At 31.9% G+C, this 72,089-nt stretch overlaps 5 protein-coding genes across 7 annotated transcripts; 2 read left to right on the top strand and 3 right to left on the bottom strand.

The window, feature by feature from the left end:
* Window positions 1–2,243: 2,243 nt before the first annotated feature.
* On the top strand, window positions 2,244–4,686 carry LOC111880826 (protein SRG1). Its single transcript, XM_023877243.3, has 4 exons — window positions 2,244–2,556; window positions 2,648–2,895; window positions 3,264–3,588; window positions 4,106–4,686. Exons 1-4 carry the CDS (start codon window positions 2,308–2,310, stop codon window positions 4,367–4,369), a joined length of 1,086 nt encoding a protein of 361 aa, XP_023733011.1. The 5' UTR covers window positions 2,244–2,307; the 3' UTR covers window positions 4,370–4,686.
* A 27,234-nt stretch (window positions 4,687–31,920) lies between these two features.
* Window positions 31,921–33,482, bottom strand: LOC111880719 (eukaryotic translation initiation factor 4E-1-like). Its single transcript, XM_023877139.3, has 5 exons — window positions 33,129–33,482; window positions 32,595–32,760; window positions 32,396–32,521; window positions 32,214–32,279; window positions 31,921–32,132 (listed from the first exon to the last, which is right to left on the bottom strand). Exons 1-5 carry the CDS (start codon window positions 33,413–33,415, stop codon window positions 32,082–32,084), a joined length of 696 nt encoding a protein of 231 aa, XP_023732907.1. The 5' UTR covers window positions 33,416–33,482; the 3' UTR covers window positions 31,921–32,081.
* A 7,976-nt stretch (window positions 33,483–41,458) lies between these two features.
* LOC111880706 (transcription factor GTE9) lies at window positions 41,459–44,129 on the bottom strand. Of its 2 annotated transcripts, none has more exons than XM_023877126.2 (5): window positions 44,023–44,129; window positions 42,476–43,278; window positions 42,338–42,401; window positions 41,974–42,092; window positions 41,459–41,869 (listed from the first exon to the last, which is right to left on the bottom strand). In XM_023877126.2, exons 2-5 carry the CDS (start codon window positions 43,247–43,249, stop codon window positions 41,675–41,677), a joined length of 1,152 nt encoding a protein of 383 aa, XP_023732894.1. In that variant the 5' UTR covers window positions 43,250–43,278; window positions 44,023–44,129; the 3' UTR covers window positions 41,459–41,674. The 2 variants fall into 2 exon arrangements, with proteins under 2 accessions (XP_023732894.1, XP_023732895.1); XM_023877127.2 differs by having other exon boundaries at window positions 42,476–43,259.
* Window positions 44,130–46,034: 1,905 nt separating this feature from the next.
* Window positions 46,035–50,171, bottom strand: LOC111880635 (protein TORMOZ EMBRYO DEFECTIVE). Its single transcript, XM_023877057.3, has 14 exons — window positions 49,604–50,171; window positions 49,344–49,523; window positions 49,104–49,253; window positions 48,816–49,015; window positions 48,437–48,725; window positions 48,206–48,340; window positions 48,000–48,118; window positions 47,753–47,909; window positions 47,416–47,662; window positions 47,245–47,321; window positions 47,056–47,175; window positions 46,837–46,967; window positions 46,592–46,766; window positions 46,035–46,502 (listed from the first exon to the last, which is right to left on the bottom strand). The coding sequence occupies exons 1-14, from the start codon at window positions 49,898–49,900 to the stop codon at window positions 46,224–46,226; spliced, it is 2,556 nt and encodes an 851-aa protein (XP_023732825.1). The 5' UTR covers window positions 49,901–50,171; the 3' UTR covers window positions 46,035–46,223.
* Window positions 50,172–54,584: 4,413 nt separating this feature from the next.
* LOC111880618 (exonuclease 1) lies at window positions 54,585–58,763 on the top strand. 2 transcript variants are annotated; one of them, XM_052765501.1, is made up of 13 exons: window positions 54,585–54,853; window positions 55,479–55,598; window positions 55,672–55,795; window positions 55,911–56,048; window positions 56,185–56,394; window positions 56,511–56,688; window positions 56,808–56,878; window positions 56,983–57,112; window positions 57,228–57,325; window positions 57,417–57,471; window positions 57,569–57,991; window positions 58,167–58,218; window positions 58,319–58,373. In XM_052765501.1, the coding sequence occupies exons 1-12, from the start codon at window positions 54,693–54,695 to the stop codon at window positions 58,211–58,213; spliced, it is 1,755 nt and encodes a 584-aa protein (XP_052621461.1). In that variant the 5' UTR covers window positions 54,585–54,692; the 3' UTR covers window positions 58,214–58,218; window positions 58,319–58,373. The 2 variants fall into 2 exon arrangements, with proteins under 2 accessions (XP_052621461.1, XP_052621460.1); XM_052765500.1 differs by having other exon boundaries at window positions 54,587–54,853; window positions 57,569–57,987; window positions 58,319–58,763.
* Window positions 58,764–72,089: the final 13,326 nt, after the last annotated feature.

The following is a 72,089-nucleotide window of genomic DNA, read 5'->3' as shown; positions in this document are numbered from 1 at the left end:
GATAGTCATACGGATCTACTATACAGCTACAAACTATCATACCACTATCCTAACCAGGATAAATAATCTAGTGGGTCGGCATTGGTGCCTTCGACCCACGGGTAGAGTGAGGAAAACAATACACCTCACAGTCTGACGAATAGTTAAACAATACACTACTCTGAATACCGACTCTACAGATCATATATTAAACAGATATAGACCAAGGCTTAACTATAGCTCAAAATACCCAAAATTCCCCTTAAGTCAAACTTGGTCAACCCTACTCAAAGTCAAAGTCAAAGTCAAAGTCAACAGTCAACTTGGTCCACTCAGCTGAGTACGTGAGGGGTACTCAAGCTTTGACCGCAGTCGGGAGATTCACCACGTACGTATGGCGTACGTTGGGTTACACACGACGTACGCACAAACTTCCTTTTTCCTCAATAAGAGCTTAATGCATTAAGATCTCACGTCTAAATTTCAGATCCAATGCCAAAATACCACTAAGAGTCATAAAGTTTCCAACTTTATGACTTTGCATGCCCATTAAGTGCTTAATACTCAAAATCTCATCTTCTTAACACCTTAAGACCTTCTAGAGCATACATGGGGGAAAACTAAGCATCAAGACCACATTTTTATGACTCAACACCCCTCATTAGGTCTGAAAAGACGACTTATTCGACTAAGAGCATGTCATGCTCAAGAATCATCATAATTAGGACAAAAATGCCCTAAATGAAGAAATGGCTAGATCTACAAGATTAGATGATCATGTTATGAGCTTTTTACCTCCTGGAGTTTGCTAGCAAGGAGAAAATCTCATATCCAAGTTGCTTCCAAGCTCCAAGGTCTTCCCACCACCTTCTTCTTCAAGAATACCATAAAACACAAAGATAAGATCAAGATGCACTCTTCTCACTTAGGGTTAACTAGAGGGACGTTTTCTCAGATGGAGGTTGATGAGGGAATGAGAAATAAGGTGATAATAATGCTTATATATGGACCAAACCCTAAAAATTAGGGTTTGAGGATTCTTCATGTGCGCCATGCGTATGTGGTGTACACTTAGCGTACTAAGGTCCGCTATAGTACGCCCAACGTACTCGATCTTTGGTCAAAGTCACCAAAATGCCACTAAGGGTCAAATTTGCAAACAAAACTCATCCCAAAGGCTAAAATCATAAACCTTCATACTTAAGGGTTAATTTGAAAATACCTCATTGTCGGGATGTTACAGTTTGACATTTACCAGATAGATCTATTTATCTTTTTATATATTTAATTTTTCGTTGATTAGAATGGACAAATTGAATGTATTGAAAATGATGTTTGAATTGGATATTGTTAATTTTAGAAATTAATGATTAATCATGCTTTTGTTTTGATTTTTATATACCTTTTGTTTGTTCATGAAATGTTTGTGTGTACAAATTATTTATAGGCGTGTTTTCTTTATAGAAAAGTGTAATTATTATATTTGCTTTATACAATATATTTATTTAGAATGTTCTTAGGCAATAAGAAACCGTACTTTATAATGTTTTATAAGGAGTACGGTTACATTCAAAAAGCAGTATCCTATATGTTTTCTTAAAGAATATATCTACTTTAAAAAAAAAGCCCTAAAATCCGTATTTTATAATGATTATAGAGTATCAATTTTACAACAGTACCGTATTATCTAAAAACCATTTTTTATGATGATTGTAGAGTACGGTTTTGCAACCGTATTGTATTATCTACAAAACCGTACTGTATTATGTTTATATAGTACGGTTTTACAACAGTTTTGTATTACATGTTCGAATAGGAAACTACATTAATATAGTCGTGTTGTATTATATGTTCGAATAGAAAACTCCTCTTATAGAGTACGGCTGTAAGACCGTATTCTCTGTTTCATTTTAACAATATTTATGTTTTATTTTGTAGTAGTGCATTTTATCACCGTACGTGTAGATCACAATTTAATTATTATTGAAGTGACTGAACTATTATTTATTTCAATAGCTAATAACAATAACAAACCCATACCGGTTATTGCTTGAAATTATACTTTTACTATAAGGTATATTGCAGTTTTTAAAGGAACCAATAAAAATTTTCCAAGTTGAACACAACAGTGATTGTCTAATTATCTTTTGTAGATACTTGTCATTATCAATCATATTACAAAAATTATTAAAACCATATAAATCAAAACTTGTTTAGAGAGATTGTCTTATAATCCCCATATACAATTAATCCACTATCAAGCTGTGTCTGTCATATCCGACGTGAAATCCCACTTGCAACATAAACGAAAAGCGTCTAAACTCTGAAATGGCTTTCTCGCAACCATTACCAGGTAGCCATGAGAGTGTTCAAGAGCTTGCAAAAGAACTCACACTCATCATCCCTCACCAGTATGTACAGGAACATCTAGAACCCACCTTTATCCCTAACAACTGTTCTTCAACTTTCCCCTCTATACCAGTCATCGACATGAAAGATTTGATCAGGGTAGGATCCAATATGGATCTTAAACTAGAACATCTGCGCTCTGTATGCCACGAATGGGGCATCTTTCAGGTTAAGTATTGCTTAAGTTGTAGCTCAAATTAAACTTATGATGGCCTTCTATATATTATATGTGTGACTGGAAGTTTGAATTGATTTGTAGTTGGTGAATCATGGTGTTGACAAATCGTTGGTGGAAAAAATGAAAAACCAGTTGGTGGAATTTTTCAATACTCCAATGGAAGAGAAGCTGAGGTATAAGTTGAAGGGAGGTGAGTACGAAGGGTATGGCCAAACCATACTCCATGCTCAAGATCAGAAAATGGACTGGGCTGATCGCTTTTATATGATCACCAATCCTCTTCATAGGAGAAAATCCAACTTACTTCCGCAGTTCCCTCCATTACTAAGGTCTCTCTCTCTCTCTCTCTCTCTCTCTCTCTCTCTCTCACACACACACACACACACACATCATAGATCTTAATTAACTCGTACCTTAAATCGTGTATCCAAATATAATCCGTTATATATATTTAGCTGTATAACAAATATATGTGTCGGCTATGGCTATAGGCAAGAGTAAAACGTTTTTAATTAACCATCATACCTGATGACATGACAGTTGCATGGCCAAAAGTTATACTCATTTAACGCTGTTAACATTGTTTCATGGTAAAAACAAGTTTCTGTAAGCGTATTGATCACGAAAATATATGCTTTTACAATATCATGATGAAAATTTAAGACTTTTCAAGAACTTAATTTCTTTACATCAACAGAGATACACTTGAGGAATATATGCTACAACTTCAAAAACTTGGTATGACGTTGTTAAGTTTAATCGGGCAAGCTGTAGACATTGAAAAGGGAGAAATGTTAGAAGTTTTTGAAGATGGAATGCAATCAGTGAGGATGACTTACTATCCACCATGCCCACAACCAGATTTCGTTGTAGGTCTTACCCCTCACTCAGATGCTGCTGGAATTACGATTCTTCTTCAAGTAAACAACGTTGAAGGTTTGCAAGTTAAGAAAGATGGCTTATGGATCCCAGTCAATTTCCTTCCAGATGCTTTCGTTGTGAATGTCGGTGATATTCTTGAGGTTAGCCCTTCTTTAATTATATACACTGCAATCAGTTCATTTTTTCTTTAATTTTCCTTTTTTCATGTCGTTTTGCTTTCACGTTAAACCTAAAATGAAGTCGAGCGAATGATAAGTTAGAAAGAGAAATAAAGGTGTATTATTTTTTATGTCAATTTTGAAACGTGGGTATGTATGAAATTGAATTGACAATCACATTTGTTTAATCAGGAAACATCTTAAATGTCGTCAATTATTGGAGAATCTGTCTAGGGTATGATTGTCGTTTTGTGTTCATATAAAAAGAACTTTATCTATATGCTGATTAGATCATTAATTAACAACTTTTATGGTCTAATTGTCGTATTTGATCATACAAAACCTAAAAAAAAAAGTCTTAATCTTAGAAACATTTATTTTATATTATTGATACTTATATATGTTACAATATTGTATTCATTCGGAATATAGATGCGTTGAATGTCGATGTTTTCTGGTTTAAGAAAAGTAGTAAAGGCTTGATGGGAATAATATGCAGATATTGAGCAATGGTATATACAACAGTATTGAGCATAGGGCAGTTGTCAATGCCATAAAAGAGAGGATGTCTTTGGCCATGTTCTTTAATCCAAAGTTGGAAGCAGATGTTGGACCCTCGAAGAGCCTCATAAGAAACACAGGAAACCCACCCTTGTATAAAACACTCGTAATGGAACAGTATCTTAAAGACTTTTTCGCGCGTAAGCTCAATGGAAAGACTTTTCTCGAGAAGATGAAGATAAAAGTTGGAGATCGAACTTAAATGATCTCAAATCTTCGAATGATCATATATATAATTTGTTGGATACATAAGCTCAAATAGTTTGTAAAATATTAAAAATAATAGTTACAGAAGCCATGTTGTATGTCGTTGTATGTGGTTATATACATCTTGTGGACATGGTCACCAGTTCAGCGAACAACATGATCTTCAAGACACACTCGTCCCAAAATGGAAACATGATCTTCAAGGCCCAGCCAAATTAAGGTATAAGTATCACCACGATCTTGGAAAATTAGTTTTAACTAATTTCAAAAATGATAGTTTCTTTTTTTATTTTTGAACACGAGTTTCAAACTCTAAACATTAGTAAATTAAAATGGACAAATGGGTATATATTTGTGTTCTTCTACATCATACATTCATTCCTTCGTTTAAGAGATTTAAGATGAATGAGGACTTATATGCTAAAGTGAGGTGATCGTAAGAAGTTAACAAAATGTTTTAATGTGCTTTATTCATCCCACATGTGTGAGACAATGAAAAGAAAGTGGATCATAAATACAAAGGCTTATAAGTTCTGTAAGTCTTACGGCACAAATGCTCTCTCTTGCACGTGTAGATGGTAGGTGTCAATGCTAACCGAATTAGGTTAAGTTCAATCAACTTGTGTGTGAGTAACGTCTTATGTGTACGAATGCACCACCAGTTAACCAAAATTTTTACATAACCTTCAACCATAAAATTTTGGTTTTCACTACTTGAAAAACAATAACTTTCACCGCTACAAAAATGCTCATGTTCCTACCCAATTGTAACAATTGGTAAAATTAGGTCGGTGTTTAGTGTTTAGCAGTCAGATCACTATGAATCAATAAGTGTAAAATACCAAAATTATGTAATTTTATGTTTATAATATATATTGAACACGTTATAGTCAGAATTACCTTCAAAACGACTCAAACTACTCGACAAACCGACTATCGTTAAAGATCAAATCAAAAATCACAAAAATTAATTCTATTTGTGAAGTTAAAAATGAATATTTGCATGCAGTATGCTCAGGACCAATTTATGTCAAATTGAATTGATTATGCTCTTAGGACTTCGTGGATATAAAAACATCAGAAACGGAGATCGTATGCAGAAGTTACAACTGTTTTAAGAAACCAAATCAATAAAATATATATTGATTTTCTTAATAAACGAAAATCGAATTGATCCATTGAAGTATTTGCACACTTCATATGGGAATTCTGAGAACATTTTTGGACTCAGGAATAGGTCTAACATTTGATTTTATAATCACAATATTTTTAACCCATAGATTATTTAAAGTCGCAAAAACTGTCAAATCAGATTCAATTAATCGCGAAATTTTAAATGGATTTTCCCGAAGTTCTACATATCTGATTTTGGATTCGTCTGAAAATACTCATACCCGAGATTATCATCCGCCAACCTCGGAAAAATTATTAGATATCAGGAATCTGGCACACAGATCGAGGAAGCCATCTTGAGGCAAAATTAATTTCACAAGTATGACATCACGTGTCTTGTACCTCTATACGTGCATGCAAGACTCCAATACCAGCCATGAACAGTCCATACACTCAATTATGTGCACTTCCCAAGTGAATTTCTTTTCCCTCTCAATGAAACATTAGTACACTAGGATTATTGAGGGGCTTTGGCATTGCTTACTCTTCTAGCTAAAATAGTACATGCGTGATTAAAAAAGGGCATGACATTTCTCAATCACAGTACACTTACGGGAGAGCGTAAATGTCCAACCATGTGTGTTTATCATTCACAGATGAGCAGACTCAAAACTCAGTCAAACATTCTCCATGTTCTTTTTTTATGCTTCGTGATCTACCAAACAACACCCCACAAGATGTTATCTTTCTTTTTCTGTGAAATCTAATAGGCATCACCCTTTTTCTGTTGATCGAAGCAAGCCAAACATCGCCAGCTTCTCGATCCCTTTGCGTTTTGCTTCCGGACAGAATAACGGACAGCCAAGGGCCGACGGAGCAGCCCTCGCTACCACACAATGTCGGCGACAGCTTTGCTGCCACCCCTATTTTCTGCCTCTTTCGATCAGCCAAGCACCGGTGGTGCTCCTCCTTTTCACCAACTTCCCATCCACCCCGAACACCTCCTCCACCGTCGCAAGTCGTTGCTGCTATTGCCCCTTTATTTTCCTACTGTCGGCAACGAGAAAGAAACCCAAGAGGGCTCATAGGAGATAGGATGCTTCCCTTCTGCTCCCTCACCCTTGCATATCCCTTTCGAGGAAGAAGAAGTGATGGATTAGTAACTGCTTGAGCAGCCTTGCTGCTTCATTCATCTCCTTCCTCAAACCAATCAAGCACCGGTGGCATTTGTTTGTTTGTCTACAATCGATTTCGTGTTTCTTTTCTATGGATCTGCCAAGGAATCGAGACCCAAGCATATCAAGCACCGGTGGCATTTGTTTGTTTCTTATTATTTATTTCCACCACAATAATTTAAGTTTAAGTTTTGGATAAAATCCTTAAAAATCAGCTTATTGTGTTAGGAATAAGTTAAATAAGCTAATTTTAATAAACATTTTCCCTTTCTTTATTGTTTATTTCCACCACAAATAAACAAATAAGCTAATCTAATTTTAATAAACATTTTTCCTTTCTTTATTGTTTATTCCCACCACAAATAAACAAATAAGCTAATCTAAACACCTCCTAAATGTTGATCGAATCCATTTCCACCATTTTTCTTCCTGCCTTCGTTTGTTCCTTCTTTTCTCGATCCGATAAGGAAAGAGCCCCAAATTCTTTTTGTTTGAACCATTAAACATAACCAAACCTTTGTTTGTGTTAAATGACCAAAACAGTCCCTCAAATAATTTGGATTATTTAAAACAACCCCATTTGTTCAAGTATTTATAAATTAGGCCCCATTTTTTAAGGTTATAACCAAATCAACCCCCTATTATGTTAATAAGACCAAAATAGCCTCCATTTGTCTAGATTAATAAAAAAAAAATAGTCCCTTTTGGTTAATAAAATTACAAAAAAAAAAAAAATACCAGTGGTTAGTTTTAAACTCAAAATGTGTAAAGTTGTGGTTTATTACAACAAGCTTCACAAAAACAAACCAAATATGAAATCACGCAACGAGGATAAGTCTTTATGGCCCCATTTTAAGCTTTATTAATCTTTAGGGGGAGATGCATACACGTCTTGCATGTTATTATGAAACTTTATTATTATAATGTGCTAAATACTTGATATTACACTTATAACTTGTTATTACAAAATCTTTCATCGAGATTACAACGACGTACAAATTATTGATGGATTTTATATGTAACAAAAAAATTATTTTTGGCATAAAAATATAAACCCTAAGTTCACATGTATTTTAAAGGATCTATATTCTGACTATGATTTGCAAACAACTATTGAATATCAAGAACCCTAGGACTACAGAAAGTAAGCACCAGAAGTCACGAGCCTCTAATGGCTCACACCTAAACCCTAGCAAATTGGAGACTAAAGATAAGAGAGGAGGAGGAAGGGAGTTTTCGGAATTCTCTTAGGAATTATGATGGCCGAAAATATGAACCCTTCTAAGGTTTTATTTAGGTGACTAGAGGAGCTAGGATAAGGCAGGTTTCCTTTGATAACTTTTATCCCTTGTTTTGCTCCCTAAGGATTTCTATGCTTCCTTAATGCCCAAGGAAAACCCTAATAACCATCTAGAAACCGTTTACCTATATGGGAGATTCTAAAATCGGTCAATGTTCAACTTTTGAACATTGTCACCTTTAGTCCTTCCACTTTTAATTAATCCAATTAATTCTAATTATTTGTTAATTAAACAATATTATTTCTAATTAATATATCATTTTCATTATATAATAATAAATTATTTATTTTTGATTTCTAATTAATTTATTAATCATATAATAGATTAATAAATTAATCTCTCTCCCTCCAAAAAGCATTCCAGTCAATTGTTAGGTTTGAGGGCAACCTAAAATGACTTTGCTAATAATTCAAGATTATACTAATTTAGTTCTTGGTTTAGACACCTAATCCAACAATTATAAGTTGAGATGAATCATAAACTAATTACCACATCATTTTATGTACATTAAATGTGGTGAAATATATTTATATGAAATCATTAAACTTAAATATGGATATATGTTTCTTGGACATCATTCTTATGCTAAAGCCTATATGCTTGATATTTATGTTGCTCAAAAACTAAGTGTTAAGACTTCAAATACTCTCTAATATGATGGTTTACAAGAATCATGAACAATAAACCTAATTTGTTAAAGACTTTAATAAAGTAAGGTCAAAATGTAAATACACTAAAGTGGTGGACTAGTTTTTATATTAAATCAATATTTTATAAAAATAAAGTTTATAATAATTTTTGCAAACATCTTATAAAAATATGTTAGCTTCTATGAAAATTTTATAGTTTTTATATAAAATCTATACTATATATAAAAAGAAAGTTTACAAAAAAAATTGCAACATTTTATAAAAATATGTTAGTTTTTCTAAAAATATGATGATTATTATATAAAATTGATATTTTATACGAAAAGTAAGTTTACAAAAAAGTTTTGCAACATTTTATAAATATATGTTAGTTTAGGATGATTTTTATATAAAATTGATATTTTATATAAAAAGGAAATTATCAAAAAGTTTTGCAATATCTTAAAATAAGTTAGTTTTCTTTTTAATATATGTTAGTTTTTATATAATAAATTGATATTTTTCTATAAAAACAAAGTTGTAAAATATTCTAATGCTTTTGGTAATATATATATATATATATATATATATATATATATATATATATATATATATATATATATATATATATATATATATAGGGTGAGGTTCATTTGAGACCACTTATATTTTGTGAGACCGTGAAACGCATTTGTTTATTTTTTTTTTATTTTTTTTATTTTTTTTTATTTTTTTTAGTTAATTCATGTTCCGAAAATAATATTTAAAAAAAGAATTTTTTGATTTTTCCATTTATTTTGCATTTTAAAATTATTTTTAGAATATGTACAGTGTAATATTCTATTTAGAATATTTCACGTATTTTTCAAAAAAAATAGAATTTTTTTTTTTTTTTAATTTTTTTTTATTTTTTTTAGTTAATTCAAGTTTCGAAAATAATATTTAAAAAGAGAATTTTTAGATTTTTCCATTTATTTTGCATTTTAAAATTATTTTTTAGAATATGTCAGTGAAATATTCTATTTAGAATATTTCACGTATTTTTCAAAAAAAAAACGGATTTTTTTTTATTTTTTTTTATATTTTTTTAATATTTTTTTAGTTAATTCAAGTTCCGAAAATAACATTTAAAAAAAGAATTTTTGGATTTTTCCATTTATTTTGCATTTTAAAATTATTTTTAGATTTAGTCTCACAGTCTCACAAAATTAGAATGGTCTCAAATGAACCTGAACCTATATATATATATATATATATATATATATATATATATATATATATATATATATATATATATATATATATATATATATATATATATATATATATTTGTTAAACTATATATTTTTTACATATATAATAAACTAGGTGTGATACCCGTGTATTAAACGGGTTGATTTAAAAAAAGATTAAATATTAAATTAAAATGTAAATAGAAAATATTTTTTAATATATAACTTTTAAAATAAGAAAGGAAGAAACCTATTTATTGCAATTTAATATCATGTATATGATATTTAATACTTTACATATATAAGTATATGATTTTAATTTTAAAAATTCAAACAAATCAAAAATTGACAAGTGGATAATATTTATTTCAAAAATATCACAAAATGACAAGTATCAAAATTCATGAGAGATTGACATGTGTCAAAAAAAACCTTCATTTATTAAGAAGGAAGTGTAGTCACGAATTGAATATATATATATATATATATATATATATATATATATATATATATATATATATATATATATATATATATATATATATATATATATATATATATATATATATATATATATATATATATGTTAAAATATGTACCTTATACATATATAATAAAAGTGTAGTCACTAATAAAATAGGAAATTGAGTATTAGCATTTTTCAAAGTGTTATATATATATATATATATATATATATATATATATATATATATATATATATATATATATATATATATATATATACTTACAGGTCCGGTCCAGACTGTGGGCGATCCGGGCGATCACCCAGGCCCTACAACTCCAGGGACTCAAAATTTATGGCTATGTAGTTTATATATATATATATATATATATATATATATATATATATATATATATATATATATATATATATATATATATATATATATATATATATATTACCCAAATGATTTTTAGAACGTAAATTTGGTTAAAACTCATATTAGCTTAAAATATAAACAATTTAATTTGTTTTTTATTTCTAATTGAAAACGTCTATATTTAAGAGTAATGATATTTTTTTGAATATTTAAAATATGTGTATTTGAGGGGCTCTTTTTTTCTTTTTGTCTCGGGTCCCATATATGTTTGAATCGGCCCTACTTACTTATGACGACAAAAGAGTTATAAAATTTTGTTAAAAGTTTGAGACTTAAATGATGACAAAATCCTAAGTTTGATATCCTTTCCTGAATGTTTCGAATGGATTAATCAATAAAACTATCATAATAGTATGCGGCTGAAGCATATGCATAAAATCCAAAATTTACCAATTTAAGTTCATTCTATATGAGAACTACTTCATCACTAAGAACTCAAAACTTAGTATAATCCCTCTTTGCTATAACCGTTGATCCGGATGGAATGTGGAACACATTGGTATACAATTAGGCATGACAATTGGGTTGCGTTCGGGTTGGTGGGTCACAGGTTGGCGGGTTGGCGGTTCAGAAAATATAAACTCAACCCAACCCATTTAATATATGGGTTGACGGGTTGGTGGGTTGGAAACCTCAACCCAACCCAACCCATATAACCCGTTTAAGTATATGGGTTCGCGGGTTTACAAAGTAATTGATCAAAACCAACCCATATAACTCGTTTAATAAATAAGCAACACATTTTAAAAAATGAGGTTTTTTCAACATAAATTCATAAAATAATTAAATTAATTAACATAAAAAAAGGTTTTCAACATAAATTCTTAAAGTCGATAACAACCAAATAAAAATGAAAAATGATAACATTCATAGAAAATAGATGTGTTCTGCGTTCGTGACTCGTGAAAATAATGACATGTATTTTTTCTTTTTCTGATTAACGAACCGCAAATGCAGATTAGTCACATACGAATACAGAAGGAATACAATGATATGGAATATTATGAATACAAACGGAAATCAAATTTCATTAATAATTAAATATGATTTTTGTTAAATGTAATATATATATATATATATATATATATATATATATATATATATATATATATATATATATATATACGGGTTGGCGGGTTGATCCGCGAACCCAAAGCGATAACCTAACCCAACCCATGAAATAAACGGGTTGGTGGGTTGGAGGGTTGACGAGTTGATGAGTCAAAAATCTCAAGCCAATTCTATTTTCGGGTTGGGTCAGTGTCAGGTTACGGGTTGGGTCGAGAGTTGTCACCCCAAATATACATCCATATGGGTTGATAGGCCCGTTTGCGGCTGCTAGCTACAACCATCGTCTGATGAGTCAAAACGGGCGTAATTATTAGTCACTTTATTATTTCACAACGTCAATGAAGCGTTAGTGATGGTCACAACACAACTCCTCACAGTGCTACTCTACAAAGCCTTGCACGTCTACAGTTTGGTTATAGGCTCATATTAGAACCCATAAATTTAATCTAGAATTCCTACCACTAAAACAAAACTTTTGAATGAAACGGTTAAGTGTTGAAACATTATTTTATATAATTCATATTTTATACAGTTCCCAACACGACACTTTTTGTAATTATTACTTAGGATTATTAAGTTATAAACGACAAAAGAATCTCTTTTACTTGTATAGGTTTACAAGGATAGAACATGATGCATTTATGTTTTTATAATTCATTAGTCTAAACATACTCTTTATTATAAAAACACTTGTATTTCAAAGCTATAAACAGAAATATTTTTACTTATAGGTGTTTTACAAGGGTCAACATGTTGCATTTTTTAATCTTTTATAAATCATGAGCCTAAACACACTTTTGATTATAAAAACATACAGAGTCAAAACCTATAAACCTCACCAACATTATTGTTGACGTATTGTTTTCAAACGTATGAATCTTCAGGATCTAGGAGTTTGAAAACACATCATGTGTGTCATGGAATAATACATTTCTTTGGTTGGCCGATCTATTAGGCCTTTTGTTTCATTTTGACTTATGTTTATAGCATTTGTTCTTATATTTTATCGTCTAACAACAATGTAATTCTTCATATCAAATTTATGGAAGATTGTAGCGTTTATATTATTCAATATATGTTCTGAATCGTGATCCAATGTTTATGTCACAACCCCGGTGTTTCCGCCATTGGTCAGGGTGTGACACTAATTTTCCTGAGAAGTTTTTTCATTGCAAGTTCCTATGATCCATATAAGGTCGGTAGATTTAACTATGTTGGTAATCACATTGTCTTAGAATCACAACTATAATTAACAATATAACATAATAATAGAGTTAAATCATAATATGAAATAGATAAAAACAAATTAATTTCAAATATAAAGCAACAAAACCCTATTGGGCTTCAGATGTTGTTGATTCCATTCAGGTTATCTCAAATCGTATGGAACTTATATAATCTCACCCATGTGGAATAAATAAAACACATTAAAGGCAACATAGTACATGAAGAAAGGTGTGACTTGTCTTTATCACGTGAGGGTTTGGTATTTGGCAGAGAAAACTTCAAAGAACATGAAGACATATTTGCATAAAGGAAGCATATGTTGTGTCAATACAGTTGACAAATAGACAAAATGCATGATTTCCTTCATTGTTAAATATTTTTCATCACTCAAAGCAGAGCTTTTAGCTTTATCCTTGGCGATTATACTTCTACAAGTAACGCAAGCACGGGCTTTCAGATAAACAAAAAACATTAATCGATTATGTGAGCTACAAATAAGCATCTTAAATGATGTGAATATCATATAAAGGATGAGATAATATCACATTTCAAAAAACTTGAATCAATCAATTCCAACAATGGTATCAAATCCGCTTTTAGACTTTATGATAACATTGTTTTAATTTATTTACATTTAATAATGGATAGGATTTATGTTTTGTTGTATTTTTAGTTTTTAATGTAATTGTAAAATACGGAAACAAGAAAAATACAAATACATAAACCCTAAAAGGCATTAGACAAGACAACAAAGTGAGTCGATAGGTCATTCCTCAGCCTCCTAGGCCAACAGCCTTGGCGGCATCATAGTCCCTAAGCTAGTTTGGCCTAATGAAGCAGTAAACAACAATGTCCCAACAAGGTTAGCCAATCAGACCACGCCCACAAGGTGAGGCCCGTAAATAACTACTACACCTCTCTCTCTTGTTCGGGCCAACAACGTTGCTTCTCCCTTGTGGTGGGGGTTGGTGACTTGTGATAACAAGCATAGTGGGATGACAACACGACGACAACATATGGCGAGGAATTTCCTAATGACACCAAACATTTTTCCTATATTCTTACGGTAAAAAAAATTATGAAATTTTTTTTTTCTATATGTCTGACCAAATTTAATCATGATGGCTAATGATTTATGTAAAGTTCAGTTTCTGGTATGAATTTAAATTGTTAATTTTGATTTTGGTGGATGGCCACGACGTGGTGAATGGTTCAATACGACATGGAAAATCGCATGAAATGTGTGTTTCATTAAAGGTTACAACGATATGGCAGCATGTGTTCCACGACGTGGCGATGGCAGATGAGATAAACCCCAATTTTTGGGCTTAAGGCCCTATTTAAGGGAAGTGATGGCTAGGGTTTCCTCCACCCTCAACCTCCATCACCTCCCAAAGCACTCTTGATAAATCCTAGCCTCTCTTTAAAGTTCTTAGCTCAATTTTGGGTCTTTGGTTCACCTTGAAGGAAGAATAAGGTTTTGGGGTAAGGATCAATCAAGCAACTCCTTTCCATCCTTGGAATCATTCTCTGGACCATTTGTATGGCTTCAAGATCTTATCTTTTTGGTTCTTCTTTTGTAAATCTAGGATCTGTATCATCTTTGGGTTCATAGTTGTGATTGGGATGGTCCTATGAGATAAAGTTTTCAACTGTATGACTCATCTAAGTCCCTGGAGCCTTATATCTTTCAGGTCTAGAAGATGTTTGATCATGTTGTTTAGGTCAAATTTTCTCACATTTTGACCGAGTTGGATGAATTCTAGATTTTTATGATCCTTTGGAGTCCCTAGAAGCTTTCTAGAAAGTATGATTTTAGGGCTTAATGGATTAAGGGTTCAATCCATTAAGAAATCCAAGAATAGTAGCCACAACATGGCAATTTGGTTACCACGATGTGATGACTTAAGAGTTGTAGTGTATAGTGATGCTAGCTTTCAGAATGACAGGGATAATTTCCGCTCTCAGTCGGGCTGGGTCTTTACCCTAAACGGAGGGGCAATTACATGGAAATTTTCCAAGCAGGACACAGTGGCTGATTCCACTTGTGAATCAGAGTATATAACAGCAAGCGAGGCAGCAAAGGAGGCTATATGGCTAAAGAACTTCATCGGAGACCTTGGAGTTGTACCAGCTATAAAGGAGCCAATGGAGATTTTCTGTGACAGCAATAGTGCGGTTGCCTTATCCAAGGAACCAAGAGATCATGGGAGATCCAGACACATTGACAGAAAATATCACTTCATCAGACATCGAATAGAAGAAGGAATCCTCGTGGCAAAGAGGGTATCATCGGATGAGAACCCAACAGATCCCCTAACGAAGGGACTGACTCGGCTTAAGCATCACCAGCATGCTCGGAGCATTGGGCTGAAGGATGATATTAGTTTTAGTAGTTAGATAATCTTGAAATTTGTAAAATGTAATTGACATTTGATGATAAATAAAATATGTTATTTATGAGTAAAGTGTTGCTATCTCTACTCAATCGTTTACTATTATTTCTTTTTTCATGTTTTGACTTCCAGAATAATTATGTTATGGTTTATATCATATTAATCAAACTATCCACAGTCGGTCATATGTTTGAAGTAGATATGAATCAAGACTGTCATGGGTTGGCTTGTAGAGGTCTAAGATGTTAGACAAAGTGGGGCTACAAAACTCATGAGTGCTCATAAGTTTTGAGTATTGGATTCAACCCACGCTCACTTGTATCACTTCATGGAATTTATCTCGAGTGATGGTGAGATGCTAATATCATATAAGTCTTCAAACCTAGAGATATGATTTGTTGCCTATGAGTTGGTTATGCATTGATTGCACGAAAACGCATTGGTAACTCGATGTTATAAACCGTGCTTTTGTGTGTAATTTAACAAGTAGTAGAACAAATATATGAGTCGAATTTTATCTGTTCTTTCTAGGATTAGAAGCGATATCTGGGCCCCTAGATGATTTTGTTTTGACCTATGTACCGGGCCCGGTCAGAACTAAATTCATGTGTTCAGTTAAGTTCTATGTTAAACAAATCGGAAATTGGGAAACAAATGCTGGACAATAAGCAAGACCATGTTCTATGTATTTGTCCGGCTGATATCTAGAATAGAGGATTATATGATCACTGGCGCTTTATAGTTCAACAAAGTTTAAAGAGCTACGATTGTTGATCGGTTCCTGAAGTCATACTTGCAACTATAGTTATTAGACTTATCCAAGTGGGAGACTGTTGGATATAGTGTCTAAGTTCATAACTATAATTGGTATGTTCTTGACCCGACCCGATATGGTCCATTTGGGTTGCACTTCACCCGAATAATTTATGGATAATCTTTTATGAATAGTATAAGTTATGATTTATAAATATATTATAAGTTCTAATATATTAATATAAAATCATATTATTTAATTAGTGTTGATCTATAATTAATCTAGAATTAATTTAGAGATCAAAAGTATGACTAATTAAATATGGGCTCTTGTATTTATATAGTGTGGGCTAATGCTTATTTGGAATGGGCAAGGTTTGCATGGAAAGTCCATGGATACTCCATGGAGCTTTAACCCATGGATCTCATGGAAATGAAAAGACATGGGTATTAGGGTTTACATGGATGTAACCCTAATCGACCACACTATATAAAAGAGACTTTGGTTCTTGAAATCACACTAGTTGTAGTGAGTATACTAAGAGGGACGATTTCAAGAAGGTTGTTAATATTCTCTCAAAGTTCCAACGTTTGTGGTGATTTGTGATTTCCATTTGAGGCATCCACACTATTGGTGCTAGGCTCTAAAACTCCAAGCAATCAACTACAACTACAAGGTAAGTAATTCTACTAGCTTTATTTGATTCAAGTTCCCCATGCCATGCTAGATAGGATAAGAACCTTGGAAAAACAATTATTTGCATGTATCTTAGTCAAACATATATCCAAGGTTTCTAGGATTGCATGTACACCATAGGAGTGTTAGAATGCTCAAAACTCATCAGTGGTATCAGAGACTAGGCTTGTTTACTTGATACTTGATGCAAATAGCTTGAAAATCGAAATTTTTGTTCACTGCACGTATGAACTCATCGAGTCCATGGGGGGACTCGACGAGTCCATGAAGAAATGCATGCTACTCGTCGAGTCTATTCATGCACTCGACGAGTAAAGGTTGTAGTGTCTAGTTTTTCAAGTTTTGCTGCTGGAAATGGACTAGAAACATTACCCTAAACTGTTTTGGTGTTATAAAACTTGTTTTAGATGGTGTAATGTTTATGCTAATCCATTTACAGTGGCTATTAACAAAATTACAAGTTTTATGAGTAATTTATGATTCTTGAAATGTTCATATTCATGTTCTTGAACTTATGAAGATTAGATGATCATAGGAATTGTTTATAACCTACTTGGTAGTTTAATTCATGGTCATTATGTGTTTTAATGGAGTCCATAACATGTCCTCAAGTTATGGAAAACCAAAGGTCACACTTTAATAAAAACCATTAAAAGAACACAAGAGTTAGAAAAATGAAGAGTCTTTATTTTTAATACTCAATTAAATTCATAAGTTATAAGAAATGAAAAGTTTTGAAAGTTTACAAAACTTTCCCTCAAGTTTTGGAACAAGTAAAGTCATGATTAAAACTTTAGTTCCAACCCTTAGAATTTTAAAAGTTAAAATTCAACCCTTATACTTTATAATATTATAACTTAATATATATATATATATATATATATATATATATATATATATATATATATATATATATGTATAAGATCAAGTCGTCTTACCGCTAGTACGTCTCATTCACGAAGCCGGTCTATAAGGGGGGTATAAGGTTGTTGCCTATAAAATGGCAACTTAATGGGTGTCCACTCTCACCCACCGCTTCCTTGATCGGTGGAGGGTCGTTAGCCGAATGGGTAGGACAAGGACTTATAAATTCTCATTAAAAGTATAATGATAATTATAAAGTAACTAAATGCTTAAATTAAATTCCCAATCTTAGTTACTTTAGGAAAATGTGAATAAGGTGCTAATCCATGAAATTACACTTTACACTTTGTTTAAGTCGTTAGTGGAACGTGTGTGGTTAACCGGCACACTAACTTGAACTTAAAAAGGTAGGTAAAGGGTGACTTAATGTGTATCATAGTATCGATGGAGCGTGTGTGGTTAACCGGCACATCGATTGAGGGGTAATACATTAAGGGTACCACGTAATTTGCATGTTTACTTCACACCTTGTTTTGTGATCCTCGGCATCCCAGTCACAAAACTTGAAGGGCACTCTCGAGATTGAAACATGTCATTGAAGAAATTTCAATGAATCTCAAAGAATCTAGGAGTTTCTAAAACCAACTAAAACCTAATTAAATATTTCGTTTTTCATGGTGGAAATTGGTGAATCGTCATTCACCTACCTTCAAATATCTTATATCTTAGATTACGACATCCCTCTTCTAAGTTATAAAATATTGTGTTGGGTCCTAGCCTTAATATTACATTTGGGTGTTTTATTAAGGACTATCTCTATATCTAATCTAATCTATTCCCTCTTCTTTTCATATGTCTTCCAATAACAATGCTTCTGGCTCAAACCCTACTAGCTCCTTCTCTCTCATGAATCTTTGTGGGAGAGTCATCTTTGATGGGTCCAACTTTACAGATTGGATCAGAAACATCAGGATGGTCACTCAGTATGAGAATAAAGAAGGAGCTGAAGGTACCCGAGCAAACTGCTACTCCTGAAGAGCTTGCTGAATATGAGGTACATGAAAGAGATGATACAAAAGTGGCATGCATCATGATGGCCACCATGCCAGTCGAGCTCCAAAAGTCCTATGAGGACTATTATCCTTTTGAGATGCACCAGGACTTGATGGACCGCTACCATCAAAGTGCTCGTCAAGAGCGATATGAAATAATCTCCTCCATGATAACAACCCGAATGAAGAATGGTGAACCCATCACAGGCCACATGCAGAAAATGCAAAGGTATGTGGACCGTTTACTAAAGCTGAATGTGAACTTCCCCGGGGAGTTAGCAATAGACATCATTTTGCACTCCTTACCATCCTGTTATGATCAATTTTGCATGACATATCACATGAACAAGGAAGAAGTCACCTTCAGCAAACTTCAAGGACTCTTGAAGACTGCCGAAAGTGGTCTAAACGGTAAGTCGGTTGTTACTACTCTTACTCCTACTCCAACTGTGGCCAATGTCTTGGCAATCGGGCATGGAAAATGGAAGAAGAGATAGAACCCTTCTAAGGGTACCAAGGGTAAGACCCTTGAAGGCTCCTCTTCAAGCAAAACCAAGAAAGGTTTTGTCACTCCTTCTACTAACCCTAATGAGGCTGAATGCTTCTATTGCCATGAAAAGTCGCACTGGAAGCGAAACTGCCCAAAGTACCAGCATGATTTGAAGGATGGGAAAGTAAAACCCAACCATGCAGGTATATACACTATATTGTCTAATAACTCACCTCATTCTAAGTCTTGGGTCCTTGATACATGTTGTTGTATTCACATATGTTGTGATTTGTAGGGACTAAGAAGACGTGAGAATATGGAGCAGGGAAAGGTAAACTTGATCATGGGAAACAGGAAAGCTTCACATGTCACCAAGATAGGAGTTTATTCCTTAGTGCTAAATAGTGGGTTTACATTAGATTTGAATAAATGTTATTATTCGCCAGAAATGGCAAGAAATGTTATTTCCTTTCATGCATTGTATAAACAAGGTTTTACCTTTTATTTTGATAATAATAATGGTAGTATTGATGCTTTCTTTAATAATGTTCTTTATTTTAAAGCATTACCTTGTGATGGTGTGTATGAAATTGTATCTGTTGTGGATAATCTAGGAAATAATGTATTATGTATTGAATCTTCCACTAGCTTAGATAAAGCATCTTTATGCCATTGTCATCTTGGACATGTAAGCAAGAAATGCATAGGCCAACTCCAAAAGGATGGAGTCTTGGAGTCCTTTGTCCTAAAGTCAGATGATAGTTGTGAATCTTGTTTGCTTGGTAAAATGACAAAGTCACCTTTTACTGGCACTTGTGCTAGGGGTGAAGGTTTGTTGGACCTCATACACACGGATGTGTGTGGACCCTTCAAAACTGCCACAAGAGATGCTAATCGCTTCTATGTGACTTTTACTGATGATTTTAGTAGATATGGATATGTCTACTTAATCAAGCATAAGTCAGAAACCTTTGATAAATTCAAAGAGTTTAAGCAAGAAGTGAAGAATCAGTTCAGCAGGAACATTAAGATGCTTCGATCCGATCGTGGTGGTGAGTATCTTAGTACTGAGTTCCTTGACTATCTTAAGGAATGTGGGATTGTCTCACAATTGAGACCTCCTAGGACACCACAGTTGAATGGTGTAGCTGAGAGGCGCAATCGAACCTTGTTGGACAAGGTTCGTTCCATGATGAGTCGAGCTTCGCTACCAATCTCATTTTGGGGGTATGCCTTAGAGACTGTCGCACATATCCTTAATCTAGTCCCTAAAAAGAAGGTTGCCAAAACTCCTCACGGTGTGTGGACAAGAAAAGTTCCCAATCTAGACCACATCAAGATTTGGGGTTGCGAGGCTTTAGTGAGATGCGAGACTCATGATAAGCTCGAACCCCGAAGCGAAAGGTGTATTTTCATCGGCTACCCACAGAAATCCTTTGGCTACATCTTCTACACACCCAGTGATAATGTGGTTTTTGTAGCAAGAAGAGGGTTCTTTCAAGAGAGAGAATTCATAATCCAAGGAGACAGGGGGGGCAAATTGACCTTGAGGAAATTCAAGAGTCAAGTGGTGAAGGAACCTCAAACCCTAGCCCTCAACCTGAGGAGGAAACTTTTGTTGAGCCGAATGAAGAATCTATACCTCTGAGGCGTTCCACCAGAGTTAAGAATGCACCTGAGCATTATTATGGTTTCCATATTACTGCAGAAGGTGAAACACTTATCAGTAATAACACACTGGTAAATCTGGATGAACCTAATAGCTACACGGAAGCCATGGCAGGCCCTAAGGCTGCTAAATGGAAAGAGGCTATGGACAACCAGATACAGTCCATGTATGACAATCAAGTTTGGAACTTGGTTGACAATGTACCTGATCGTAAGATAGTTGGGTGCAAATGGATCTTCAAGAAGAAGACCGACATGGATGGTAATGTACACACTTATAAGGCACGATTGGTTGCAAAGGGTTATTCTTAAACTCCGGCAGTTGATTATGATGAGACCTTTTCACCAATGGCCAAGATTAAGTCTATTAGGGTTCTGTTAGCCATTGTTGCATTTCTGACTATGAAATATGGCAAATGGATGTCAAAACCGCTTTCCTTAATGGAAAGTTGGTTGAAGATGTTTACATGGTTCAGCCATAGGGATTTGTCAGTACAGGGTACCCCAATAGATTGTGTAAGCTCGAGAAATCCATTTATGGATTGAAACAGGCACCTCGTAGATGGAATCTTTGCTTCGATGAGAAAGTCAAAGAATTTGGCTTTTCAAGGAGTGAAGATGAATCTTGTGTCTATATCAAGGCTAGTGGGAGTATAGTCAGCTTTTTGGTATTGTATGTGGATGACATACTACTCATAGGAAATGACATCCCAACCCTGTAGGAAGTAAAGTCCTGGCTTGGGAAGTGTTTCGCTATGAAGGACCTTAGAGAAGCTGCCTATATCCTAGGGATAAGGATTTTGAGAAACAGGAGTAAAAGACTAATTGGACTTAGTTAAAGCACCTATGTAGACAAAGTTTTGAAAAGATTCAACATGCATAACTCCAAGAAAGGTGAGTTACCTATCCAGCGTAATGTCATACCGAGTAAAGCTCAGAGTCCGAGTACAGAGGCTGAGATAGCTGAGATGAGTCAAGTACCATACGCTTCTGTTGTAGGCTCGATCATGTATGTTATGACTTGTACTCTCCCTTATGTTGCCTTTGCTTTGAGCATGGTTAGCAGATATCTGGGGAATCCTGGCAAGGCTCATTGAACAGCAGTAAAGAATATTCTCAAGTACCTGCGAAGGACTAAGGACTGGGTTCTTACCCTTGGTGGGAGTGATAACTTGAGTGTTGTAGGCTATAGTGATGCTAGCTTTCAGACTAACAGGGATAATTTCCGCTCTCAGTCGGGCTGGGTCTTTACCCTAAACGGAGGGACAATTACTTGGAAAAGTTCCAAGCAGGACACAGTGGCTGATTCCACTTGTGAATAAGAGTATATAGCAACAAGCGAGGCAGCAAATGAGGCTATATGGCTAAAGAACTTCATCGGAGACCTTGGAGTTGTACCAGCTATAAAGGAGCCAATAGAGATTTTCTGTGACAGCAATAGTGCGGTTGCCTTATCCAAGGAACCAAGAGATCATGGGAGATCCAGACACATTGACAGAAAATATCACTTCATCAGACATCGAATAGAAGAAGGAATCCTCGTGGCAAAGAGGGTATCATCGGATGAGAACCCAGCAGATCCCCTAACGAAGGGACTGACTCGGCTTAAGCATCACCAGCATGCTCGGAGCATTGGGCTGAAGGATGATATTAGTTTTAGTAGTTAGATAATCTTGAAATTTGTAAAATGTAATTGACATTTGATGATAAATAAAATATGTTATTTATGAGTAAAGTGTTGCTATCTCTACTCAATCGTTTACTATTATTTCTTTTTGCATGTTTTGACTTCCAGAATAATTATGTTATGGTTTATATCATATTAATCAAACTCTCCACAGTCGGTCATATGTTGGAAGTAGATATGAATCAAGAGTGCCATGGGTTCGCTTGTAGAGGTCTAAGATGTTAGACAAAGCGGGGCAACAACACTCATGAGTGCTCATAAGTTCTGAGTATTGGATTCAACCCACGCTCACTTGTATCACTTCATGGAATTTATCTCGAGTGATCGTGAGACGGTAATATCATATAAGTCTTCAAACCTAGAGATATGATTTGTTGCCTATGAGTTGGTTATGCATTGATTGCACGAAAACGCATTGGTAACTCGATGTTATAAACCGTGCTTTTGTGTGTAATTTAACAAGTAGTAGAACAAACATATGAGTCGAATTTTATCTGTTCTTTCTAGGATTAGAAGCGATATCTGGGCCCCTAGATGATTTTGTTTTGACCTATGTACCGGGCCCGGTCAGAACTAAATTGATGTGTTCAGTTAAGTTCTATGTTAAACAAATCGGAAATTGGGAAACAAATGCTGGACAATAAGCAAGACCATGTTCCATGTATTTGTCCGGCTGATATCTAGAATAGAGGATTATATGATCACTTATCTAAAATGGCGCTTCATAGTTCAACAGAGTTTAAAGAGCTACAATTGTTGATCAGTTCCCGAAGTCATACTTGCAACTATCGTTATTAGACTTACCTAAGTGGGAGACTGTTGGATATAGTGTCTAAGTCCATAACTATAATTGGTATGTTCTTGACCTGACCCGGAATGGTCCATTTGGGTTGCACTTCACCCGAACAATTTATGGATAATCTTTTGAGAATAGTACAAGTTATGATTTATTAATATATTATAAGTTCTAATATATTAATATAAAATCATATTATTTAATTAGTGTTGATCTATAATTAATCTAGAATTAATTTAGAGATCAAAAGTATGACTAATTAAATATGGGCTCTTGTATTTATATAGTGTAGGCTAATGCTTATTTGGAATGGGCTAGGCTTGCATGGAAAGTCAATGGATACTCCATGGAGCTTTAATCCATGGATCTCATGGAAATGAAAAGACATGGGTATTAAGGTTTACATGGATGTAACCCTAATCCACCACACTATATAAAGGAGACTTTGGTTCTTGAAATCACACTAGTTGTAGTGAGTATACTAAGAGGGCCAATTTCAAGGAGGTTGTTACTATTCTCTCAAAGTTCCAAAGTTTGTGGTGATTGGTGATTTCCATTTGAGGAATCCACACTATTGGTGCTAGGCTCTAAAACTCCAAGCAATCAACTACAACTACAAGGTAAGTAATTCTACTATCTTTATTTGATTCAAGTTCCCCATGCCATGCTAGATAGGATAAGAACCTTGGAAAAATAATTATTTGCATGTATATTAGTCAAACATAGATCCAAGGTTTCTAGGGTTTCATGTATACCATAGGAGTGTTAGAATGCTCAAAACCCATCAAGATTGTCCTTGTGACTCTTACATGCATATTGGTCGGGGCATGTTATGTTGGGTGGGGCCCGTTTTATGGACCGGGCCGATTAGTTGTCTGGTTCAGGCCTGATGTTATGTATGGTATATGGTATTTTGGGGAACACACTAAGCTTTGTGCTTATCGTTTGATGTTTAAAATATTTCAAGTACTTCTGGTTCCAAAGGGAAGGGCCCGGCTTGATCGCACATTCGCACTGCATCCCCTGGAGTCTTATTTGTCCTTATCTTTTTGTGATTTATATTTGATGTTTGAGACTACTTAAATTGTGATTATATTTTGAAATAAATGAATGAATGATTTGGTTGTTCTAAAATTGAAATTATTACCTAGTATTTTGGGACAATACAAGTTGGTATCAGAGCCTTGGTTTGACCGATTCGGACACACTCTCGGGTGTGTCTGGACTCAAAGTGAGGAATTAATAAAATCTTTTCAAAAGAAAATGCTTTTCTAAAAAGGTTTTTACAAGAAAGGTATGTGATGCATGCAATTAGTCGAGCTCAAGTACATTATTCCCAAAATACTCATACATGAATGTTATGCTTTAGTATGCTATTATGTTGGTTGCATGTTAGAATAAGGCTATGGATCTGCTCAGGATCGCATAATGAGTATGCATGTTAGGAGAAATACCTTTATATGTTTGTTATGTGTAGATTGCTTAGGTGCTTTAGGGTCTTTGGTATCGGCAGCGACCTTTCTGGCACGTGTGAGGGGGATTCCCCAAGAGAGCCTAGGAAGTACTATTATGTGTTATATTTGTGGTACCTATGATTCTTGAGGAACGTACGGATAGGTGTGGAAGGTAGTATTGGGCCCGTACTACTGAAAGCACGAGATCTGTACTTGAATCAAGGAAAGTCACGGAAATTCTAAGAAGCTTATAGTGTGATAGATCCTTATGGTTCTAGTTTTTGTTATGCACGCAAGTTTATCACGTCATAGATGTAACATTTATTATTCATTTGATTTACCTTTTGATCCTTAGTATGAGAATTTTTTTGAAAAGTTGGTCCTTTGGCACTTAAATGAGAAACGCGAGTTGTATGTGTATGATGGGCATATGTGGTCGATGTTCAAACCTTAATTTTTAGGGTTTGAGCCCTATTTAAGCATCATTAACTCCCACGACCTTTTCCCTCATCAGCCTCCATTGCCCACTTCGTCCTTTACAACCCCTAAACTCTATCGGTGGTGTTTTGAGCTCATTTTTTGTGTTTGGTGTCCACTCTTGAAGGAAGGAAGCCATTAGAAAGCAAGGAAGGAACTCTAAGCTTTGTAGATATGAGTTTTACACACCTTCGGCAACCTCCAGAAGGTATAAAGTTCTGAACTTGCTTGTTATCTCATTAGATCTTGCTAGATGTGGATTTTTGTGCTTATTAGTCCCATAATATTGTTCTATTTGGGTATCAGCTACGCTATACCAAATAAGTTGTCCTTATGGACGTTTTAGAATGACTTGAGTTATAAAAATGGGATCTTGATCGTTCACATCCCTCCATGCATCCATTTTAGTGACTTAGAACCTTAGGATAGGTTAGGATCCTAGTGTTGGGCACTTAATAGCCATGCAAGCTTATAAAGGTGGAAACTATATGATTTAGTACGTTATTTAGGACTGGATCTGGGTTTTGGACTAAAGGACTTAATAGATTAAGCACTTAATAGAGGAGAAAAAGTGGAAGCTAAGTAAGTTGGGCATACTTGAGGGTACGTTGCACGTACCTGGTCAAGACCTCGTAACCTGACCAAATGAAAGCACTACGCGGGGCGTAATAGCTGAGTACGCCAAGCGTACTTGGCCTGAGTTGACTCGATTGACTTTTTACCTTTGACCTTGACCCGGATTATGACCAAGTTTTGAACTAGGGGTATTTTGGGTATTTTGAGGTGTGAATTGACTTTAGGTCATTGTTTTCTATATAGGTGACCGGTAGAGTTGACATTTGGAGTAGCGTACTTCTCTGCTATCTTTTCAGACATGGAGAGTGCTCCGCAGACAAGTTGTTGCCTGGGGGTTGAGGGTGAGGTTTGCAGCTTGCCTTCTGAGAGATCAGGCTCATGATTGGTGGGAGGAGTTTGGTCATGTGCTGGGAGCAGAGGTAGTTGAGGCCATACCTGGCCTGATTTTGTTACCAGATTCAGATCGGAGTTTGCCCCTACTATTAAGGTGCAACAATTGGCAAGAGAGTTTCAGGACCTTCGTCGAACGACGGAGACTATGGCAAAGATCATTGTTATGTTCAGAGAGAGGGATTCACTGGCTCCACAATATGTTGCAGATGAGGAGAAGAAAAAAATGAGATACCATGATATATTTAGGGATGATATCAGGGAGTTTGTTAGAATTATGGGATGCAGGACCTTGGAGGACATGATTGATAGAGCTTGGGAGCGAGATATTAAGTTGGAGCTTTGGACGAAGTGTAATCCAACACAGGTTCAAAGAGTTGAGGATCCAGCAAAGAGATCCAATACTTTTGACTCTCGATCTAGATGCCAGCAGGGTCGTGACCGATGTGTCAAGTTTGGGAGGGCAGATGAGGGGAGTTATGGGAGTTTCTTCAATTATAGCCAGACTGAGCATTACAACAGAGATTTCATATGGGGAGCACTGATATGCTTCCACTACAACCAGACGGGCCACAAGAAGGCCGATTGCCAGCAATTATCTGGAGGGGTCGCAAGGGCACCCACTCCAACTACATTGAGGATTACTGATGGTCGTGAGGGGAAGACAGAGGCTCTCATGGTGAAAATCAGAGCTTTTCAGTTGACGGTAGAGGAGGCCCGAGCAGCTCCATACGTCGTCACTGGTATGTATCCTTTTTATATCATTCATGTCTCCGTTATTTATGGTTATATTGTATATGCTTATGATTAGGGATGCTTTTAGTCAATGGTGTGACCGTTCATATTCTTTTCGATTCGGGGGCTATCCAATCTTTTATGTCTCTTATGCTTAGCAAGAATTTTGGTGACGCTCCAGGAGCATTGGATTACCCATTAGAGGTTGAGATTGTTGATGATCATAGAGTAAGTGTTACCTATTCCTCTGCGAGGAACAAAGATTATCGTAGACATGGATTGGTTGAGTTAGAATGGGGTTGTTATTGATTGAGAGCACCAGTTGGTGAGAGTTAGAACCCCAAGCGGGGGAGAACTAGTTATTGATGACGAGGGTGCTTTGTGTGGACCTGCTATTTGCTCAGCTACGAGGGTTAGGAGGTATCTTCGTCAAGGATGCTTTGTATTTTTGACGTATATTATAGATACTCAAGTTGTAGAGAATAAGATTGTAGATGATGTACCTATCGTTCGATATTTCCATATGTATTTCCTGAGGATTTGTTGAAAATGCCTCCTGAGTGGCAAGTAGAGTTTCAGATTTATTTGTTACCAGGTGTGGCTCGAATAGCCAAGGCACTGTATCGTATAGCTCCTTCAGAAATGCGGGATTTGTCCACACTCGACACAGTTGCAAAAGCTATTGGACAAGGTATTTTTTAGTTCAAGTAGTTCGTAATGGAGAGCACTGTTCCTATTTATTAAAAGGAAGGACGGTTCACACACGATGTATATTGATTACCGGGAGCTGAACAAGTTAATGGTAAAGAACCGTTATCCACTTCCGAGGATTGATGATTTATTTGATCAACTTCATGATGCATCTTAGTTCTCTAAGAATGATTTGATGTCGGTATATCATCATATGAGAGTCAGTGATGAGGATGTTCAGAAGACAGCCTTCAGAACTCGTTATGGTGATTATGAGTTTGTGGTGATGTCATTTGGGCTCACCAATGCATCGATAGGGTTCATGGATCTCATGAACCAGGTGAGTAATCCAATCTTGGGTCACCTCATCAACCAAGACAATATATTGGTCAACCTGGGAGATCGAGGCCATGATGCAGTGGGAGGTCCTGAGGTCTCCATCTGATATTCAGAGCTTCCTGGGTTTGGCGAAGTATTATCGTTGTTCCTTTGAACCAATTGACGAAGAAGAATGTTACTTTTCGGTGGGGCCTGAGCAACAGGCAGTATTTGAGATCTTGAGGCAGAGACTTTGCGAGGTTCCGATAGTGACCCTTCCCGAGGATGTAGATGGTTTTGTAATCTATTGTGATGCTTCTATCATGGGTTTGGGGTAGTGCTTATGCATAGGGGTCATGTGATCACTTACACCTCAAGGCACTTGAAACCTCATGAGGCCAGCGAATTATCCTACTCGTGACCTGGAGCTTGTTGGATTAAGGTGTCTAAGGTCCTAACTAAATTGGTATAATGTTGATGAATTGAATTAAAGTCCTTTTTGGGTCTCCCTCAACATCTTGGATTAATCAAAGGAGATAGATAAATGATTTATTAATATATTAAATGATTAACATATTAGTTTGAAATAGTAATAATTAATAAAGAATTAATCAGAATTAATTTAGAATTAATTCTATGTTAATAAGAATTAATTAAAGGTACAAGGGCTAAGCTACAATTGTTTAATAGTTGAACAAAAGAGAGGGTCTATGACCTCCTTATGATATGGACGGTTTTGGTGCTCTTGATAGAGCTTTTAGAAGCCTCCAATTGATAAAAGAAAACTAGATTTGAAAAAAAAAATATTGAGTTCAAATCTAGGGTTTCTAGGATAATCAGCAGCTATATAAAGGGCATAACCACTTGCTTTTTCTTCCTAACCATTAACACAAGAGAATTCTGGAAATTCACATCCTCTCCCCTTTCTCCTTCAATCCTAAAGTTTTTTGAATTTTGGGTGTGACGCATTAGAGGCTGCCATACTTTTAGAGCTAGTTTGTCAAGGATACTAGAAAGGGTTTCTAATTGGCTAAATTGGACTTAAGCTAAAGGCATGTGGTTCTATTCATGAATTTGATTCATAGGGTTTTATAGTTTTTGTTTCATAAGTATGTTTCTATTAATAGTGAAAAGACATAGATCCAATTTAGGTTGCATGTACCCTTATGAGTTAAATAAAATTCTGCATGTAAAAATTGATTATAACATAAAAACCCTAACAGTGGTATTAGAGTCATGCTTTTTCAATTGATAATGCATAAAAGATGAAACCAGAAAAACAAAAACAAAAAAAACCACAATCGGTTCTGGACACAACGAGGGCATCCATCTGCCACGTCGTAGGAACTGCCTGGAATCTGAACTTCGGGATTTTCTTGCCACGTTGTGAGGCCTTCTTGCCACAACTTCACTCTCCTGTCTATCCTCTCAAAAGACAAGCTCACTGGTCCCAACTACATGGATTGGTTGCTCAATTTGAAGATGACATTGAGATATGAGAACAAAGAGTATGTTCTCGACACTCCAGTCCTAGAAATTGACAAAAAATATGCTACTCATGAAGAACTTGTTGATTATAATCAGCATGTTGACGATGCTACAACAGTCACTTGCATTATGATTTTACCCATGGCACCTGAGCTCCAAAATACCTATGAAGAGGCCCTATGACATGAACCATGCTCTTTCTAAAATGTTTCTCAATAAATATAGACAAGAGCGTTATGAATTCGTCAAGTCCCTTACGGTGTGCAAGTTGAAATATGGGGAATTTGTGTGTGCTCATGTGCAGAAAATGCAGAGACACGTAGAAATATTGGAAAAGATCAATGTGAAATTTTACAATGAGCTTGCTATTGACATGGTTCTCAACTCATTGCCAGTAGTTATGATCAGTTCATTATGACTTAACGTTTGAACAATACTAAGGTGTTGTTTGTTTTTTCTCAAAAGCTTTTCTTGACCACTTTTGTCTGCGCCCCGCAGATGGTGTGCAGACATTTAACCTTGCAAACCGTTTGTTTTTTAGAAGACTACAAACCTAAAAAGGTCTGCACGCCCTCTTCTTGAAGCAGACTTGGCCCATCCACTTCTTACCTCTTCAAACATATGCACGTGTAATTTCAATAAAAAGGATGCGGCCCTCCATTATAATTTGTAAGAAACAAAAGGCCACTGCTTTTTTATTTTATTTTCAGTTATGTATTTATTATATAAAAGCCTCACCCTTTTTTCTTTCTTCAATAAACCGATGTGGGTGGGACACATGACTTTCTTACAACACCCGTGTTTTCACAATTAGCATTACTTCAAATATTACATAAAATATAATTCAATTTAAAATAGTGTGTGAAGAAATATATTAGTTTTAAAACTAATATCTAATAATTTAATAAGTTAAGGGGCGAATACATGAAAATACAATAATTAATATGTTTCTAATTATATAAAACAAATTTTTTGAATTTTAAGTATTAATAATAATTTTAAAAAATTAAAAAACTATAATGGTGGTTGTATAATTTTAATTTAAGTGTTATGACACTATAATTATTGGAATAGCCTTTTAAATTTAAATTTATAAAAAATAAAAAATAAAAAAAAAATAAAAATAAGTTTATTTAAACTTTATTTTTTTACACATTCTGCAGAGTTTAAAAAAAACAAACAGTCTGTTTCCTGCAGACGTTTGGTCCACCTCTTCTTCTACAGATGTCTGCAGATATGGCTCGCAGATTGCAGACATTTTACCTATTAAAAAACAAACAGCACCTAAGACTATATTGATTAAGCTTCACAATCTATTGCAAACAGTTGAATCGAGAATGAAGAAGTCTCACTCCAACAGTGTTGCAGTTGCCCCAGTTATGGCTATCCAACAAGCCAAGGGTAAGAACAGAAAGAAGTCGTGTGCTTTCATTGTGGCTAGAAAGGTCATTGGAGAAGAAGCTGCCCCAAGTACCTACAAGAAGTGAGAGAAGCTAAGTGCAAGGTGTCTGGTTCTTCTGGTATATACTCTGTCCAAATCAATGACACTCGTATTTCAAATTCTTGGGGTCCTTGATACGATATGTGGTTTCCAAGAGATGTATTAGTGAGTTTGAACCACTAAATCGACCTTGTAGAGGTCTTCATTTATTTTTTGTACAAATCGAACTTCTAAACCACAATAACATCTCCTGAAAGGGTAACTATGCCTTTTTTGTTGACTTGTAAGTGAGTTTAAACCATTGGACCGACCTTTTATTTGTTGTACAAATTGAACTTCTAAACCACAATAAGATTTCCTAAATCAGTCAATTGGTTGATATTGCAACAAAATTATAAATGTAATGACATAATTGAGAAAAAAAATCCGGTGTCAAAATCAAAATTTTATGATAATATAGTGACTTCCTTGCAATTTGAAAGTCGGTGTCAAAATCAATTTTTTGATAAACTTAGGGACTTTATTGCAATTCGAAAAAAAAATGGTTACCGAGAGAACAATAGAAAATCGATCATTTGGTTGATATTGCAACAAAATTGTAAATATAATTGACATAATTGAGAGTGTCAAAATCGAAATTTTATAGTAATATAGTGACTTTTCTACTATTTGCCCAATATAAAATCTATTTATGGTTTGTTTTAGTGAAAATGGGATGAACGAAACAAAGGAAATTTTTGGTGTCTTCCATACATGAAGAAATTTTTTAGTCCTTTTAGGTTAAGTTGATTTAAATATTTTAGTCTAATCTTTTTTTACCATTGGATAACGATTGTAATGTAACCATCCCATGACCAGGTTTGAGGTTACAGTTATAAACTAAAGAAGGGCAATGCATGTCGAATCCAGTTTTAATTGGTCCATTCGAACCCATTTTATAAAGATGTTCATCAAGTAATCAAACTGGAACTAAAAAATCAATCTAACTAAACTAAAAACCAAATTGACATCTAACACTTCGATCCCAAATCAAACCATAAACCGAATACAGCATTCATGTAAATCTTTGAGAAATATTGCCCACATCATGTCGTGTATTTATTTTTCGCACCTCTATCAAGTTTCTTTGCATCCTCCTGAATGTAATATCACACACAATTATTAGTCAAAATCAAATGACTTACATGGATTAAAAACACACATACACACACACTTACATGGAATATGAACCCTATGACATCATTGTAATCAAGAAATTCCTTCCATTGCCTCCCAATACTCATCTGCAAACAAGCCCACAACTTTTTTTTACATTTATATATCTAAACTTTGTCAAATTCGTATCAAAATTACATTACAATGGTTTATGAAATTGAATCAAGAACAGTCTAAAAAGTACCTGAGCAGCCTCATTGGCAGCATTCTTGGTCCAGAGAGCTATCTTTTCTTGCCTTGATCTAACATTTACAACTGCACCGCATATCTCATCTCCATGGTCAAACTGTTCTCCGATCATTGCTAGCAACTTTTATATAAGAAAGATGTTAGAGCAAACATAATAACATGAATTCATATGAGTATATATCTGTGTAGAATACCGTATAGAGCCAACATGTGTCGGATTTTGACTTGGGAAAAGTCATGGTCCACTTTCCACCAGGAGCACAAACGGGGTCCTCCCATTTAGGCTCGATTCTGTTTTTGAAACAATGGAGATCTGCTCCTGCAGCCAATCTGCTTGGTTTATGTAAATTGTTGTAAAGGCTGCATGGATAACAAGCATCAGATTAAAAATGGAACAGATTAGAGAATTGCATCTGCAGATTCATCTTGTAAACATGATTGTATTCAATAAGATAGCCACAGCTCCATGGACGTTTTTTAGGTTTCTTTAATATACGATAATCTAAAGAGAAATCTTCAAAATATGGTCTAATTCACCGAGTTTCATCTGAGTTTACTAATTAATTTCGTTTAACAATCTGGAAACCGGACCAAAGTATTATAATGATTGAGAAAAGGAGAGAAATCGACAAGTTAGAACCTATCTGATTCACGTTAATATAACGAAGAAAGCGTATATTAGAAACGATCACAGAATTCAGAATTCAGAAACATAAACATAAACATACCTCCAGAATTCTTCAACAGTGGAGAAAGTGTAGATTGGACGGATCGAACTACCCCAAGCGACCTGCTTAGACTTCGCAGAAGGATTATCGAACCAAAATGTCCATGAATGCTCAAGCGGATGGCGTTTGGTTATGTCCTTGCCAGGTCTCGGAGACGTATCCCCACCACCGCCATTCTCTCCGCCTTCTTTCCGCCGTTCTTCTTCTTCTCCGTCCGATCGAACACCCCTGTGTTTACTCGCATCATTCGTCTTTTGCTCCTCCGATTTCTCTACCTCTTCCACCATCTTTCTATCTCTCTCTCGAATAATGTTTCTCTCTCTAATCTGAAACAATAACTGAAATTTCTCTCTCTAATCAGAAATAATAACTGAATCTGTTTATGGATTGAAATTCTGTTAAGCTTATTGGGCCAGACCCAGTGTCAACTCACACTCAAGCCCAATTAAACCTTGTTTTTATTTTTAATAAACAATTTTAGTCTTTTATCTAAAAATCGTTATAACAAAATAAAAATAATAAAAAAAAATTGTGAGAAAAAACAGTGATAAGTTGTTTTATTATTTAATACACTAAATGCCTACGAAAATGTTCAAATTATCAGTGCCCAATCCAAAATAGCCGGTGTGATATATCTTATGTTGGTCGGAAATTATTTATTGTAAGTGTTTGTAGCATGCTACCCAATTTTAATAATTAAATAATGGCTTAAATGAAAATGTTCAAATAAATCCCCCATTTCGTAGATGTCACTGTGTTTTAAAAGGCATAATTAGTGGACTAACATGACTGAATACCCTCCTATTCATCCAACTTTGAATTAACCAATTGAAGCAAATAATAGCAGTCTGGTGAATTTAACTACGGTTATATTATTTTTTTTTAGTTTTCTATGGGTTTTAGTTTTGTTATTTTGATGTTCTTTAATAGTAACCATATATGGGCTCTTCCCTAATTAGTTGAATGTCATTGTAATATGTTTGTAAGATATTGTCTTGTTTTGTATCGTTTTGGTAAGAAGAATGAAAATGATGGAAATATATTAGTGTTCAAAATACAAATACAAATACGAAAAAAAAAAAAAAAAAAAAAAAAAAAAAAAGAGGTTGTTTTATCATAAAATACATAAAGCATGTTACATAATTCAAGGATAGACTTCCAATGCTTCTAGTACATCGGCGTTATAATAAACATCCAACTTTGGCATTGTTGGCCAATAAAATTTGCCTCTATAGTTGGGGTCAGCACATGTGCATTTTTAATTCTTTTCCACTAACTTGATGCAACAACATTAGCAGTAACCACACAGACAAGTGTTGCAAAAGTCAGCTTACATGACCGATTAATGGGAATCGGGTAGAGGTCTAGGCGTCTAATTAGAAACTTGGTCAAAATCGGTCGAATTCGGTTAAAATCTGAAAAATTCGGAATCGGAAAAACTCATAAATTTTTACTTTTTTTTAGAAAAAAAAAATCTATAGTTGTTATTAATATTCATCTTTTGTTATAATTTTTAATAAACTTGTTATATTTGTTATATATATAATTTTCTTAAAATAAATTTCATGTAATTTATCCAATCCGAGTACTCCCCACCTAGACCGAATACTCGCTAGGCGTTAGTCAAACGCCCTTAGGAACGCCTAACGAGTTTTGTAACATTGCAGCAGACCATGTTAATCCCATCAAAATAGGGTATCGGAGACGGATGTCGACATTCATGTCTTAAAAATAATAGAGGGATTGTGTCACATAGAAGACCTTTGACATGTTAAAAACAATAACTTGTAAAATAGGCAAACAATGATATCGTAAGAAACACATGAGTAAGAAAACATGGAAAATCATAACAATAGGGAATGAATCCGACAACCTGCATATAGGAAAAACAAAGGGAGAGTAAGTCGATGTGAGCAGTAAAACAAAACATGAATAAATTATAATACAAGCATATAGATTAGAAGCATGTATCAACAACAAAAATCATAAAACAAAAACATAGAAAGAGACTAAGCTACTCAACTCCCTTAATGTTAAGCATTTGCATCCTCTTGAGGTCATGTCTTCTAAAAAAACAAGGTTTTTTTATGTCTAGCCTCATACTATCATCTTTATTCTTTCTAGGACGTCGTCTCCTTCTATTATCATCAATCACCATTAACTCAACCCTTCTTCCATTGTTGATGGTACGACTCAATAGGATCGGCGACGGCCCGGGCCACACTATGATTTGGGCTCTAAAATTATATATATATATATATATATATATATATATATATATATATATATATATATATATATATATATATATATATATATATATATATACCACACGTTTTTGTTAAAAAATATAAAAGATGTAGTAGCTCAATTGGTTAGAGATATTATATGTAGCCGCCTCTCTTTATTTGAGTTTTTAACAATAATGGGGTAGTTGAAAAAAATATTTACCATTTTAGTGTATTTTCAAAAATATTTACCAAAATAGTATTTTTCTTATTTTCTTTACTTTTTTAGTTTTCTTTTCAGTTTTATTATTTTATTTTAAATATCTTTTTTTTCTCTTTTATTCACCTTTTTATTGTTTTTTTATATTTTGTTTTTAAATGACAGCTTTTATTTTAGCTTTCTAACCATTTTTTACTAGTTTTTTTAATAACATATTTTTTTGATCTTTTTTTTCTGTTTTTTTTCCTTTTTTTAAATATCTGTTTTTCTTATAAAACTTTTTTACCATCAAATTTTCGCCATCAAAAATTAAAACTACAATATATTTTAAGGTGCAAAAACTCCAACATTCACATACAATATTTTTAAGGTAAAAAAAAAACAAACAAAACCTCAACATTGTTTGTAGGGCTGTTCACTATTTGGATAAAACCAAATTGTCCAATTGGACAATTTGGATTGGACTATTTGGTTCGGATATTCGGATTTTTGGATTGGTTTTCAACAAAACTGAATTATTATTTTGGATTTTGGATTGATTTTGGTTTATAAAATAAGAACCGAATAGTCCAAAAAAAAAAACGAATAAACATTTATTATTTATAATATATATCTATAGTTATTTATTAATTATGTAATTTATTTTTTCAAATAGGTTAAAAAAACATTTCACCCGATAAAAAAAACTTTAATATGCATTTTCTCTCAAAAGTTTTCTATCTATAAAATACTTAACTACAATATATATTCTTAATAGTTGTTTATAAATTTCAAATCACAAATAAATAATTTGTTTTCATTTTTTGTGTAAAATTGGGTAATATTATAATTATTTGTCATTTTAAAATGTTTTGATTTTTGAAAACCGAATTATAAAAACCGATCCAACCGAATTGTAATTGGATCGGATCGGATCGGATTTGAATTTAGTTTGGATTATTCGGATACATGTTTTGAAAACCGAAGTTAATTTGGATTCACTTAATTGGATTGGATCAAACCGATCCATCCAAACGAACACCCCTAATTGTTTGTTTAAAAAAAACACCACAAAATAAACTCCAACATTGTTTATTACAAAAAAAAAAAAAAAAAACAAAACAAAAACAAAAAACAAAAACAAAAAACATCACAATTAGCTTGAATTTGAACCGGTAACAAATCCTTACCAGTAAAAAAAAAAAAAAATAACCACAACAAATATCATAACAATATTTTTTTAAAGTACTTCGGCATAGACGGACATTTTTTAGATTATGCCCCGTTTGCCTACAAATTCCACAAAGATTGGCATTTCTTCTTTCTTTAATATCCATACCGAAAACGATGTCTGTTCATGACAAGGTAGTTTAAAAAAATATTTTTATGGTATTTGTTGTGGTTATTTATTTTTTTTTACTAATAAGGATTTATTACCAGTTCAAATTTAAATTAATTGTGATGTTTTTTTCTTTTTGTAATAAACAATGTTGGAGTTTATTTTGTGGTGTTTTTTTTTTTTTGTAATAAACAATGTTGAGGTTTTGTTTGTTTTTTTTTACCTTAAAAATATTGTATGTGAATGTTGGAGTTTTTGCACTTTAAAATATATTGTATTTTAAATTTTTGATGGCGAAAATTTGATGATAAAAAGGTTGTATAAAAAAACATATATTTAAAAAAAACATAAAATAAAGTAAAATAAAAGCTGTCATTTAATATATATATATATATATATATATATATATATATATATATATATATATATATATATATATATATATATATATATATATATATATATATATATAAACAATAAAAAGGTGGAATAAAAGAGAAAAAAATATTAAAAAAGAACTAAAAAGAAAACTAAAAAGTAAAGAAAATGAGAAAAATATCATTTTGGTAAATATTTTTGAAAGGGCACTAAAATGGTAAAAAAAATTTCAACTACCCATTATGTTCAAAAACTCCATGTTCAATTCCGGCAATTATTAGCGTTTTGCTTTCATATGCCTTTTATTTTTTTCAATTGTTATAAGTAAACTACTAAATCATACGCCATTTTATTGAATTTGAATTCAAATTACAAAAATGACCCCTTTATTTTTTTATTTTTTTTTTTTTTTTTGTTATTCATAAATCATCCAAATTATAAAAAGTCTATTGACTTTTTTTGTTTTTTTTTAACAAACAATCCAAAGATTCATTTCATTTAAAATTTTGATGTTTTTATTGCCAATTACCATTTTTAATGTTTCTGTTCATATATAAAATTTTCTAACTTGCACTTTTAATGTATACTAATTAATTATTGTAGATTTGTTAATAAAAATCATAGTAATATATTGTTTAGACGGGACATCTTTAAGTTTATTTTTTACTTTACAATTTTCACCAACATTAGATTTTTTTATAGCTTTTTCCAACACCAACCCGACAGTTTTTCAAAATGGTCCAGTTGTTCAGTCGTTCGATTTTTTAATTTTTTTTTGTTATTATTTTTTAACTAACATCCTTTAAACACACTCCAATTTTTTTCAATATATATATATATATATATATATATATATATATATATATATATATATATATATATATATATATATATATATATATATATATATATATATTGCCCTGGGCTTCAAATCAACATGGACCGGCTCTAGTCTCCTTAGATATATATATATATATATATATATATATATATATATATATATATATATATATATATATATATATATATATATATATATATATATATATATATATATATATATATATATATTGCCATGGGCTTCAAATCAACATGGACCCGCTCTAGTCTCCTTAGACATATTCATAGAATCTCAATCTTCCTTCTCTCAACTTTCTTATAAAGAAAATTAAATAAATGTTAATGTTTTACCTACAATAAGAATGTGTTTTTTTGCCCCTCTTATCTAACACTCCACATCAACATGTCATATCCAGATCTCTTTCCCTCGAGCCCACTCGAGCCAGTTTCATTTTTTTCTCACTTTTTTCAATTCCACCCATTTTTCAAACTTAAAGCATCTCTAATGGTTGTATTATGTTATCATTTAAAATAAATGTCACATCATCATATAATCAATCTTGACCACTAAATAAGTTCCAACTCCAATGGTTAAGCATATTTAAAAAGTTTTTTTTATAAATATAATTAATTAACTCTCGTCTATTTAAAATGATTTATAAAAGCTTTATATTTAATTAGTTGTTTTTTAAACATATTATAAGTTAATATGAAATATTTTAAATTAGATCATCATTAGAAATTAGTATGTAAACATTTCATAAATGAAAAAGCGTGATAAGAATAATTAAATAGTTAAATAAATGGAAAATATATAAATTTAGAATATAATCAAAGGGTAAAAATAAAATATAATAAAAATAGAAGGAGTTAGATATTTAAAGTTTTATAGTATATTGACCACTCAATATATATATTGAGTTGTCGATATAAATATACAAAAAACAATCTATTCCAACGGTATTAAAGTACAATAAGCTATGAATCAATAATAATAAACTCTAAAATAAGTTCTTATTGGAAATACTCTTAATTACATAAAATTTGTATATTTTCTTATCTCTTATCGGTTATCCTTATTATTTTAATAAAATATTTAAAATAAATAAAAGCCAATTAATAAAACATAAGACAATCACTTAATTTAAAAAAATAATAATAAAAAATAAAATAAAATACATTCATTATTAGAGAAAAACTACAAAACTAAATACAATTTTTTAAAAATAAAAAGAGCAAAAAAAAAATTAAAATATGTATATGCAAAAATGAAAATATAAACTACAAAAAAAAAAAAAAAAAAAAAAAAAAAAAAAAAAAAAAAAAATCAATTACAATTATAGACAAAATTGCAAAAATGCTCTCCGTGGTATGCATTTTTTGAGATTTTAATCCAAACCCCGACTATTTTGGATTCGTGGTCCTTTTGGCCATGTTTGTACGTAAATTTGGTCCCTTGTAAAATTAAAATGATTATAATGCTCTTCTGATATTTTTTTTTATGTTTTTTCTATTTAATTTAAATGAAAAAGAAAATAAATAATTAGTTTAGGCCCACATCTCTCTCTCTCTCTTGATTTTTCTAATCTTGTACCTCTCCCTCGTGAAACCAACAGAAAATTCAACAAAAATATTTCATCTGTATCCACCAAAAGAGTTTAGAACGCTTCTTAATTAATTTAGTCTCTAACATGAGGCATGGTGAAAGTATCGCATACCACCTACTTCTAGCCCTTCTTCTAGTAGCCATCTTCATCTTCATCATGTTAGTTATCTTCATCATATGGAAGAACAAGAAGAATGCAAACTCAAATGAGACAATCCACAAACTCAAATGAGGTAATCCCAACCTTCTGAGCCTATTTCCACCGAGCACCCGTTGTCAAACACCCCCAGAATTGCTGTTGTACTATCCCGATACCCCTTCACAGCCCTCTCAACGACTGTCATCCCGTTCGTCTCCTTCCCCTGTCGAAGAACTAGAATCACCGGTGATGTTTTCCCGGTTCCCCATTGTCGTCATCTCGTTCGTCTCCTTCCCCTGTTGTAAGACATTAATTGTTGTTAAATCTTATCATCCAATTCCAATCGACAATCCAATTTCGAATCCAATGTTGAAACCCTAAAAAAGTTAACAACGAAAATCCAATTCTAACAGTTTTGTGCCATCTATCATCGAGATTAACATCGACCTTGTAGTGTAGAAGAAGCTCTACAATCGAATCATGGTCTTCACTGGCAGCTAGATGAAGAGCAGTTATGTTATCATAATCTTGCACATTAGGCGAAATGCCCTCCCGCAACATCAAATTATGCCTAACCCTATCACTTCTCGAAGCACGGCTGAGAAAGTTCTCGATTCTTCGCATTTTAAAATCATCTGTGATGTCTTTTTGGCTGGATTGATACGCCATAGCTAAAGAAATCAAGAAACCATAAGTTTCCTATAAATTATCAAACAACATTAGAAGAATTGATGAGTAGCTAACCTTATGAATGTGCAGGAGGAGGAAGCAGACGACAGTCGTGTGGTGAGGGGGGAGGAAGAATCGTCGATGATGAAGGGTTATTCGAGGGTGAAGATCATCAAAAAAACTGTGGTGAGGGGAGAAAGGAAGAATCGTCGATGATGAAAGGTTATTCAAGGGTGAAGATCATCGAAAAAATTGAGTCTTCATTGGTTTATTTGAGAGAGAGAGAGAGAGAGAGAGAGAGAGTTCTTAATTTTTTAAATATAAAAATAGATAAAAAAAAAATGAAAGAAAAATGAAAAAGAATTACGTCAAGGGTATTTTAGTCTTTTCAGTTTTCCGAAGGACCAAAACTCCAAGCAAACCAGCTCATAAGGACCACAGATCCAAAAAAGTCGAGATTTGGACTAAAACCTCAAAAAAATTGCATACAACAGGAACCATTTTTGCAATTTTGTCTCAATTATATTTCATCCTTGCGTCAACATCGATTTGGATCACGATTTGTATTCTGATTTGTATATCTTGGTTTTTCATGATTTGTATTCTTTTTGTTGTTTCACCTCCATGATGGACTTCTTCTCCTTGAACCCGTCTTTTTCCACGGCTTTAATCCAACTGGAATAAGGTTGTGAAAACTTGTTTGATATAAAGAAAGTTATGACTTATGAAAATTGGTGTAATAAAATAATACAAGGAATGTGATAAAATACTAGGTATGGATTAAAAAAACGACATACCGAAACTCTAGCCTACAATACATTTTCTTTTAAACACACGCATTTGGTTCTATGTACTAGATATCTCATTCAAGATGAATTAAAAAATACCTACATATCACTTGAGAAAATCAACAACATTACACATTTTCCAGCTTTGCAAATATACCACCTGTGCAATATATATTATATATAATATTATATATATATTCACTACAAGAACACCACCTAAACAACCCATTCCTTCTCAGACAAAAGAATTCGTCATTTACACTCCTATTCCCTTTTTTCACTTGAGAAACACTCACACAAACGCACAAAAATACCCACATTTTCGGTGTTTGCAACAATAAAATTCCTAACATTTTTGGGTCAAAAGATCTCTCCATCTTCTAACTCATCATCATCATCATCATCATCATCAATGTACTCATATCCATAATAATACTCTTCTTTCAATCTTAGCCCAAGTTTCTCCAATGGGTTTTTAATCCCTGAAATTTCACATAGCTTCTCAAGCTCCCTTAGAACTGTTAGGTTGTCATCCATGGTTACTGTTCTTTCCATCTGAACACACAAATGAAATGTAACCAATAAAGATATAAAATGACCATTTTGCCCTTATATTCCAATAAACAAAATGTTAGAAAGATTGGTAGATGAAAACAAACCTTCTCTACTCTTTCCCTTTCTTTATCGCGTTTCATTTGCAAATCGGATTTTGCACTTTCTAGTATGGCTTCTTTAGCAGCTCGAGCAGCTCTGATTCTTGATTCAATATTTGACTTTTCTGTAAACAAAAATAAATCAATAAATATGATGTGCAAAAGACATAAATGCCCTTCCCATTCTCATCATCAAGATATAATTATTTGCTTTTACTAAAGGGTATTGTAGATATTAGACATTGATAGGAAAAATCACATGATTAGGACTTAATGGAAAAATCTCATTTCCTTAACTTTCTCTATTGATTTGTTCTTTCTACATTAAGCCAAAAGAAACAGCACTTAAAGGGTATTATTGTAATATCACCTTCAAGTTTTTGTCTCTCAGTAGCTTCCTTTGTCCATTGTGGTTTTACACAATCATCCTTGGCCTACACGATATTTAATACTCACATCAAAACCTTATAATAATAACAATATCAGTATCAGTATCAATAACAGTTACCTTTTCCAAACTCAAACACAAAGAACCTTTCAAGGATCTTTTCAACTCCATTAAAGTATCATCCCCAAATGAATTAAAAACACTCTCAATCTTCTCTTTCCTTGAATAAATCAAACCATATTTCCTTAAAAAACCACGCAAAGGTCCAGTGATTTCACCTCTCAAAGCCACCATTAACTCCTTCTTAATCCTCATCTTTTCCTCATAAGTCATCAAAGTCTTCCCCTCTGAACAACTTGAAGCCTTACTTATTATATCTTCACTTTTCTTTACTTTTACACCAACACTAACATGAACACCTTGCTTTTTAACCGGTTTACAAATCTTCACCTTTTCTCCACCATTTTTGCTTGGTTTCCTCAACTTTGGCTCAACAGATTTCCAAATTTTAATGAACAGATCGTTCATCTCTTTTGCCATCAAATGAACAGAGTTTTTGGGTGGATTATATCGCATGGCATTTGAGAAAGTAAGTCTGATATCATTAGCAAATGATTCAGGGAAAGAATAGATATTGTCTTCTAATTTGTTATGAATTGTGCCCAAATCCATAGGATGAGAGATTATCTCAAAATAATCAGGGATACCAAGCTCGACAGGGTCCACGGGTTGATTGAAAACAGATCCGAATTTATGGGTCATCAATGTTTTGAGAATCTTTAAGCACTCAATCTTGACACCATGATCCAATTTCTGCTTTTTTTGTTGTTGACCCTCTGATATTTCTGGTGGATCTTGTCTTTTCTTGGAGCCCGGTAAGAGGATCTTCACCATTTTTACAACTCTGAACACATCAAGGTTGCCTTTCAACAAACATTTGAAGATACAAAGATTCAATATAAGTACTAAGTAGATAAACCCTAATAACAAATACCCATGAAAGGTAATGAATGGGTGAACCTTATACAGAACTTTCTATTGTTCTTGAGAAAATTAAATTTGCTCATACCCAATTTGATGTATCAGAATCATCAAGCACTAATTCAAAACCCATGAACGTACGCAAATTTGAACTGACTATTTCAATTATATAACACAAAACTAATTACTTCAATTAAGAAATATAGTTCGTGAAACGCTGAGAATAAACCCCTAAATATCGTTCCAGAAGAGATAAAAATCGAGGCACTTAACTTTTAGGATTCGTTATCTTTAAACCCTAGCAGCAAAACCCATAACGGTATAACTCTAAATTGCGTTGATGAATTTAGAAAGAGTAAAAAGAATCAAAAACCCTAAATATCGTTCCAAAACAGGTAAAAATAGAAGCAAATAACTTCTACGATTCGCTATCGTTAAACCCTAACAGAGAAACCCATAAAAATTGAACTCTGAAACGAATTTCGTATTCAGAGAGATTAAAAGCTATTAAACCCTAAGAACGGAACGCCACCATAATTGATTCCAAAGTGCAGAAAACCTGATTCGTTAAAATCTTGATATGATCGAATAACAAAAATCGATAATCCCGATTTCTAACTATAATTGCACAACTAATTGATGAAAAACAGATTAAATTTCTAGTTTTAAGCAATCAAAATAGTCACCTGAAAGCAGCCGGCGAGTTCTTCTTTCAATTGTAGCCGAAAAGTGGCGACCAGGGGGAGTAGTGGTGACGAAATAAAAATCTGTCTACGTTTGTTAGATGGTCCGGGTCGGGTGATTAATAAGACAAAACAGAAAGTTACATAACTTCCCCCTGGACTATTTAATAACTTACTTTTTAGTCCATTATCTACCTTTCTTTCATTCTTATCCAAATCAATTATCAAACAATATTTTCACCATTATCTATTTTTTAGTATTCATTTACTTTCCTAGCACTTTTTACCCAAATTTAATATTTTTTATCAAAATCATATTTTTTTTCTTTTTTTTTCAAACAAGCCCCACAATATGTGATCATATATGTGAGAGTTGTAGCCTGAAGCATAGCATGGGTTTGATGATCTTTATTTTTTGTCACGTTATTTTACAACACTTGGTCGATGGAGTTTATGAATGGAGTTATGGAAGAATACTAGTATTTAAGTAGTTGTTACTTGTTAGTATAAATCAAGATATGTGAGAGTTTTAGCCAAACCTATATTAATGTGATACCAAAAAAACGGAAACTTTCATGCATAAGAAATTAAAATAAAACCCAAATTAAGCATAAAGCAAAGTGGTATTTAGTTTAGTTGGTGTTAGTTACGATTCTAAATATGTTAAATAAACTTTTGGTTGTTTAGTTGTTTTGGCCTTTAATTTTCGGGAAAATGATACAAAGGCTCTTTAACGTTGCTAAATTTTCAATTCTACTACGACATCATTTTTCTTTTTTCGCATAAAAGTTTGGAATTTGCACAGTTTTTTTAAAGTTGTCATTTATCATGTTACATTTTTCTTAGCTAGTTGTCATGTCACGTGTAACCATGTTGGTTGATGATTGTGCATATCATATTAAAAACCGTAGTATGCCATTGAACTTGAGTTTGTGAATTTGGTTACTCGAAAATATCAACAAAAAAAAAGATGGAAATTGAACCTTAGACTCTTCTAAGGGCATGCACAATCTATTGAACTTTATATAGTTCAATGGATTGTCACATCATCCATTAAACATCTATAGAACACCACCCAAAAACCCATTAAACACCTATTCAATCTTAATCATCACTTTATTTATTCTGTTGAACCATTCATCGATCATTCAACTCTACTACATATAATCACCCACACTTCATTCAACTCTTGTCCAATCATAGTCATCACTCTATTCAACTCTTATACTACTTGCATTGTAGATGCTCTAAGTATTTGTAAGAATGTTACCACCAAAACAAACAATGATTTTATGATTAGTAATATATGTTTTTGTATATAATATATATTCGTATACGTAGTTATTGTATCTTTCAATATAAATATGGTATATGTACATTTTCATATTATTAATGTATTAAATACGTTTTTAATATAAAAAGTCACATTAAATACATATTTTTCATTTACTTTTGTATATATAACTATATATATACACTTAAAACAGCATATATACATGATTTAAATTGTATTTTGATATTATATAAAAATATGTATTTGTACATAGAAATACATATATCTATGTATTATTATGTATAAAACATAATTTAAATGAAAAACTACATATTAAATACATTTTTATATAACTATTTGTATTTTAATATTTAAATACATACTTATTGTGATTATATCGTTTTATAGGTAAAATTATATATTTATACATAAAGGCCGAACACATGAAGTTGTGTATAGAGTAGATACTAACTTTGTCTTAAAATATGATATAAAGGTACAAGTTTTATAGTGTAATTAAACGAAAAATATTCGATATAAATAATGATATAATTTCTTAGTTATTTGAAATAAATATAAATAGAACAAGTAAATTGCGCTTTCTACATTAAATAAAACAAACACGTTTACATATATGATATACCTTAAAGAATCAAAGTCAAATCTCAATTAGTGTTGTCCGTACATAAAAAGAAAAAGGCACAAAACGCAAAGCAGAAATGCATCCTCTCACACAAAGCAATTTCAATAAGGTAAAGAAGATATAAGCCAAATAAAAACGTAACACAAAAATAAGTGTGTAATCACTAATCACATCTACATTCCATAACACAAAAAAAACAAGTGTGTGTAACGAATCATTGCTCTAGACCCTTAACAAAATTCCAGAACACAATAACAAAAAATGTAAACCACATCTACATAAAGCTCATTACATTCCCTTAACTTTCTTGTTTCCTCCATTTGATTTCTGAGACTTTCGTTTCTTGGAAGACTTTTTTGAAGCTTGTTGTTCATCAGAAAAACCAATAGAAGAATCTTGGAGTTTTGGTTTAGGGTTTTCCACAACACCTGTTTCTGGTTCAATGAGTGACATTCCATTCAAAGTGTAATCCAAAAGATATGTGCTTCTTTCCAATCTGTCTATCCTGCTGTAATGCCTTTGGGAATATGGGATCAACCCTTCAACCACTTCCCCAACACCTTTCATCTTTAATCAAAAACAAAAACAAAACATATTTTATTAGATTTTGACATTTTGTCTTTTACTTTTTATAAAAAATAAAAAATAAAAATTACCTCGACTATCTCAGTTGGGGGAAGAATTGTGAAAAGGTGAAGAAGAACAAATTGAGCAACGTGGCATAGCTTTGGCTTTGTATTCCATTCACGAATGTATTCCAATAATTGTCTGTGTTCTTCCATTCCAAGAACACCAAGAGCTTTCTTCACCTCATCTTTCGCATCTTCCCTCCTTCAAAATCTTTTATTTTCAGAATCTTTATGATAATCACATTAAATTTAATAATAAAAATAATAATAACCTGCAAAGTTGGGCAAATAACTCGAATAGTTTATGTGGTCTACGAAGCTCAAAGGCAAGATGAATTGCTTTGGTGTAATTGGCATCTAACACTGCATTTTCTAGCTCTTGTCCTTTTAATACACCTTCCTCCTAAAATAATTAATCATTCTTACATAATTAATAACTCAAAGTAATAACATGGATGGCATTTATGTAAATAAAGAAGCAAACTTGTCACCTCTTTCCTGAATTCATCCTCTTTATCAGCAGCAGTGGAATCATGCCACAAATTGATTACAGCATCACTGCCACCTGTCACCAACATTTCTGTCTTCTTCCCAACACTCAATGCCCACACCTATACATTACATAAAATATAAATTTCCCAAACTCTTTTTAAAAAATTAAAAAAAAAAAAATTTATAACCTTGTCTTCATGTTGATCATAAGTTGCAACACATTCATTTGTCTTAACAGTCCACAGCTTTAACAAACCATCAGCACCTACAAGAAACAATATATTGTTATTATTTTTATTATTATTATTCAGTAGACCGACAATATAATAAAAGAAAAATTAGGATGACGTCATCTTTACCACAAGAAACAATCTGGGCCCCACGAGTAATAAACTGGACTTTGAACACACTTGATGTGTGTCCTTCAAATGTTTTTAAACAAGATCCATCTGAAATGGCCCAAATTTTTATTGTTTTGTCTCCAGATCCTGTTATTACACACTGATCAACAGGAGAAAATTCCACAGACCATATTCCTCTTTTGTGCCCTTTTAAGACAACGCCAGGTGTCAAGTCTGGAAGCTTCCAGATGCGAGCTGTTCGATCCTGATCATATATTAAAAAAGAAAAATGAAAATTCAATAACATTTAAGTCATAATAAAAGAATAAATACTTTTAATATTCAAGAAACTTACCTGGGAGCCACTACAAACAAGGCTGTCATTTGGTGCAATAGCAAGGGCATTAATGTCTTTATCATGAGCTGCAGTGACTGCTTTAGTTTTTAAACTAAATGCTTCGTTTACATCATCTGAAAGGTCATCTAAACTCCATACCTTTAAGGTAAGATCACTGAACAAAACAAAACAAAATAATATAAATACTACAAACATTTTGAGAAAAATGTAAATGGGAAGAAAAAAAGATTGTGATTTTTATTACCTACTACCACTAACGAAAAAAGATTGTGACTTTTTTGCAAAAGAAACAGCTCCAATGCCACCCATGTGACCTCTTCCAATTCCAATGCAACAATGGCTGTTGGAATCCCATAATCTTACCTGTCAGTTTAGGGTTTAATGAAATTCAAATCTTATCATAAACAAATAAATGAAAGTATTTTTTGCATTTAAAAAAAAAAAGCTCACTGTGTTATCTTTGCTTCCTGTTACAATAAGTGTTCTTCCAGATGTAGTTGTACACGTGTCAAGACATAGTACAATGTCTGTGTGTCCTGACAATACATAAGAACATGACATGGAGGAAAGATCATACACTCTTACCTGAAAGTAAACACCAAAATCATGACACAAATTCAAGAATCGAATCCAAAATTTGTGATTAATGAAGGTATCTAGGTCAAAGAATAGTAATCTTGCCTGTTCAACACTTGTAGCAACAGCAAGAAACTGTTCTTCAACACCCAAAAACTTCATGTCCACAATCTCCTCATTGTATCCCACAAGTCTTTTGTCAAGATTTAAATGAAAAGTTCCTTCAGGGGTTTCAGTTGGTGAATAGAAGAGAAATTCTTGATCAGCAGTGCTACATAATAACCCTTGATTAGATGGCAACATCACTGCAGATGTGAAGCCCCTTTTTGCTTCCTCTTCATCTTCTTTGCTTACAGAAACATCAGAAGATGATTGTTGAAATAGGCAGACTGCACTGTTTGTTTCAAATAAAACTATGGATATTATAACTTTGAAGGTGGTTTAGTTTAACATTTGTTGACAAGAAATAAAAAAAATTCCTTACCCATGAGAATTCCATATCCTAACAATTCCATGTTCACCAACTGTAAGATATTGGAATGCATGAGAGTCACCAGTTTTCTTTCCTCTCAGACATGAAAGAAAAGGAGATGCAGTGCCAATAACACATACAGCTTCAATTGCTTCATTTGTAGGTATACTCATCTTGCAACTGTAGTCATGTAGGTCCCACATGTTTACAACCTAAAGTTTTTCGTATGTTAGATTGTGAATAACTAATAGAAACACCAACTTACTAGAACACAATCATCAACTAATAGTTAACACATGCCTGATCTCTGCCACCACTCAACAAAGTCCATCCATCTTCTGTTATTGCAATGGAAGTCACTGTTGATCGATGTCTCTCTAAAGTTGCAACACATTTCTTGAGTGTAAGATCCCAAACTCTTACAGTTGTATCATCACTTGCAGAAAAAAGCTAAAAGTGCAACAAAGAATGAAAGAGTTGCTTCTTTTAATCAATGAAAACAGAGCACACATAATATGGTTCTGAATTATAGAAACTTACAAGCAATCGATTGGGGTCAGGATGAAAAACAACACTGGTCACAACCCCTTTATGACCCTTGAAGAAATGTGTGCAGAATCCACTAACATCCCATACTTGAACTTTACCATCTGCTCCAGCAGTTGCCAGCAATCCACCAGAAGCATGACATGTCATGCCCATTACTGGACCTTGATGTCCCTGCAAAACTCCATACATAAAAACACTAGAATAACCAAATGATGAAGGATGAAAGTGGAAATGTAAAAATATAAACTAACCTTCCAGGAACGTAGGCATTTGAGGGAGGAGAGGTCCCAAACCCTAATTTGTCGACTGTGACTGGCAGAAAAGAGGAACTTGTCATCAGGACTAAGGGTAAGAGCTGTAACAGGCTCTGAATCACCTTCGATGGTGGATTTAATGGAAGCATTGGAGGAATCGACTATGGTGATTGTGTCATTGCAGGCACAAGCAATGAAAGATCCATCGGAAGAGACTGTGTAAGGTCCACCTGAGTAAAATTGTTGCAATGACTGAACACAACGATAGTTCTTTTTCAATGCCACTGAAGTCATTCTTTTGCTTCCTTCCGGTTATCAGCTAAGAAGAGATGTTTTTACTGAAAACTCGATAGAACTGGTGATGGCTTGTTGACGGCGGCGACGAGGAGAAGCAAGGAAGACGGCGAGGATAAGCAAGGAAGGCGGAGAGGAGAAGCTAGGAAGACGGCGGCGAGGAGAAGCAAGAACGACGGCCAAGTGAGTTCTTGTGTTAGTTGCAGAGGTAAAGCGGCGGGAGTAGGAAGGAAGAGTTGTGGAAGACGAAAACCTGCTTACTTGAATGCTATTGTTAAATGGGCCGGGTTTTCATGATCCAATGTCCATTATTAGTTTATTACCACCATTTTTTTTATGGAATATAGAGATATAGAAGCCCTTAAACATTATCTGTGGGTGAGCAAACCGGTTTTTTTTCAAACCGAACCGGTTCATAAAACCGGTTCGGTTCCGGTTCATGAATAGTAAAACCGATTCGGTTCAAACCGGTTCCGTCATTATTAAACTCGAACTTATCTAAACCGGTTACACCGGTTCAATCGGTTCTAAACCGGTTTGACTACCGGTTCTTAAACCGGTTTCAATGTCTAAAATCTCGAACGGGTTTAAACCGGTGGTTCGGTTATTGAATCGGTTCGGTTCATAGCGGAACGGTTCATGGTGAACCGGTTTACCGGTTAAGCGACCGGTTCGGATCCTGAACCGGTTTTTTGTGCAAGCCTACCGGGTACATTATGTATAAATATTTTGTTCAAGAGATATTATCAAAATTTTGCAGGGATTATAAAAACATATTATTGAAGAAAATAATCGATGGCAAATTATCAAGACTAATGATCATAAGAAGAGATGTGAATATTGCATAAGACAAAAATAAAAAAATAAAATAAAAATAAAAATAAAAAATAATTCAAAAAGAAAACCATGTAAACATTCAGTTACCAATTTCAAAATCAAAATCTTCGATAAACAGAGTTGAAGCTTTTGGTTATAGGCATTCAAAAAAATTGTATTCTAAAATTCTTTTTATTCTTTCTCAAATGTTTAATAAAAAAAATATACTATTTTTCAAATATTGTTTTATTTATTATTCTTGTCTCTTTAAAATATTTTGTTATAACCTCGTGCCGCCTTTATTATAACCTCATTCCGCCTTTATGGTATTAGAGTCGAGTGTGAGTATGTGTTTAGTCAATAAATGTTTAAACATGTTCAATTATCTTGTTAATTTGATGTTGATTTTTTTTTTTAATCTGATGTTGATTTTCTTTTAAATTATGAGTTTTAACAAGATATGGCAGAGTACAATTGATTGATTGGATTAACGTGAGACGCACATATAAGTTTGTAAGTCGTGGTGTCGGACATCGTCGGATGGACTCCCTTCTATTCATCATTATTAAAACGAGTAAGTTTTCTTATAAAATATTAATTCAAAGCTAAATAGATATACGCATAGTTTTCATATTTATTATTACAAAAATATATTGTTGGCAAATATAGTAAAGAATAGGGTTATCATTATAATCAACCAAATTTCATCCGATAACAAATACTTTGCATAAAATAAATTTTTAAATAATTGGACAATATCTTAATTAATCGAAGAACACATATCTTACATAAAACAAAGTTTAAACGATTTGACAATACCTGAACTAAGTATTGATACAATTTACAAAATGGAAACTTTTGATTATTTTCAAATATATTCAATTAAAGTTAAATAACAAACACTGTCTATTCACTATTGGTTAGAATCAACAAAGTATAAATTTATTATCAAATGATCTATTGTTTAGCATAGACAAAAATATAAATTTCTTCATATAGATTTAGTTCAAATCGTTATCAAACTTTTATTTAGAATTGGCATTGATGTTCCGGTTTTACTAATCCTAAGAGATAAAATACATAAAGATTTTCATAATTCGATTATAGTTATGACTGAAACTAATACTGCTAATAGACCAATTTACTTTAATTGTTATCCTAATTTTTTTGTAAGGGTTATTTGACAAAAAAATTGTTCCATTTCTTTCTTGCCTCCTGCAATCGCGCCTCTGTTGGCGATGTTGCAGTCACAACCCCTTTTTTCGGCCATCGCCACACTGCATTCTCTGACCTTGTATCTATGGCATCGCTATTCGCATCTCCGGCACCACTGTCTCACAATAGTGCTCCATGCCTCTTCATGTATGTATTTTGTTCTTCAGTTTTTCCTTGTATATTTTGGTTTTTGCTGAAATCAGCGATGAAGTAATCAATTTCCCCTTATATTGATGTTTCCTTTTTTATATTGATTTTTACTGGATATTATAAGTGTCATAGGTTTTGTTCAATATATCGAAATCATTTGGTTTATTCATACAAAATTACAACATTTGCATTGTAATTAATTAGTTTCATTTTGGGCAGTTGGTTGAGTTTGTAGTCTTAAGATATATTAAAAAGTGGTCATGTTGCATATGTGCAACAATTTAAAGTTGTTTTGATCGTGTATCATTATAACAAAATCACAAGTTTAAAATCTTTATTGATTCATTTTTGCACTACATATCAATATGATTAATCTTGCCATAGGTTATCTTGAAACTCCTTCTGTTGATTACATGAGATTTTTGTTAGTGTGTTGTGATGATTACTTTATATGTTAATATGATGATAGTTCCTGCAACAACATGACAAGTGAGTATTTTACGAGGACACATGCCAACAATTGTTGAGTTAAAACCATGCATTTCTTTCAGTTTATGAATGGAATGATGTAAAAAAAAACTCATCAATAATGGGTTGCTTACTAGGTTGATGTGTTGTGATGATTACACATAAAGGTGATACAAAGATACTTCATGAAGTTGAGGATCCTACTAACAATTAATTAATTTGTATAGGTTACAAAATGGTTGATTTTCACATGGTGACATTAGACGATGATGAATTTTGGTTGGGTTGTGCAACATGGTCAGACTATTGTAACAAAAATTAACATTATATTTATAGTTGTTAGATTACTATAACATTGTACTTCCTATTATAATTTTGAAAGTAAAAATTGTTATAGTTTTCAAAGTATGGTGTGCTAATAAGGAAAATGTTGAAACTATAATGTTGTAATCGGAAGAAATGATAAATAAAGGTAAAATTGTCATATTTATCCTTTAACACAACAATTCAGAGATTTCAACTAAACATCATCTTAAAAACTCAGATTTTAAAAATTTAGACCATTTTAGAAATTCAAATATTTTAAAAAGTCAGATATTGTCAATCAGCCTCCGACTACCTTGCTTTGTTGCTTTTAATATACTTTCTAGAAAACAATAATTTAGGGACGAGCGAAAACCGAATCATAAATAAAAAATAACCGACAAAAACCGTGAACAAACAATGAAACCAAACATAAAACGGACGGGTTAATTTCTTCTCTTTTATCAAAAACCAAAAGGATTTGATTCGGTTTTGGTTTCTAGAATCTGCAAAATCGAAAAAACCGCATCAAACCGATTTTGTAAAAATTGCTAAATAAGTATTATGTAGTATGAAGTATTAAAAAGTTTTACGAGGTCTTAACACAAATAATTGTTAGCTCCGTTGGTTAAGGCGCTACAAATTCGAACCAAATGTTTGGCTTCTATATTACAAAACACATTTTTGTTAATTATTTGAATTTGCTTTATTCCATTATTTTGATACATGGGTAAAACAAATTTTCATTTAGTACTTTTTTAGTTTTTAACTTCTAAGAATATATTCTAGGCCATGATTTTTTTAACTTATGTTCCTTATTTTCAATTTCTTTATTTATATCTGTTTTAATTTGTGTTTACTATATCTTTCTATTGATTATATATCATTTGGCAACAATGGTAAACAACCCATTTCATAATCACATCACATAACCTTCTTTTGGGAACCGTTTATTTAAACTTGGGTTACTTACTGGATGTGTTTGGAAGAATCAAGACATTTTTTCAAAATTCGATGGGTTGGTGGGTGTTTTTTAATAAGAAAATCTTAAAAAAATAAACAAACCAATGCAATTGTCTAATTCCATTAACATCTTTTTGTAAAAAACCAAACACATCCTAGATAATTATCCTCAGTAGATAATCTAAATGATAGGCATTTGTTTTTTTAATATTTAGGGGGTGTTTGTATTAGCTTTTAAACTGACTTTTAACTTTATCTTTTAAAAAATGTCCAAAAAGATGTTTGGGTAAAATGAAAATGGCTTTTTAATCAACTTTTGCTATAGTATAAATTTCAGCTTTTTGAAAAGGCACGAAATCCTGACTTTTCACTAGCTACAACATTGAATTACATTTATAGCCCATCTAAAAGTTAAACCATGTCATTTTTAGTCCTTTTTAGTCATTTTACATGTAAAAGTTAAACCAAACATTTTAATTTTTGATTTTTTCCCTTCAAAAGCTAATACAAACACATTTTAAAAAACAACTTTTACAAAAAGTTCTTTTACAAAAAGGACTTTTGCCCCACAAAAGCTAAGCCAAACACCCTCTTAGAAAATTAATATCAAGTTCAAATCTCTCAATGATAGGATCCTATTAACTTAATACAATCATACATTCACATTCGGGATAATATGGAGGACCTCTATGATATTTCCTATAACCCAAGGGGGTGTAAGTGGTAATACGACGTCTTCATTTCAAGTAGCCCAGTAATATTCCCGCCATCTTCGACATCTTCCCTCCCCAAATTGGGGATAAATCGTTTCCCCTTCAGACCCCAATTTAGGGTTATACTAGCAGTGAACGATTGGTGCTTTTCAGCAGGAAGTACAATGGGGATCCAGGGGCTTTTACCTCTACTGAAATCGGTTATGGCTCCGATTCACATAAAGGATCTCGAGGGCTGTTCAGTTGCTGTGGACACATACTCATGGCTTCATAAAGGAGCCCTTTCTTGCAGTATGGACCTCTGCAAATCCCAACCTACTTCCAAGTAACCCTCTTTCTTGCGTTCGTTTTTGTTGTTCCCAGTACATTTCTTATGATGGGTTCTATTTATTTTGTTTCTTAGCCTGTCATGTCGAATTCTAACTGGATTACAAGGGTTTTGCAAGCAAAATCAACCTGTTAAGAATTTTCATTTTCATTTTATATTGTTTTAATTGTTTGCTTGTATATGCGAATGGAGATCATCGATTTTAAAAGGCTAGATTGGTGTTATTTGCGTGCGTCTTTCATGATATCATGGTTTTCAGTTTGTTTTAATGGCCTTTTCTGACACCGATGTTAATGTATCAGTGTTTTGGCCTTTTGGGCACGAATAATTAACTGTAAAATTCTATTAAGGCTTATTTTCTTAATGCCTTGATTTTGTTTTCTTTAATATTAGTTGCATGTGGTTGCTCATAAGAAATGAAGTTTTTTGTATCATGGAAGTGAATTTGGCATTTGATTGCAACTTCAGTCATGTGATACATAGAAAATAATCTAATCAAAAGCAACTTCCCCAACAATTTTCCAATCAAAAACATAGAAAGTACATTTGTTTTTCTTTTTGGCTCTTTAATTTGACTGACTTGGTAGATTCCCATCTAACTTCTATGTTCTTTCTCTTTTAGGCATGTTGATTACTGTATGCATCGAGTGAATTTGTTGAGGCATTATGGTGTTAAACCTATTTTAGTCTTTGATGGAGGGCATTTACCAATGAAGAATGAGCAGGAAATTAAGCGTGCTAGGTACACTTTTTCCCTAAATAAATCAGCTCATTTCATTTTTTTTTTATTTTATATTTTTTATTTTGTCCCACAGGTCAAGAAAAGAAAATCTTGCTCGTGCTATTGAGCATGAATCATGTGGGAATACATCAGCAGCTTATGAATGCTATCAAAAAGCAGTTGATATATCACCTACAATTGCATATGAACTAATTCAGGTAATTGAACACATTAAAAAACTGATTAATCAAACCGCATTTGCAAATGCAATTTCCAAGATTCTATAAGATCATCTTCTATGATCTTTACTAACCAAATGTCTTCATCTTGTAGGTGTTGAAACAAGAACAAATTTCATACGTTGTGGCTCCTTATGAGGCTGATGCCCAAATGACATTTTTAGCCCTTAGCAAGCATGTTGATGCTGTCATTACTGAAGACTCAGACTTAATACCATTTGGTTGCCCAAGAGTAAGTTCATAATCTTTTAACAATTCTCTTTTAGGCTTATTTGTTACATAAGATTGGACAAGCTTTCTAGGGCTATTTATTTCATTTGCTCAATTATGTTTCTACTGAGACACTTTTTTAATCTTTTCACCCTCAGATTATCTACAAGATGGACAAATTTGGACAAGGTGTTGAATTTCAATACTCAAGACTACAACATACAAAAGATTTAAATTTGTCAGGTTTTACTAAACAAATGATTCTTGAAATGTGCATTCTCAGTGGTTGTGATTATTTACAATCTTTACCAGGAATGGGCTTGAAAAAAGCCCATGCATTAATAAAGAAATTCAAAACCCATGAAAAGGTGCATCCTTTTTCCATTTTTATTCTATCTTTCCAACACCCTTTTTCCTGTTTCAATGTGTCTATTAATCTTTTTTTCTATTTAAAAGATTCTAAACTTGTATGGACAATTTGCAGGTGATTAAGCATTTGAAGTTTAGTGCAATTGTTGTTCCACCTCTCTATGAAGAATCCTTTAGGAGGGCAATATTGACTTTTTTACATCAACGAGTGTATGATCCAATAACAGAAGATATTGTTCATTTATCTGATTTACCTGATAACATTGATGAAGATTTGGATTTTTTAGGGCCATATCCTTATCTTGCTATATTTTCATATGAAATCTACTCTAAGATGCTGTTTCTTTTTCTTTCTTTATGGAAATGTAAGGGTAAAAATGTCATTTACTTGTTCCTTGACCTAACAACACATCGATACCTAAAAATCTAGCAAAAGGCATAGCAAGTGGAGATATTGATCCTTTCACCAAGTTGTCAATCCAGGTATACTTTCAATTTCTTAATTATTATTACATTACACTTGTTTTTTTTATTCTATAATAATAAACAAATTAATAAAAATACATTGCTATTTTTTAATTTTACAGGGAGAGTGTGTTAAAGTTAAACCTGGACCCCTTCTTGATAAAACATATGATCTAAAAAGCTTCAAATCTGGAGATACAGTAAAAAAGCTCGACTTACCTGCACAGAAAAATCTTCTAACCAATTACTTTTGTATCCTATTTTTATAGCTTTTTAAATAATATATATATATATATTTTTTCAAATGCATATTTATAGTGTTCTAGAGTTTATGTATTATTGTTCATATATCCTTAACATTTGAAAGGTTTTGCAACTCTGGAAGCAAAGAGGAAATTCATGGCTCCTCGAATTTCACCAAAACATCCAAATGAAATTCCTCAAATGGATAAAAATGAAGAAATTGTGAGTGAAAAATGAAAATATCATTTAGTTTTTTTACAAATTTACATGTAGCATTATGAGATGAAATGATGAATTGTTTTCTTTCTTTTAGGTTGATAAGATCCCTGCAAGAAAGACTTCAATGCTTTTGGAATCACTATCTCATGGTTAGTTACTTAAAACTCCATTTGTTGAATAATTTCTTCAGTAAAAATGAGGCTTTTCCCATTAATCACCTACTTTTTACAAATTTACCCTTTGTAGACAACATGAGAAAGGTACAACACTCAAAGCATCCAATACACCCCTGCATAGCCTCACAAAAAGAATCAGAATCTAATTCTTCCATTGATGGAATTGAGGGCAAAACAAGGGTGCAGAAGAAACCTATCATTGTTAGAAGCTCTTATTTTCAGCATAAAAACTTAGAAGAAAATAATCAAGAAAACACGAAAATGAATGATTCAAAAGATGATGATGATGATGACGTGGCAGTTGCAAGCAAGAACACTTGTTCAGATGGTGTACACGTGTCTGTTTTCCATGCACCTGAGGTTAAGACAAGGGTAGAAAACAGGAAGATGATCACAAGTCGTTATTTTAGTCAAAAGAATCAGGAAAACACGAATGAAAAGTCAACCATTAAAAGGAAGTTTTCCATTTCTGAAGATAGTGTTCAAAAAGTAGGTATATTATTGATTTATTTCTATTATTACACTTAATTTATATGGAATTTCACCTTCGATTAACGTATTTATGCAAAATGTTTCAACTTTTATTTTTCGTTATGGATAACTATAAAATATAAAAAAAGAAAGTATATCAATTTTGAGCTCTAGGGTTTCTAATTATTTCTATACAGGAAAACCTGAACCAAAAATTCATGAGGCCAAATCCATCTTCTCCTAATCAAGGTATATATTTTGAGATAAAATCAAACAAAAAAGAGTACGAATACAATAATTAATATATTATGAGTGTTTAATTTGCCGATTCTAACATTTTTTTTCACAGGTGATAAAGAATATGATGATAAAATCGAAGTAACAAGAGATGAAGAAGAGAAATTCGGATGTAATATTTCTCATTTGGGAAAATATTCAGAAATAGCAGAAAAATCAATGGATAAATTCATTTCGGTGATATCGTCATTCAAATGCACGTCATCTGGGTCACGTGCTAGTGGTCTACGAGCTCCTCTTAAGGACATGCGAAACACGTGCTCAAAAAACTCATCTTCATATTCAATTGATGATATATCCAAATTTGCGTACAAATCATCAACCAAGACATTACCCTAAATCATTCAATAACATTGTTTCACTTTGACATGATATTTGTATTAAAACATTTATCATTGTATTATTTACTGATAAAAATGTTCCAATTTTTTTTTCAGGTTTTTACTTCTTGTATTTTGCAAATGAAATGTAAAAAAAATTAGAGCAAGTTATTGCAATTTTGGCCTTAAAAGGTTTTTCTTTTGCATATTGATTTAGAAAATAGCCATTTTATTTGGAATAGGACCAACAATATTAGAAATCCAATTTGCAACAAAACTTTTTTGGACCAAAAATGAAATAAAAACAATGTTCAAGTACCAATTGTAATTTGCTCAAAGTTATAGTAAATTACATTTTTGGTACCAGTAAAGAGTAGTCGATATTTACAAATTTAATATTAAAAAGTTTATTTGGTCTTAAATCATGTTCTTATAGTGTTTTGGTCTATGGTCCAAATAAAATGATTATTTTTAGTATCAGGGTTTAGCCATTCATAATAGAGATAAAAAAAAAAACTCAGAATATAAACAAAAACATTATAAAAAAAACCCTAAATAATGACTAAATTTGCAAGATTAAATTTTTTGATAAAAAAAACAGCTAACTTTAACGATCACAAATGCAATTTACTCAAAATATTATAATCAATTAGTAAGGTAATTGGAATCTTGGGATTACAACTTAAATACAGGATATAACTCCAAAAAAAATAAAACCAAATTTTAGTCATATTATCTAACTAATTTGCTAATATATAAATAATTTTATTAAGGTATATTCTAGTTCTGCTGGTTTACACACCATCCAGATTCTAGTCTCTAAAGATAACTTTCTACTCAAACTTACATTTAAAACCCTCATTTATGCTCTATGCTTCATAATATATGCAACCCTCCATTTTTTACTAAATCAGTCTCCATAAGTTACACATTTAGCCCCAAACTCTTATAAATTCATATTTGTCTTTTTTTAATTAATTTAATTTACTTTTAGTTTTTCCTCGTCACAGCTTACACCCTTAAATTTTTTGCTTATATTATAAAAATTATATTTAGGGTCATTTTTTCTTTTTTGTACAAAAACTTCAAAATCAATGGACCCACCATATTTAAATGCACCATATTATCATATCATATGTAATATTCATTTAACATTACATTTTTTATTACTATTATTTTAGAGCAACAAACACACATACATTTTATTTTACTATTAAACTATATATTTCATCCACAAGAAGACTTGGACTCATAACTATGGTTAAAAGACACCTTTCATATATCGTTAGTCTACAAATCTTTTGGTATTGTAGTTTTTACATAGTAGAAATAACAAACTTTAATACATATAATGCTAACTTTTGTTATTAGTTTTGAGTAATTTATATCTTCTTAAATATAAAGACAAATTGTAACAGAAATATGAAATGATTGATTTCAAAAAGATGCTAATACTTTCACTGCTTTACCAATTCATACAAAATACCTTTGTAGGAAAAAAAATATAGGAAGTTAATGGATAATGGCTAAATTTCAATTCCAAAGTAAAGAAAACCTTAACAATTTATGTTTTGTAGATTTATATAATATAACATTTTAAAACACATTGTTGTGTAGGAAGAAAACTTGTTTTATACAAATCACTTCCTATAATTTAATGATTAAAATTGTGCTTATATCCCATATAATAATAGTTTTTTTAAAGTATGTTCTTCGGCAAGAAAGCTTCATTACCATAAACTACAACCTATAGTAATTGTTTACAACTATGCGATTTCTTCGTTCTTTAAACATTTAATGTAATAAACTACTACTTTTACTATTTTTTTTGGGATGAGATGGCGTTGACCAAATTAGAAGGTTAATGGAAAATTACTTTTTCAACATAAAAGAAACAACTTTCTTGGAACCTTCGAGTTTCGATAAGTCCCTCCTATGAAATAAACTAAACTAAAATAAAAATATATATATAATTTGAAGTCTAGAAAGTTTCATATTCGTATACATCAGAGATGAGATGTCAAATTGTCAACAAAAAATATCATATATGTTTCGGTTGCAAAATGTCTCGGACGATAACACAATATAAGTTGAATAGTTGATTGTTTTAGATAAAAAAAATATAATAGTATATTTTATATGTTACTATTTACTAGAGTGATGCAAGTAACTTGATATGTAGCACAAATTTATCCTATTTCTTTTACCATTTTATTTTAGGTTGTTTGGCGCCTAGTCTTAATCCCAAAGGTCCTTTATCTTTCCATATTAGATGGTGAAGTCTCTTCTGGAATTATATATATATATATATATATATATATATATATATATATATATATATATATATATATATATATATATATATATATATATATATATGTATTTTCTATTAGTAAAATTTTAATGGAGGTACTTTTCTCCTTTATAAAAAAAAAAAACTGATAAAAATATCTTATATTCTATAATTATCATATTACACGATATTTCCAAATATCATTTGAGATGTTTATGAACTTTTTGAGTAGAACATATAATTATTTTGCCTAAAATTTTGCCACAAAGAATATATAGAAATGAAAATGACTTATTTGGCCAAAAGACACATGTTATGTGACCACAACCCACATGTTGGTGGCTTGGACCACTTTCAATTAATAATGTGTATGGACTTGTTAGCAACTACTTTTAGCCACAGAAACCATATAGTAACATCAACCATAAGCTTAATTAACTATAGTTGTCTTTTTAAATGGTTATAAAACCATATAAAGAAGATAATTTTAAGTAATAAGCTGTCATAATCCTAATCTCCTAACATAAAGTCATGCTTAAACAATTCCAAATTTTGCAGTGTCAATTACAATGGACAGTTCTATAACATATCGTCTTAAGAGATAATATTTGTTAAACAGTTGCATTATTATATCATATGTATGAGTTACGTACGCAAATGAGAAATGTAATCACGCAAAGCAACAAGAACAAGGCTATCATTTGTGGGCATGTATTATATCAATTCATCTTACATATTCTTGTTATGGAAGATGTTTTCTTGGACAATAGTGATAATAATATGATATGATATAAAAGTACTAGTATTATTACGTATATTTGATGATAGAATATTATATTCTCTCAAGTAATAAATTATTATACATATCTAATTTGAAAGTGAAAACGAACACTAGAGTTTTGCATTTGAGATTTTGGCAATGTAGTCATTTACTTTGTGGGTGAGTTTTGCTTTTGAGATTTTGGCCACAAACATTTGAGATTTTGGCAGATTTAGTCTCTTACTTTGTGGGTTTTAAACTTTAGCTACAACAGTTTTTTTATATTTACAGTATTGGTCCCCAAGAGATTTTGGATTTCAATCTTTGGCCACAATAGTTTTTTATATTTGTAAATTTTGTCCCTATAACTTTCATATATTGCCCTGTTTTGTCCCTACATTTTTTGGTTTCACACTTGGCCACATAACTTTTGTATATTTTTAGGTTTACTCCCTACATTTTTGTAGTTACGTAAAGTCGGTCCCCTTGTGGGGTAGTAACTTACTAGTTTTATCTAATGGAAATAAAAAAAAGTAAACAATAACCAACAAATTAGATTTCGTAAGCAATAATATAACATCACGAGTCTAAATGTATTGTGTGTTTTGATAAAAAAACAACTACAATATGACTATATTGCTTTTGAACCGAGTCTTGATATGGTTCGGTCATTTTAGGGCTGGTATGTGTAAGTCTTTTTCGGTGTTTGTTTTTTCTTTTTGACTGCTTTTTTTCATTTGGTCTCAATTTAGACTAATCCAGTCTCATAGTCTTCTTGTTCTTTTTTCTCATTCGGTTCAGTTTTAATTCTTTTTGCAACGAATTTCAAATTTAGGGACCATCTTTGCAATAAATTCCTCATAAGGACCAAACTAAGTACATTTTGTGAAGCACGGCCATTTATGTAATTTTGTCTACAATTTATTAGATTATTATGGATTCGCCCATAAAACTTTATGTTTCAACAATGCGATATATGCGGAACGTACTTTATAATCATACAAAAAACCATATTTTATAACAATATAAATAAAAACAGATTTTGAGACCGAAATCATGTCATACTATTAAAACTTTTCATTAATAACTATGAGTAATATATCATGTCATTTGTCAAATTATTAATTATCAATTTCAAATTTTAAATTTTCCACTCTAATTACATTAAATTAATAATTGATTCTCCATTTTAAATTTCAAATTTAAAAATTTTTCATTCTAATTATATTAAATTAATAACATTAAATTAAAAAAAAACCAAAATCAATACAGATTATAAGGTGATATAAATTCACATATTTATTTAAATCAACAGTTATAATTCTATATAACTAAAAAAATATCTCTTAAGTAATATTTAAAATAATTGATTAGTAATTTTGATTTTTTAATATAAAAATTTAATTAATTTTATAACCGTCGGTTTCATGGGTTATAAACTAATTAATAAACATGATGTGACATTTAATAGGTGAAATTTGAATAAAAAAAACTTTAAAAATGACAAGTGGATATTAAATAATTCAAAAAAAATCTACAAATGACAAGTATCAAAATGAAGGAGAAAATGACATATGACAAAATCATTTTTATTCTTATATATTAGGTAGATAAAGAAAATTGAATTTTAAAGCGGAAAATATGTAATGTTTGATATACGGCAGATTGATACTAATCTATATTATAATATAGAAAGAAAATAAGACAATGTCAAAGATATATTCGTATTCATATTGAACATTACCCACTGTAACTATGATAGAAAATCACAATTAAGCTTAAATTAAACATAATATTTTTAAAAATATAATTAAAATTAGATTTGTTGATTAAACTCTATGAAAAATGTCTTTCTTATGCATGGAGAAAACATGTAGTAGTAGATAATAAAAAATAATATAACTATTATTCAGCCTTGAAAAATTATATATATATATATATATATATATATATATATATATATATATATATATATATATATATAGAGAGAGAGAGAGAGAGAGAGAGAGAGAGAGAGAGAACGCTAAGTTCAAATGTTTCTAGCAAGGATTGTGTGTATGAATGCACCAATAGGAATTTAAGAAAAAATAAATTATTAAATAAATCATTTAAGGGTATTATTGTAATCTTTGCATAGTTAATTATGGTAGATAATTAATATTCCTGATGAAACAAAGATAAATTTAAAACATTAGCCCTAAATAAAACTCACTTTCGTTTCTGATCCACCGATTCTGCTTCTTCTACAATCGATCATCAATAATCAAACCCTAAATCACGAAAGTCCTCCAAGTCCTCAATCTCTCCCTCTTATAAGTTATCTTGTCTCCCGGTTGGCTTCTTCTTCTGCTCCACTTCGTCACAACCTAACCCTAAATCACGAAAGTCATTGGACACCACGACCACCACAGCCGCAATAACCCCTAAAATCACCATCTGATTCTGAAGATTCTAAGTTCAAACGATTCTGAAGATTGGTTGCTAATGAGAATCATGCATCTCCATCAATGCCAAGATTGGCCGCTAATCAGAATGAAGGAGATGATGAAGCAGAAGATGATGAACAGGTTTCACAAGCAGAATTCCTCTTTAGCATCGTCTGTTGATTTTAAATCAGGCGAAAAACTCGATTTCAAGTTCTCTAGCCTTCAGTCTCTTCAGGTATATCTCTTTCGTTTTTCATACACACAACTATTATCTTTTCCTCTTTGTCACTTTAGATGGATTGTCTAAGCTCCAGGAATTGCGAACCTCTTCAAAGCTAATGGATTTCCAATTGTCGATGCCGACGTCATCGCCCGTGTAAGACCCCTCACACACACACACACACTACCTCTGGATCTGTTATTCTATTTCTTTATTTAACTTCCATATTGTGCAAACATTTAATTAAAACAGTAGTTTTGAAGATACTTTATGATTGCTTCTGTTGTGAAGAGATCTCTATTGAACAATAATTTCTTCTGAAGTAAACATATCTCCATTGAACAATAACACTTGAATGTATGAATTACTTGGCCTAGCTTGAACCGTTTGCCCTTGAGCAGTGGGTGATCACAGACACACACATAAGTACTGATGAGTTTCTTAGCATCACTAATTACTATAAAGACTCGTGAGTTGTTTCTTAACACTCTGTTCTAACTTAGATACGCTCTTAACACAACTTGCAGGTGCAAACAAAGGTGGTTTTTTACACCTGGTGGGATAGATACTATCTATTTGGACCTTTTTGCCCTTGGAGGGTCTTCTTTCTACTTATTGTTCCCTTATGAAGATGGTTTATATATTATAATTGTTTTTTTTCTTAGTCACCTTTTGTGTTAACATGATCTTTTCATGCATTTATATTTCAAATGTTTTGTTCGTTGGGTATATTCTTGATAATACAAATTCTTTAAGAATATTCAAAACCATTCTGCAAGAATAGTTTATTCTGTAAGAATATTATTGATGTATTTTGATAGAATTGTAGTTAATTATTTATATGTTTAATGTGGAGTTGTTACAAGTGTATCACTACAAAATACTTGACAATGAATTTGTGATTGAAATTGCTTAAAGAATGGCTTGAAGACCTGATGGGAAAGGCTTAAAAAATGAATTAAAGAATGATCACACTCGTTGTTTAAGAATGTTATTATTTTTTAAGAATTACACTTGTTATTCTTTTAGAATGTTGTTATTATTCAATGAATTACAATCATACAATGTAATTATTTGGTATATTATTAGTTCAAGAATCGATTTTGTGTATTCTTTCAGAATGTATTTACTACTTTATGGTTATCATTCTGTCATTATGACAGAATAAAAATCGAAAAATATATTTACTAGTTTATGGTTGGCGTTCTATCATTCTGACAGAATAAAATTGGATTTTTAAATTTGAATTAATTTAAAATATTCAAAATTTTAAAAATAAAGGAATTAATTATCCCTAAAAATCCGAAAATTTACTTTTTTAATATATGTTAATTGACTAAAATGCCCTTATGCTGAAATTTGTGTGATTATATGGTACATGTTATCATATTCTAATATTACAGACCTTCAGATCATGACCTTTAAAAAATGTCTTTCTTACACATGGAGAAAACATGTAGTAGTAGATAATAAAAAAAATAATATAACTATTATTCAGGCTTGAAAAGTTTTATATATATATATATATATATATATATATATATATATATATATATATATATATATATAAAAGTTATTCATTTGAAAATGTAATATTTATAAAACATATTCAGATAATTAATATTTTTAGCAATTAAATAAGGGATATTGATTAAACTAATCCTAATTACTAAGTTAATTAACAAAGATAACAATATTTTCCCGTTTTTGAAAAATAACTAATTTGTCCGAAGAGCATGCATTCTGGAGTACTTATGCATGTTCCGGGCACACATAAAATTGTGTGAGATATGAGGTAAAGCAAGTCTCGAATTTGATGTGTCAGCTATAGGTACAATCAAGACTAAGGGTGTGTTTGGATTAGTTTTTTAACTTATTGTTTATAGCTTATTTGTGGTGGGAATAAGCAATAAGCAATAAGCATGGGGAGGGATGCTTATTAAAATTAGCTTATTTAGCTTAATAAGTTGGATTTTATCCAAACATTCAAATTAGCTTATTGTGGGAATAATCAATAAGCACCTATTTTTTTCCTATCCAAACACCCCCTAACATCATATACTCTGGACTAAACATTTGAGACACACATACTAAAATGTTTCACAAATAAACAAATACAACCTTTGTTTCCATTATTTCTTTTATTACAACTACAAATTCGTAATAGCCTATTCATCTTAAAAAATAATTTAATCATATGAACTTTCGAATGAACCTCTCTTTTTAATATCATAAAATTACCAACCCCTAAACTTTTTACCCATATCAAGAAAAATGTGAACAAATGTTTTTGCGTTTTGTTTTCTCGTTTTGAGATGTGTTGTAAGATACTTTTTGTAATACATTACTCGTTTGTTTGTTACAATTACATTAATATTGTTATCATTGATTGGTGTAATAATTTGAATGTTGGGAAAATTAGGGTTTGCGGTGGAGATCTGGATACCAGCTTGGATCGTGATATCACTTTCCGAACTGATATTTCTACCCTATGCCTGGGTTATAAGAAATTCAGCCTAGGATAATCCAAGCGGACACCTACGTTTCTAGGCACATAAAACGTAAGCTATTATGCTAAAAGGTTCTATGAATGTGTGATGAAAAACGAGAGCTAAAAAAGTCCGTCTTCTGGAAAGGAATAGTTGTTTATATACTAAACACGATTAGGGTTTCATTAGGGTTGGGCCGTCATTACTTGCTTAGGAAGCAAGTAATATTAATCCGGATAAGGGTTACCAAAAACTAACAAGTTTCGTTAGTTTTACCATAATCACCCCAGCCAGGGGCTCTGCCCCTTGGACCCCGCTAGGGGCGCTGCTCCTAGACCCCGCCAAAGGGGCGCTGCCCCTTTGGAAACCCCGGACCCGGGGGCGTTGCCCCGGACCCCTGACTAGTCGCCGAACCGGCTTCTGACTCGATCTTATACATGCGTGCGTTGCCCCTTTGTTATCATTGATTAGTGTAATAATTTGAAGATTTATAATTTTTTTTATTTGCATGATATCAATGATCTTCATAGGTAGACGGTAGTATCTTTCTAAATGGAACTACTTATGCAAAATATTCATAGCGGTTGCCAATGACAGAAACTATTAGACCTTGTTGCTAGTGTGTGGTTTGGGTACGACACAAAATGTTACATCTTGGTCATGGTTCCTATTAAAGTTAAAAGGAATGGAAGTTGCATTCATAACCAATATGTTACAAAGATATTTCCCTAAACCCGTGTAATACATGGGTTTTACACCTAGTGATAATAATATAAAGATATCTTATAGTAGACATACAAATCAATAATATTGATATCTACTACAGATGCAAGCACAAAAATATCTGTGTACTTTTGGTATTTAATATCACCATATATATATATATATATATATATATATATATATATATATATATATATATATATATATATATATATATATTTAACAACATACAATGTGACAATTGAACCAATTTACTAATTGAATCATTTGTATAATTGTATTTTTTAATGGCTCTTAATCTAACCTAAGTCCTAAACTACACCAATGCCTCCAACAACATTTAAACCTTAACTTTTTTAGAAGAACCATGTACCTTTTCAAAATTATGATATCATTAAACTATAAGCCTATTTGTTATGTAACTGTATTGTTACTTCATGTGTTAAAAGATCGAATAAGATTACACGGTACGGGCCCGTGGGGAGGCGTTTTTGCCTACGTGGAGGCTCCTTAACGCCGTTACCACGACTGGAATACCGCCCTCGCCTCTAGTTATGAGATGTGGCGTTATGAAATGTGGTAACAAGCATGAGAGGCAACACCCAATCAAATCATTGCTTTCTCTTTTTCTCTCTTTCTCTCTCATATTAACACCATTTTATAACATGAGAACACCATCCCTATTTCATGTTATAATATATTAAAATGTGGAGTAGCAATATGTGGCATCATAACCTCGTTGCCCACACCCAGTCGTCTAAATAACATTAAATATCTTAGCTAAAAATGAAAAGGTTAAATAAATAAATAAAGTCTGAGAAGTTACTAAAGTAATCTTACGAAAAAGAATTGATCGAATTATTTTGGAACACAACAAAATAAAATACAATAAGGTAAAGCTTTTAAACGATTATGTTTATATATATTAGGAGGATGAGATTCAATAGAAAACCATTATTAACAAATTACCAAAAAATCAATCGTGAGCGTAAGAAATCATAATGATCAACGGCCAACGAAATGAATGTATACTTGTACATTGGAGACACATACACCGCATTATTAAAAAAAAATCATCTTTTTATCAAAAAACACACATTTTTTTCAGTTTAAATTTTTTAGGCCATGTTTTTTATCGAAAAAAAAAAACTGAATATACCGTTCACGATTTTTCATCATCTTTCAATAGAGGTCTATTTTGATATATAAAAAACAAACTTTTTTTTCGACAAAAAGCCACTTCGTTTTGCTGTTTTTTTTTCAATATTTAAGTTTATTTTATCTAAAAAAAACTAATTATATCAAAAATCTTAATTAATAGACATCAACATCGATTAAAAAAACATTGATCAATTCAGATTCACAATGTGAATCTGAACTGCAAATATTTCAATATTAACATTCATAATGTGAATCTCATTTACTATTTCAACTCTTTGATCATTCACAAAATAATTTAGTGAAATTTATGTATGAATCGAAATATATTTTCATGTAATTTTATAATATTTTAACGTTTTGATTACTTATAAATTAGTTGTGTAAAATCAACAAATGAATTTATTTACATTGTGAATTGCTTCACAATGTGAATCTAAACTGAAATTTTGATTATTTTTTATATATAAAAAATAAACTTTTTATTCACACTGTGAATCTGAACTGATTTATTTATTTATTTATTATTATTATTTTTAACCTCAGTATGAATATATGTTTAAAGAGTACCAAAAATATGAATTTTGATATATTTATTGAAATTTTTGGATAAAAAATACTCCATCCGTCCCAATATTATTGTTTACAGACAAAAAACACACATATTAAGAAAATCATTAATTGCCACTAACTTTATTTAATAAAATGACAGTTTTGTCCTTACTTTGTATTTAATGTTCAATTAAATGCTTAGTTGGTTAAGTAATCATAAGGGGGTATTTTGGTAAAAATGTTATTTATTTTTAGAAGTGTATTATTATTTTGGGACAACCCAAAAAAGAAAGATGAACTATAATTTTGGGATGGAGGGAGTAGTCATTAACTTTTAAAAAACAAAGAAATAAAGTGGGTCATTTTGAAAAAAAAATTAACTTTTTTATATTAATATGGATCACTATGGAAAGATAACGGAAAATCATGAACAATGGTATATTCAAGTTTTTTCAACAAAAAAACATAGCCTAAAATAAAAGTTAAACTAAAAGAAAAAAAATTAAATTTTGTTATAATCTGATGCATGTGCGTCTATTGTAAAAATATACAACCATTCCTTTTGTTATTAATTAATATATAATTGTTATCTATTGAACTTTTACTATATTTGTATTTAAAATATACAATTAAATACAAAAATAAGTAATAAAGATCGATAGAGATTAATTCTTATCATTTCAAACTTATTTGTCACATTATTGTTATATAAATTTTGTCTTTTCATTTCCATCCATTTCATCCAAAATATATGAAAATCCATTTATTTTATTATTTTAAGCTAATTCAACTATTTTTTTAGATATCATTTATATATATATATATATATATATATATATATATATATATATATATATATATTAGGTAATTGTGTTATAACTAATTATTGTGTGGATATAAGGATCATTGTGAACCAATCATTTTAGTTATTTTAAGAAAATGATTAATAAATATTATTGAATTAAAAATGATTGAAAATACCATCTAATTTCATTGTAAGGGTATTTTAGTCAATTAACATAAATTTAAAAATAGAAATTGCAGATTTTAGGAAATAATTAATTCTCTTAACTTTAAAATTTTAATTTTTTTAAATTAATTCAATTTCAAAAATTGTAAGCATAATCGAATTTATTATATCAGAATGTTATTCTGTTAGAATGATGTTATATGAAAATGTTCTGACAGAATACTATAAACATACATTATCAAAATTTATTATTTTTAATGAATACATATTTTATATGAAACGAATTTTAATATTTTAGAATCAGTAGTTATATTCATTCTTAAATAATATAAATATGAACATAAATTACATTCATTCTGAAAGAATACGAGTAATAATTGTTAACAATTGCATTTATTCTTAAAGGAATAAAATTGAGAATTATTAAAAATCAAATAAAAACATTGAAACTAAGTAAAACACTAATAACAACATTCTTGAACAATATTGTAAAAAGTATTACAAGTTGGTCCATTCTTAAAAGAATATGTTGATGATGCAATCTGAAAGAATATGTTGATGCATTCTAAAAGAATAGATGAAAGAATAGACTGATTCATTATGAAAGAATATGTTCATGATGCAATCCTAATCTTCATTACTATTCATTCAAACTTGCAATTTCATTCCAATAGTGAAACCATTCCCATACACCTCATTCCAAAATTGCAAATTTGCATTCAAAATTAAAAAATGATCATTTTAAGGTTTATTAAAACATAAAGATCATACATAAACCCAAAGCCTAAATACCATTTCTATTGTAGGAATGCAACTTGTCTTCTAATTAACAAAGGAGCCTTATCGATTTCATTAAAAGTTATCGCAGTTATGGTATTGGACTGTCTTTTCCGCTGTCAACACCTACAGAAAAAGATGTAAAGAACAAATTTGTAGTTAAAAGAAAGACGTGAAGAACAAAGACAACAAAGATTCAATAAAAACATTACATCCACATTGGGAGAAAGAAAAAACGAAAACAAATTTGTTGTAAATTTAATTGTTCATTTATTTTACAAAATCAAACAAGAGAAAAATATAAAGTTAAAAATATTCGTTTTTTTTACAGATCATAAAAATCATATTAATTATTGTCATTCTTTTAAATTCTAACCACTTCTAGCAATGCAATAATAAACGAATAAGGTTCTTATTTCTCAACCTCAAAAGGTTCTTATAAAAGCAAAACTATTGTTAAGGACTTTTAATAAGCAATTAACATACAAAATTTAAAGATCACATATTAAAGTTGCGCCCATGACATAAAGAAATACATGATTACTAATTTATCAAAAATAGATCACATTTGGAAGTGATAAAAGGAATTTGATTACAATCAATTTGGGATATCTACTAATTAAAATAATCAATTTGGGACATACATGATATATATATATATATATATATATATATATATATATATATATATATATATATATATATATATATATATATATATATATATATATATATATATATATATAGTTTTTGGAGCAAACTTTTGGTCTCCATTACAAACTATAATTGCACCTTGCTTGCATATTAGATAATTAAGAAATTAAAACAAACATAAAAAAAATTAAAAAAAAAAAACAAATATACATAATTTATAAGCCTTCTCAATTTCCTATACAAAACAACAATCTGCAATTTACTTTTTGATTACCCTTTTCGATTTTCATTACAAACCATCTGTTTCATCAAACCAATAAAAAAGGTTATACAAAATAGAAAGGTGTTTTACCTATGCAATGCCATTATGCCGTTGATGAATTGGTATCAATCCGCACATTCTGCACAAGAAAGAGGATCACTAAGTTGCCATTACTGAAGCAAAAAAAAAAATAATGCTCTGTAGTCGTACTAACATGAT

This window comes from Lactuca sativa, chromosome 7, assembly GCF_002870075.4.
Source record: "Lactuca sativa cultivar Salinas chromosome 7, Lsat_Salinas_v11, whole genome shotgun sequence".
Classification (NCBI taxonomy): domain Eukaryota; kingdom Viridiplantae; phylum Streptophyta; class Magnoliopsida; order Asterales; family Asteraceae; genus Lactuca; species Lactuca sativa.
The sequence above is the reverse complement of the archived record's forward strand: the minus strand, read 5'-3'. Positions and strand labels throughout refer to the sequence as shown.

Excerpts from the sequence above, each read along its gene's own strand:
- LOC111880635 (XM_023877057.3), bottom strand. The coding sequence starts at position 49,900 with ATGACTTCAGTGGCATTGAAAAAGAACTATCGTTGTGTTCAGTCATTG. Across the intron at positions 49,254-49,343 it reads CTGACCCCAATCGATTGCTT|CTTTTTTCTGCAAGTGATGA; the intron begins GTAAGTTTCTAT and ends TTGCACTTTTAG. Across the intron at positions 47,663-47,752 it reads TTGTTTGTAGTGGCTCCCAG|GATCGAACAGCTCGCATCTG; the intron begins GTAAGTTTCTTG and ends ATATATGATCAG.
- LOC111880719 (XM_023877139.3), bottom strand. The coding sequence starts at position 33,415 with ATGGTGGAAGAGGTAGAGAAATCGGAGGAGCAAAAGACGAATGATGCG. Across the intron at positions 32,761-33,128 it reads ACTGTTGAAGAATTCTGGAG|CCTTTACAACAATTTACATA; the intron begins GTATGTTTATGT and ends TTATCCATGCAG. Across the intron at positions 32,280-32,395 it reads CTGCCAATGAGGCTGCTCAG|ATGAGTATTGGGAGGCAATG; the intron begins GTACTTTTTAGA and ends GCTTGTTTGCAG.
- LOC111880618 (XM_052765500.1), top strand. The coding sequence starts at position 54,693 with ATGGGGATCCAGGGGCTTTTACCTCTACTGAAATCGGTTATGGCTCCG. Across the intron at positions 56,049-56,184 it reads TACCATTTGGTTGCCCAAGA|ATTATCTACAAGATGGACAA; the intron begins GTAAGTTCATAA and ends TTTCACCCTCAG. Across the intron at positions 57,113-57,227 it reads TCTTCTAACCAATTACTTTT|GTTTTGCAACTCTGGAAGCA; the intron begins GTATCCTATTTT and ends AACATTTGAAAG.
- LOC111880826 (XM_023877243.3), top strand. The coding sequence starts at position 2,308 with ATGGCTTTCTCGCAACCATTACCAGGTAGCCATGAGAGTGTTCAAGAG. Across the intron at positions 2,557-2,647 it reads ACGAATGGGGCATCTTTCAG|TTGGTGAATCATGGTGTTGA; the intron begins GTTAAGTATTGC and ends ATTGATTTGTAG. Across the intron at positions 2,896-3,263 it reads CAGTTCCCTCCATTACTAAG|AGATACACTTGAGGAATATA; the intron begins GTCTCTCTCTCT and ends TTACATCAACAG.
- LOC111880706 (XM_023877126.2), bottom strand. The coding sequence starts at position 43,249 with ATGGTGAAGATCCTCTTACCGGGCTCCAAGAAAAGACAAGATCCACCA. Across the intron at positions 42,402-42,475 it reads TGTGTTTGAGTTTGGAAAAG|GCCAAGGATGATTGTGTAAA; the intron begins GTAACTGTTATT and ends AATATCGTGTAG. Across the intron at positions 42,093-42,337 it reads TGAGAGACAAAAACTTGAAG|AAAAGTCAAATATTGAATCA; the intron begins GTGATATTACAA and ends TTTTGTTTACAG.